This window comes from Leiobunum rupestre, chromosome 3 (genome assembly GCF_980474605.1).
Source record: "Leiobunum rupestre chromosome 3, qqLeiRupe1.1.hap1, whole genome shotgun sequence".
Taxonomy (NCBI): Eukaryota; Metazoa; Arthropoda; class Arachnida; order Opiliones; family Sclerosomatidae; genus Leiobunum; species Leiobunum rupestre.
In genome coordinates, this window is record NC_143386.1 from 38,508,444 (window position 1) to 38,573,614 (window position 65,171).

Here is a 65,171-nt window from a genome sequence, read left to right on the forward strand (position 1 = left end):
AGCATGACACTGAATAGGATTGGGCCAAAACTTGTAAAGGAGCGCGCGATGGTGGACACTCCCGAATTATGCGTCTTTGAGATCCAGAAACACCGCTAGGCAATTCTTATTGGAGCCCAAAGCGCAGTTGGCCTTAGAAGCGAGACGAATCGCATCATTGTCGGTCGCACGACGACCTTTCATCAAGTATGTCGAGATACGTGACTATTGAAAGAAATTCAAAATAGGAATCCTTGAGTGTTTTTAAATTGAGGTGACTCAGTACAAAATTTTCAATATATATTTTCACTCTTTTTTTTATAAATTTTCTTTATTAGATTATCATTGTTATTATTCTAGATTTCGAACTTAAAACTGGTTTTTCTCAAATAGGGGTTTTCAGACTTGCTTCACTCTTGCTCTAAGGTAGCGCTTTTCGGATCCCTGAATGATCCGGAGGGAGCACCTTGTTGAGCTCTAGATACTAGACTAACCGACGAAGTACCAGTTTCTCATAGATTTTTCCAAAGATTTGGGAGAAGAGCAATGTCCCTGTAGGAGGTAGCGTCCGTAGCGGATTTCCCCCGCTTCAAGATTGGTTGTAATATGGCGTGTTTCCACCTAGAAGGCCTTACCCCTTCAGCCCAGAAGTGGTTATAGAGCGCCAAGAGGGCCATGTATATCAGATTTGTAGCCCGGTGTACACAAACAGAGTGCACACCACCGGAGGTCCTCTTCATAATGTCCTGCGCCAGCGTCCACAGCCCGGACAGGTGACAGAACAGCCAAGGCAGCAAGAGAACAATGTCGCACCTTCGACGACCAACCCCTCACTTCGCACACAGCAGTGGGAATAAGAGCGGATGCTATAGCAACTCCAGCCGACCCCCTACCTACGTAGGTAGAGAGCCATACCCTTCAGAAAGAGCCCCTAAAGGGGAACGACGGGCACACAGTGGCCCACGTAACCACACCCGGTGTTGCCCCAAAAGGCCGGGAAACAGGACCACTGCGCCTCATACGGAGACCCGTTACCCCACAGCAGGCTAGCCAGTCCTCCGAGGTGACTAGTTTGCCTGGACCCTCTCCGTTATCCTGAGCCCACTTTCCAGCCCATACCTGACCGAAGTTGGAGGTGGAGATAGGACCATTTGATTAGAGCTTACATCTCCCAGTGCACCACCGCCCTTATGGGTTACAAGAGCCGGACCCCTACTCCCCGGTAAAGCCACCAGTTATTGCACACTTCAACCCCTTAAGGGCCCGCCAAGAGGGCCACGCGATTGGCCGGAGTAGAGTTTTTTATGATCAGATTAGATACATTTCCCACCCCCGGCAAAGTGTTGTGTAGACCGGAGAGCACGCAATAGAGTTCTTCTTCGAAGAAAGGAGCATTGTAACAGGTAGGTGGGCTAGCCAGGAAAGGAGCCAAGATATACTCCTGGTCAGGACGAAGCGCCGGAGGCGGATGCATGTCAAAGCTGGCAGTCAAGCCAGAAACTCCGCGACTTCCTGGGAGGATGATTTATTGAAGCGTCTATTAAGAAGGACCATGTGGTCATGGTCCTCCAGCCCAGCTTGAATGCGGCGGCCCGCGGCGTCTGTTTTAGTTGCGAGCGTTCAAGTCCCCAATAACTATAACTGGAGTGTACACGAATATTCTGATCTAAGTAGGCTTTGGGGGCGTGATCCACCCCAAAGGGTAGATAAGTTTTAAAATGCAAACTAGGGGTGGAAGACGAATCACCTGAACAGTCTTATTAACCAGGACCACCACCCTACCACGGTCCCCGTTTGCCGGAGGAGGGAAAGTTTGACGGTCCAACTAAAATACGTCGTAAAAGCCAAAGTGAAGGTTGATGGTGGCCGAGAGGAATGTTTATTGTAAAGCTATAACGGTGAGATGTAGCTCCCCAAAGAGGTGGAGAATGTCTGGAAGTCTCGCCCAAACAACTTGTATGTTCCACTGGAGAACGTTAAGAAGAACTTGAGTCATCAGGGGGGCGTTTAGAGGACGCCAACGGTAGGAAATTTGACACATTGGGTGCCGAATGAGCCGCCATCAACTTGTGAGTATAGTCCGCCCCAATGGATTTCAACTTTTCCCTTTTGTCGGATTTCCCGTTAAGTTTTTCGCAGAGCTCTACAACACCAGCCACTAATTGGACGATGAGTAGAGAGAGGTCACCAGCGGTGTGATACACCGGGGCAGTGTTGCCACTCTATGATTTACAAAATGCCAAGATCGAGCTCGAAAAAATGCCAAGAAATGTTATCCGATTTCTATGGAAATGCCAAGCGCGAAATGTGAAAGCAGAAACGAAAATTTAGCGTGAAAATTTTATTTTATACAGAAACCGTGTTTTATAAAAAAAAGGAGTAAGCTCAAATTGACTAAAAATCACAAACAAAATATATTTTTATTCGCGACCGAAACGGTTCTAGGTGGCGTTGCGGTGCCAACCTTTTTTTAGCCATTTATCAACCAGTTCGAAAAATGGGTTAATTTTGCAGTCGTTTCCGTTCTGTTGTACCAAGAATGTATTTATTTATACTCGGGGAGAATGAATATGTCGAGATTATTTTTTGCGTTTCTCCAATTCCACCCGTTGGGGCCCCCGGTATGCTCCTCCACTTTAATAAAATCAAAAAATACTGCAATCTCATTGGTTCTTAAAAATTACGTTTTTCGACGCGATTAACGCTGCTGCGAGCACGCAAAAAATAAGACCGCCTCCTTAGCGTGACGGGGTTAGGGCCTCAACGTGTCCGTCGATAGTCTCGACATATTCATTCTCCCTGAGTTTAAATAAATACATTCTTGGTTGTACATTGAAATAATAAAGCGTAAAATCCAAAGGAAAACAATACCTTTTCATAAATGTACGCGTTAGTTTTAAAACTTTATTTGTCAGTAACGTCTGCTAACAGTGGTGAAGGTACCCCCCCCCCCCTCCCGAGAAAGTCTTTTCTGGGTTTTAACCGGCATTTAGCATATTATTTGGTAGAAATTGCGGGGATACTACCTACGTGACTGTCGGCTAATGCGCTACATCTTACTGATTTAGTCAACGTTCGAAAGAGGTCTTAGCCATAGTTTTCTGTGGGATTTGGGGGTGACCGTGAAAAAAATAAAATCTAGAGATTTGAAGTAGCACACCATGGCATCCGCCCCGGGTCAACCTATGCTAGCTACGCCACTGGACAGCGGTCAACGCCACCTTTAAACGTTCCTTATAAAGACATCACGCTGCCTTATTCATATATGACCTTATTTCCAAAACCACGTTACTTTGTACTAACTCCCCTTATTTTTTTTATTTTTTATCAAAATTTAAAAAAAAATAACGTTTTCGCAAAGAAAATCCTAGGGAGGATAAAAGATCCTAGTACCGAAAAAAACTCAAGGTAAAATGCCAAGGTGTTGAAAAAATACCGAGATGCCAAGATCGATCTCAAAATGCCAAGATCTTGGAAGAAATTCCAAGGAGTGGCAACAGTGCACCGGGGCCGCAGCGCCAGTATGGACGCGGTAGGCTCTGCCATTGGGTTGGGAAGCTTCAGAAAATCTTGGTTTTAATTTTTATAACAGATGGCTACAATGCATAGAAAAAAATGTGATACAAACAAGATGTCACGGACATTTAAGTACACACAATCCCACTGATGTATTAACTTAATAAACCCAAGAGGAATGTTATCGGAAAAGAATTATTCGAGTTACCTGGTTTTGGAAATAAGGTGGCGAAACGCGAACACGTTCATTTAAATTAATTTGTATAAAAACCAAGCGTTTCGAGTTACCTGGTTTTGGAAATAAGGTGGCGAAACGCGAACACGTTCATTTAAATTAATTTTTATAAAAACCAAGTTTTTCGAGTTACCTGGTTTTGGAAATAAGGTAGCAAAACGCGAACGAGTTAGATGGCACCTGTATCAATTGGCACGAAATTCAAATATGACAATAGTGCCTACCATAGAAATCTCATAGGTAACTAGAATGCTGCCGTGTAACTGGCAAATGGGCCAAACGCCGTGGCAGACGATATCCAGATCTCAGCCAATCAGAGCTCAAAGAGTGGTTCTGCCAAGAATTTAATGTCACCAGTGAGAATGACGTCATCTATCTCCCGCTATAGTAGCGGATCCAAGGAGGATTATTATCCTCCTTGGCGGAACCACTCTACGGCCTCTCATTGGCTGAAGGTTCAAGGCGAACTGGCGTTTAGCTCGGCCGTAGGCGGCAGCATTCTAGTTACCTATGAGATTTCTATGGTGCCTACGCGGGTGGTGGGGTACATTTAATTGAAAATCGATCAAAAACACTAAAGTGGGAAAATGCCCCACTTCTCGGGCTCCGATCCCAAAAATTACGAAAATCCCGTCGAGGCTATAATAGTGCCTACCGATTGAGATATCAATCGCCTTTGTACCACTAACGTTATGTAGACTTTTAGGCGAAAATATAAAACCGCGAAAATTGGGGTCCCGTAAATTAATCAGGAAACTATACTTAAATTTAATATTTACTGATATAACTGAAGTTGTATATCCGCTGAATCCTAACCTAACCAAAAATATTTTTTTTAACGTTATCGGACTTAATTTTAGATAAAATATCAACCACACAAAGCGAAACCACAAAAAAATAGTAAATTGGGCATTTGCCCAACTTCTCGGGCTCTGATCCCAAAATTACGAAAATCCCGTCGAGGCTATAATAGTGCCTATCGATTGAGATATCCATCGCCTTTGTACCACTAACGTACCGCGAGCAATCGTGTGTACGGCAGCGGCGGCGGCGGCGGCGACGGCTACACAGTAGGTGATCGTAATACACACAAATCCCTAAGGATTGTGTGTAAAAACGAAACCACCAGCTTAATTGTTTCCAATCGCTATCTGAGAGCCCAAGCCAAGCTAGTTTAAATAATGCATGAAAAACATTTAGTTTTTATATTATATAATCCAAATACAATTTAAACTAAATAATATAAATTAATTTCATTTAAACTAAAATATACTTTAACAAGTTGGCAAGCCAAAATATACCTCTCCTCGGAAGAATGGTCCCTAGTGGTATTAATTTCTCGACACGACCCCCAAAGATATCTCCGCAATTCAGAGTTATTTACGAAAAACGTATTCTCGGTTCAAACCCTGCCCGGTATAAAATTTTAATTTTAATTTAAATAATTGAGACGAAACAATCGAGTTTAATTTATTCAGAATATTTTAAATTAAGTAGTTGAGTTAGACTCACTAAAACAATGCACAATTGAATTTTACCCTTTTTACAGTACATGTTTATCAGTTGAATATAATACTAAGCAAATTTTAATGAAAGAAACATCTACAGATGGTATTTGTATTTTTCTCGCTTACGAAATACTTGCCGCATCTTTAACGCTCATTTTATTTCAACACTCGTAGACTTCCAGTTGACGTTGTGACACATACCGCATGAAAAAGACCAATGCCGTCCAATTTCCAATATCATATAATGACTCGCACACCCAGGAAATCATTGACTGCGTTAGAAATCGTAGATATCCAAATATCCACCCCAAATATATTTACAAGAAGCAAAAACCTTACCATCAACAAAGCACAGAGAGCCACTTGACTAACCGCCAGCTCTTAAAGCAATAAACGTTAAATTATCGTCTTTGAATTAACACAACCATATATAGGTCGTTAATAATACCCGTAAATAAATAACAAAAAACTAACAAAGTGGACCACCCACAGGGTCTACCCTTTACCCCTCTTATCTCGACTGACTGCGCTAAAACAAGATTTAACCTTTAAAATTTCATTCGTAAAAAAAACCAGATTAGGCCTTCATAAATTCATTAATAAAAAAAGACTTTATTAAATATTATGCTTACGATGCGCGTCTTAATTTCAGTTAACCTAAGCAGCTATCGGTGGTTCTGTGGTAGAGCGTTCGACTGCCAAGCCGAATGGTCTGGGTTCGAAACCTGGGTGGCACATTTGTTTTAAATCAATAGAGAAACGCTAAATTAGAATTTCTTCGATGCAATAATTTCAATTTCAATTCTATTTCAATTAAACCAAAATTTCGTACTCTATTAAATACGCTTCCGATAAAGCTGTAGGTCTAATTTTTAATAAGGCATAACAAGTGTCGGTGGTTCTGTGGTAGAACGTCCACCTGTCAAGCAGGAGGTCTCGGGTTCAAATCCCGCCCGATGCGATCGCAAATTGATACTAAGACGAATACCGTGTACAACTGGTGGAAACCCTGCCATTGGACGTTGAGAGGTAGCATTACACTCAGCACTCGGTCCGTCCGAAAGTCATTAAGAAGAGGTTGGAGAGGAAACGCCCATATAAACACAACAGACTCAACATGCACAACCATCAGAACACAAACACAACAAATTCAACACTCACAACCTACGCATAAACATTACAAAAACGTAATACACCAAACCGTCACGACGGTGAGCGAAAAAACACCATCCAAACCAAATCGCAAATGAATCCGTTAACGCTCACCGTCACACGGTGGTTTTGCCAACCCTTCGAGAAACTGCAAACGCAGAGATCTCGAGAAACTGCGTACGCAGTGATTACACTTTGCATCGAAAATGCGAACGCGTTCGCAGGCCTGACAGACAGACCCACAGACCCACAGACAGACACGGTGGTTGTATAACCCCTCCTAGGGGACTTTGTCCCCTCGGAGAGGTAACAAGTTGGCAAGCCAAAATATACCTCTCCTCGGTAGAATTGTCCCTAGTGGTATTAATTTCTCGAGATAACCCTTAAAGATATATCTCCGCAATTTAGAGTTATTTGTTAAAAATATTAACCCATTTCTATCCCGCCCGGTATAAAATTTTAATTACAATTAAAATAATTGAGACGAAACGACCAATTTTAATTTATTCAGAATATCATAAGTTAAGTAGTTACAACAGTACGTTAGACGTACTATAACAATGCACAATTGAATTAAACCCTTTTACAGAACAAGTTTATCAGTTAAATATAATACGACGCAAATTTTAATGAAAGAAATATCTACAGAGGCTTTTTGGAATTACTCGCTTACGAAATACTTGCCGCATCTTTAACGCTCATTTTATTTCAACACTCGCCCTTGATGAAGATACCGTAGATATCTGGTAGTGGACGACTCGTTCACTTCCTGTTGACGTTGTGACGCATACCACATGAAAAAGACCAATGCCGTCCAATTTCCAATATCATATAATGACTCGCACACCCAAGAAATCGTAGATATCCAAATATCCACACCAAATGTATTTACAAGAAGCAAAAACCTTACCATCAACAAAGCACAGAGAGCCACTTGACTAACCGCCAGCTTTTAAAGCAATTAACGTTAAATTATCTCCTTTGAATTAACAGAACTATATATAGGTCGTTAAGAAAGTGGACTACCCACAGGGTCTACCCTTTAACCCTCTAATCTCGGCTGACTGCGCTAAAACAAGATTTAACCTTTAAAAAATACCAGATTAGGCCTTCATAAATTCATTAATAAAAAAAGACTTTATTACCTATTATGCTTACGATGCCTGTCTTAATTTCAGTGAATCTAAGCAGCTATCGGTGGTTCTGTGGTAGAGCGCTCGACTGCCAAGCCGAATGGTCTGGGTTCGAAACCTGGGTGGCGCATTTGTTTTTAATCAATAGAGAAACGCTAAATTAGAATTTCTTCGATGCAATAATTTCAATTTCAATTCTATTTCAATTAAACCAAAATTTCGTACTCTATTAAATACGCTTCCGATAAAGCTGAAGGTCTAATTTTCAATAAGGCGTAACAAGTGTCGGTGGTTCTGTGGTAGAACGTCCGCCTGTCAATCAGGAGGTCTCGGGTTCAAATCCCGCCCGATGCGATCGCAAATTGATACTAAGACGAATACCGTGTACAACTGGTGGAAACCCTGCCATTGGACGTTGAGAGGTAGCATTACACTCAGCACTCGGTCCGTCCCAAAGTCATTAAGAAGAAGTTGGAGAGAAAACGCCCATATAAACACAACAGACTCAACATGCACATCCATCAGAACACAACCACAACAAATTCAACACCCACAACCTACGCATAAACATTACAAAAACCGTAATACACCAAACCGTCACGACGGTGAGCGAAAAAACACCATCCAAACCAAACCGCAAATGCATCCGTTAACGCTCACCGTCGCACGGTGGTTTTGCCAACCCTTTGAGAAACTGCGTACGCAGTGATTACACTTTGCACCGAAAATGCGAACGCGTTCGCAGTCCTGACAGACAGACACACCCACAGACCCACCCACAGACCCACCCACAGACCCACAGACAGACACGGTCGTTGTATAACCCCTCCTAGGGGACTTTGTCCCCTCGGAGAGGTAAAAAGGGTGTAAATAATATAAATTAATTCGCCAGTTTCAATAATGTAAAGGTATTTTCAAATACCACAAGTACAATCAACTTCAATAGTTTTGAAACGCGTTTTTATTTTATAACAAAAGGCCAAGATGGTACTTTTGCGCGAGACTAATGGCGTTTTCCATTGGAGTCCTCTGAGCGCTCCAGGAGCGCTTCTAAATATAAAACGTGTTCCATTGGGACAAAAAGGGCAACTCCAAAAAGGAGGCACGTCTTCCATTGGCACTGTTGCTCCCTCGCGGATTGATCCGAGCTGCCCCAACTCGAGGGACGGGGCAACCAAAAAAGAGCAATTTTTATGCAAAGTGACTCCGAGAAAAATTCGTATTCCATTGGGAGGGCTGCAAGTCTAGTCCTCCGAGCACCTAGCGGAGTTCTCCGTGGTAGAGCGATGACGTAGAAGGCAAATCCGGATCACGCTCGGAGCAGTCCCAATGGAAAACGCCATAATTTTAAGAACGCGCTGCCGTATAGACGCTTCAATAAAACATCTTCAAGGAAATTTCCAAGAAGTAATATTTCCGAGAGCGAGGACCTGAAAGTCACTGTTTATATAGTCAACTAGTTATAGTTTCTTCTTCTCCTCGAAGTATCGCGTTTTTTCAAATTAAAACCATCTAACTTAACCCTGGTCTCTTTAACTGGCTCTTAAAATAATTGCAACTTTTCAGTTGTACGGTGTGCAAAAAGTGTTTCCTTTTAACAAGGTAGCTTTTTTTTGACATATTAAGGCTTAGCAAAAACAGGACGTTCTGTTTACAGGTGTAAAGTTTCAATTATTTCAACAAGCACTATATAAACACTAACTTGCAGGTCCTACTTCTTGGCAATTTCTTTGAAGATGTTTTATTTAAGCGCCTGTTTAAAACTGGGTCGGTAGGCGGCGATTCAAATTACGCACGAATACTATAGGGAGCTAACACTCCGTAGCTTTGGCTTTGGCCGCCATGTTGGGTAGAATTTTTTTTTTCAATAGGAAAAAGCATGGGTGACGTCGTGAGACGTAGAACTGTTAGCTCCCTATTGCTTCGAATCGTTGCATATGGGGAAATTAAAGCTGTTCTAACCCCCTGGCCAATCTCGACCCTGACGTAGCAAAAAAAAAATTGTGTTGAATGAAAACAACTTTTTAATCGACCTTATTCCTATTTACGCCTAGTGGCGGAATCAGGGTACTGCAGCGGGGGACAATGGAGATTTTGGTCGCGCCTTATACATTAAGATGGCTCTAATAGTTTATCAAGTAGTCTCTGAGCACTGCTCTGAGCCTTTACTGTTAAAATGGCGGCGTAGTTTCGCTCGACGTTTGTTTAGGAGATTTATTTCGATTCTTTCCGTTACGGATTTTGGTCTTACGATTCAGATAAGTGTTTTATTTCATTATTTTACACTGTGCTCTACTTTGAATAAGGTTTTAAAGCAAAATTTTGTCTCTAACGCTTTTTACGGCGTATTAAACTTTAAGCCTTGCCATATACTGCCTGATATATAGGGTTATAAAAGCCTATTTTTGTCATTAAAATATTTAAGTTTAAGTTATTTTGCTTTTTTGCATAGTCTGAATAGTTATGGCGAAAGGACGAGGAAGTGGTAGAGGCAGGAAAAGAACGATTCCACAAGCTGATTTGGCAGAAGCAGGTCCATCTAAACAGACATGTATAGATCCTGAAACTAGGTTGTACTGCATATGCAAACAGGCAAATGATCCAAATAAACCCTTGGTACAATGTGATATGTGTGAAGAATGGTACCATACAGAATGTATGAAACTTACCCAGGAAGAAGTTGAGATTATGGACCATTTCTTTTGCACCGCTTGTCTAAAAGTTCAACAGGTAAATCCTTCAATTTCAGATCTAGGTTTAGTCCGTTTACAAGGCAGAGTGTTTCCTAAAGAAGGATGGGGAGATAAAGTTATTCTTAAAGATTTGGATGATACTCTGATAGTCAGTTTCATAAAATCAGGACAACAGAGAAAGGAGGGCTACGGTCTCTTCCGTGACAACAAAATTATAGCACTTGAAACCAATCTGAAAGAACCATTTGCCTTCGTAAAAGCCGCTTGTGAACCAGCAATGAAGCAGAAAAACTATCTCCTACATTTATGTTTCAACACTCCAAGCTCCAATTTGAAATGGGCATCATGTTCTTGTCCCTCTGGTGTCGAGGGTCAATGCAAACACATAGCCGCCCTCTTATACGAACTTTTGGATTTATCAAAATTGGACCAAGAAACTGTTTCAAAGCCTTCATGCACTAGTAAACTACAAATGTGGCACGTGAAACATCCAAAAACTGACGAACCACTCTTGCTTAGTGATATATCTTTCGTGAAACATGATCCAGATAAGCCAAAAAAATATTCATTGGGTTCTTTAGTCAAAACAAAAATGCAAAACAACTCTACTCCCGTAACTCAAAACCATATTGAGAAATTGGTTCGGCTGTATAGTCAAGTATGCCAAACTTCCCTCCCAGTGATAGCAACTCTTCAGAGTAATTTTTGTATGCCTGTACAGACTCGCACTCAAGAAAACAACACTGAAATTTACGATCAATTATGGGAGTTTATTTCATCCACACCTCAATATTGTTTGCCTAGTGAACATTTAAACTTATCCGAAGAAGAGAAATATGTGCTCAAATTGATAGATTTATCAACTGAAGAAGCAAAAGTAGTTGAGAAAAAAACCAGGCTTCAAAGCAAGAATCCATTCTGGTTCAAACAGAGGGCTCTAAGACTAACCGCCTCTAATTTTGGATCATTTTGTAAAATGAAGGACCACACAGATCGTGTTGAAGTTTTCAAACGGAAAAGAACATTTTTTACATCTCCATCAGTTCAGCATGGATTAAAATATGAGGAGCAGGCTTTCGCACTGTTTTGCACTAAAATTGGTGTACAAGAACACGCAACGGTAGGTTTGATAGTTAATCCAAGAATTTATTTTTTAGGTGCAAGCCCAGATCGAATTGTTTTGTATCAAAACAAGTTGTATTTAGTGGAAATAAAATGTCCATTCTCAATTTATGACAAAAAACAAAGCATAGTTAAAAAACTAGGTGAAGACAAACAATTTTGTTTGGAAATGGACAAGAGTGAGGGCCAGATAAAGTTGAAAAGGAAACACGACTATTTTTATCAGGTGCAAGGACAAATGATGGTAACAAATATTGATTCCTGTTTTTTTGTTGTTTTCGTACCACCAAATGACTTGGAGTATACTGTTGTAAAAGTTGACCAAAATTTTATAAATACAGAAATGTACCCTAAATTGTGTACAACTTATTATGACTGGCTTTTGCCTCATTTCGCTAAAGACCTATAAAATACAACTTTTATTTTTAATATTGTGCATACCACTGGTAAATTGTGCTAAATAATGGTAAATATTGGTTTATAATAATATGTGAAATGAAGAAAATGATTTGAAAAATGATATTTAAACTTTCATTTCCTTAAAGGGCACGTAAGGGTAACGAGGCTGATGCACACAGTTTTATCTGTGTAAAATAAATTTAAGTAGCAATCATTGAATATATCAATATACTCAATATAAAACAATATTTCACATGAAATTATTATTTACCACTTTTCTCGTTTTTTACCATAATGTTATTTACCATTATTTACCACCTGTTTGGAACCCCATCAAATGGTTTGAAATACCAACCAAATAGTTAAAAATGCCTTATCATATACATGAATGATCAAAAATTCTGTATAAAATACCAAAATGGTTAAATATACCCAAACTGAATGGGCAAAAAAATACCACATCCGATACCAAATAAGAAGTCAAATAGTACATATATTTCTAGATTTAAACTGCTGCTGTTACCAACACATTTTTCAAGTTTTTTTTTCCAGGAAGAATATTATTTCATGATTACAATGCCGTCTTAAGCAGAGTATAATAGGAGCAGTTACATCACTAAAAATTTAATTGCATTTTTATTTATGAAACTGTTGAAGTTCTCTGACAACTCACTAAAAAAACTAACGAGACAGATGTGCTTTACCTCTCGGGTTGTCTTGGAAATTAGCACGAAACAAATTAAAGTTAATATTAAAATTGTACTACTAATTATTATTTAAAAAAAACTGGAAAAATGCACGATGGACGCCATTAAGTATCTATCCTGCATTTAAAATATTTAATCAATACAACTATGTTAAATTTTTACATAATTAAATATTTTCTTTTCCTTCATTTTGTAAGAAATTTAACACATATTTACAATATTTTTTCCCCAAAATTGAATTGATTGATTAATCAAGTAGAGTAACTGAAAATCCTGCTTAAAGGGAGTATTACCCCATAGTGTTCTACATGGTGGGAGTGACTGACCTGGTTAAAACACCAAAGGTTGTACTCCCTGTAAATTACAAAATTTATTTTATTACTATGTTAGTGAAAGGGGCGGAGAACTGCGCATTTCGACCTTAAGTCCATTATGCAACCCCAGTTCTATGACATTAGAAAAAGTCCTATATCCGATACGAAGCTTAAAAACTACTTGCCCGGAATTTTAGAGAAATCATGAGTTTCCAGTTGATGCACCCCGAGATGCTCAAACTGTTGAGCCTCGTAAAGGTTCCAGCTCCAAAGAATGTGAAAGGCCGTTTCCTCCACGGCTAAACAAGCCTTACAGATTGGGTCATCTTTAAAGTTTTAAACGTCTTAACCTGACAGTGACCAGTAAGTAGGCCAGTGACCTACTAGATGTAGAAAGTAAGAGTTACTTTCACTCTTTGGGTAGAAGGGCCTGGGATGAACTCCTTGGTCTACCTTTGACCATCCATCTGAATCCAGAGCTTAAGTTGGTCAACCATATGCTTGGATACCAACCTGTACACCACGGGGGATGGGGTCAACGGGCTCTGAACCCCAGAGCTTGGTCACCACACCTTCCCTGGCCAGGGCATCAGCTTTTTCATTCCCGTAATGTCCTTTATGTCGAGGAGCCCCGTAAAGCTGAACCTTATGGTTCCCAGTACACTTAGGGGTCCAGACAGCTAAGAACTAGTTTAGAAGTAATACTATACTGGTTTAATTAATTAAGAGTGGCCTGGTTAAGTGGTTATCCAAAAAAAAATGGATAACCTTCCCCCAATAATTTTTCTTGAGACAATAGAAGCAGATAGCAGAAATTTCTGTTTGAAAAACACTGGCATGTTCCACAATGCTCTCGAAAAAGCCAAGATTAGTAATTAGGCATAGGTGAACCAGGCAACCTCACCCCTGGAACCGAGGGCGATATGAGACCATTCCGTACGGATAGGGAAGTTAACCCAAAGGGCTTACTAAAATATAGATTAGTAGCCAAGATATCAGAACGTTTCTCAACTGTGACGCGAACAAATGTTTTTGAGGCATAAATAAAACTACATTATGATGTGCGCTAGTGGAAACTAAGCTTTAGAATTGGTACCTGATTGAGCAAATAACAATGGTTCGAGGCTTGGTGTCACTATTTCCCAACCACCCATATTGGTTAAGCCTATAGGCCCCAAAAATAGCGGCTTCCTCTATAAAGAAACGTAGAGGAAGACTATTCAGGATAATTTCTAGAGAAGCTGCTGGGGATTGGGGTATTTCTCATAGCTCTGGTTATGCCAACGCAAGCTAGCCTTTGTAAGACGCGCAGTTCAGTCTGCACAGTCACAAGAGTGACACCCTTGACCACAAGACCACAGCTGCATAAAACAGGATGGGCCTGATGATCATAGTGTATAGCCAGTATACAACTCAGGCACTGAGGCCCAAGGATTTACTGACCGTACTTCTAATGCTTCAAAGTAACATTTTCCCTTCTTGACATTATAGTAAAGATGGGGTTTCCATGTTAATTTACTATCAAGGATAATAGAGTGATATCGGCGTGACGTATGTCGACGTCACCCATGTGTTTTCCTATAGGTAAAAAACTGCCCTCAAAATGGCAGCCATAGTCCAAAGCTACAGAGCGATACTACTCTATACCAAGGTATTTAACCTCAGTCCTCTCCACTAGTTTAGTTCCAAATAGGAAAATACCATTGAACAAAACCTATATCCTTTTACGGGTAAATGGAACCAGAACCATCTCGCTAGGATTGACTGTGTTATGGACCTCCTTGCACCAGCATTCCACTGATGCAAGAGCCCTCCTCATAACATCCATGACTATCATTGCAAATATCCCAGTATCAAGGATTTTAATATAATCGGCGTAACTTTAGTTTGTTTCGTGCTAATTTCCAAGACAACCCGAGAGGTAAAGCACATCTGTCTCGTTAGTTTTTTTTTGTGAGTTGTCAGAGAACTTCAACAGTTACATAAATAAAAATGCAATTAAATTTTTAGTGATGTAACTGCTCCTATTATACTCTGCTTAAGACGGCATTGTGATCATGAAATAATATTCTTCCTGGAAAAAACAACTTGAAAAATGTGTTGGTAACAGCAGCAGTTTAAATCTAGAAATATATGTACTATTTGACTTCTTATTTGGTACCGGATGTGGTATTTTTTTGCCATTCAGTTTGGGTATATTTTACCATTTTGGTATTTTATACCGAATTTTTGATCATTAATGTTGGTATTTTTGACCATTTAGGTATATGATAAGGCATTTTTAACTATTTGGTTGGTATTTCTAACCATTTAATGGGGTTCCAAACAGGTGGTAATTAATGGTACATAACATTATGGTAAAAATGAGAAAAGTGGTAAATAATAATTTCAGGTGATCACAATATAATATTCTTCCTGAAAAAAAAACTTGAAAAATGTATTAATAACAGCAGAAGTTTAAATCTAGAAATAGATGTAATATTTGACACTTGGTATGGTATTTTTTTACAATTAGTTTACTTTCAGTACCTGATGTGGTATTTTTGGACTATTTGGCTTGGGTATTGCTAGCCATTTTGGTATTTGATACAGAATGTTTTGACCATTTTGGTATACGATATGGTATTTTTGATTGTTGGGTTGTAGTAGTTCATTTTTTTACTAATGCTCCAGTGAAGTTTGACAAATGACAGCAAAGGAAAAATATTTGTTCAAGCATAGGTGTCAATGTTATAGGGATGGTGCCTCTTAGAATTTGGAATTCTTTAACTTTTCTTATGGCTCTTTCAATGTGAATACGGACTTTGGCTATTTCTCGGCTGATGGTGACCTCATTCCCAGGAAGCTGGTCTCGTTTCTGAAGAAATGAAGGAATTACAAGCTTCAGTTTTCGGATTTCCAAATCACTTCGAATGTCGAATCCTCGATCTGCCATTATTAAATCACCTTCTTCTAGTTTGTCTAACAGACCACAATGCTTAATTAGTTTTTTATCAGAGGTGCGTCCAGCATATACATTTGAAAAAAAAGTGACATGACCATTTGGTGAAATACCAATGAGAACTTTTGCGGTGTTGCAATGCTTGTAGGAACTGAACGTTTCCCTTTGAGCGTCGGTAGCTGATGGCATTTCCAGAAAGAATTCTGAACAATCGACTATTATTCTCAAGCGAGGAAAGGCTTTCAAAATTTCTACGGGTGTGGTTTTCTCTACGTGTTCTCTTGATGGCCAAATTGGTAAATTGCTCATTCGGTTTGCCAAAAATATTATCCAAGTGTTCAAAATCTTTGAGAGGTAACCTTGAGTGATGTTGTAAAGGTCAGCAAGCATTTCTTCTTGAATGCCTTTACGGAGGCGCACCATTACGATAAAAAATTCTTCCATAGGAGTTAATTTTCTTGGTGGACCACGTTTCACTTTTGGTACTTCATCAACCTCTTCCCGAGTTTCACCCTCCTGGTCAAGGTATGTAAGCGATGCTGCCTCAGGCAACAAAAATTGATAAAAAGCCCAAAATTGTTGGTACGATGGAAATCCTGTATAAAATTTAATTTTCTTATTGCTGCATAGAAATCTATTTAAAGTAAATTTCTCCTTTTGGCGAAGTTCTAATAGCAACAAATTGGTTCTTTGCACTTCCTCTTTAGTAGGGCTTTTTAAACTCTCTAGTGATATGATACTGTAGTCAGATCCAGTACTACTTGCCGCTTGACTACTAAATATCACATTGGGAGTGTTCGTACTTGATTGAGATTCAATATTTGGTTCTTCAACTTGTGGGTAGGGATTTTCTAAGTCCTCTAGAGAAAATGTTTCCTCATCTTCGCTGCTACTGTCGGACTGTAAAATATACCTCTCAGGCACGGCGTTATACACATAAGAATGTTCTTTCGAAGTTTCTCTGGAAGGCTCTGCTGGTACCGAATAAGGGTGCTCTGAATGTTGCTTAGTTTCAATATTTTCAGTAGACCAGGGAAATATTGATGGTGCTGCATCATGTTTAAGAATGGGGTTGTTTTGAACCCTCTTTGATTTCAAACAAGAGTTTTCTTCAAAATGCAACGAACAAACTAGTGTTGACTTCTTTACATCATTTACCTGTAGTTTCGCAGCTTTTGCCCATTTCTTCCTATGATTGTAATCACTAGGAAATTGAAAGAAACTTAATGATTTTAAAGATTGTTTATTTCTAGTGTCACTATGACACCCTGTCACACAGCACACTTTCACCATTTTGCAAAAAAGCAAAATACCTTAAACTTAATTATTTTAATGACAAAAATAGGCTTTTATAATCCTATATATCATGCAGTATATGGCAAGGCTTAAAGTGTAAAACGCCGTAAAAAGCGTTAAAGACAAAATTTTGCTTTAAAAACTTATTCAAAGTAGAGCACAAGTGTAAAATAATGAAATAAAACACTTATCTGAATCGTACGACCAAAATCCGTAACGGAAAGAATCGAAATAAATCTCCTAAACAAACGTCGAGCGAAACTACGCCGCCATTTTAACAGTAAAGGCTCAGAGCAGTGCTCAGAGACTACTTGCTAAACTATTAGAGCCATCTTAATGTATAAGGCGCGACCAAAATCTCCATTGTCCCCCGCTGCAGTACCCTGATTCCGCCACTAGGCGTAAATAGGAATAAGGTCGATTGACGCACTAGTCGCCTTCGACTTTGAGCCGTTGGTATAATTCGTAAACAGCGCTCAGATAAAAGTAGGGGGAGGAAAAACCGAAAAGGGGACTGAGAAGGGAAATTCGGTGGGGATCACTCTGCTGCCGCAGAATAACTGCTGGCCGGGAGATTACAGTACTGCAGCAGTAGAAAGGACTGCTCCAGTTTCTCAATCGCGCTCGTACTAGAGAGGCGCGATTTTTCGCCAAATGGCGATGTTTAGATGAAATCCGGTGGTTTTTGCTTTTGTTTCTTTTAGTTATATCGTCTTTAAAATATCTTTATTTTTTAAATCCAGTTAAATTATTTATTTCTTCCCTCGTATTAAGGAAATTAAATAACCTACGCTTTCCTTTTATCAATATGCCGTCGTTTTTAATTTGTGTCGCTAGGTAAGACATTTTCCATTTTATTTTGACGTTTTCTATTTTTTTTCTCCTTTTGATAACATTTTCGTGGATGAATATTGGATATCGGGGCCCAGAGTTTTATTAGCTGTTAAATAAAATAAATAAATTAGCTGTTAAATAAAAATATTAATTTTAAATTACCACATAGAATTCATAAACATGGATTTTTCGATAGGTAACATTTTTTCACGGAAAATATTTTGTATCTAATGAATTTGGGGTTTCTAGTGTATATATTAAAATATAACAGGGCGAATAGAATAGGATTCTTTAAGATGATTATTTAAAATCTCACTTTTATTACTTTTTATTTTCAAATTTTCGAATAAATTGGTTTTGTTAGCAATTCCAGTAATTTTTACCTGATTTCCAAAATATAGAGGTTAAAACGTAAGTCTAATCTACGATTTTATAAAATGCGGAGGGCTTCTCTATCATCTTCTATCACTCACCGGTTCGTGCCGCTTCCAAATGCGGGGGCTTAGGGGGAGCTAGTACAAACAGAAACCCAGATACCCTATTAGCAGAGTGGTACCAGGGGTACCGTCAGTTTTGCAACTAATATAAAGGGATATACTAAAAGCAAACTATTTTTTTTTAAATAAACACTTAATTTCGTAAAATAATTACTTAATTTTATCAAGAAAACATTAAAAAGCCGACTGTATAGTAATTAATGAAGTAATACTTAATGCTAATGTCAACAGATTTAAACCCACATTTAACCAGAGGTGTTGGGCCCATTATACAGGGGTACAGAGCAGTTATGGGTCAAATTACAGAGGTTTCTTTGAATGAGGTCATGAGGGATTTCTAAAAATATTTTTGACCCTAAACATTGCGGCCCGGGTTAACGGTAATATCGGGCAATAAATTGCGCGGGTTAACGGTAATTTCGGGCAATAAACTGCGCGGGTTAACGGTAATTTCGGGCAATAAACTGCGCGGGTTAACGGTAATTTCGGGCAATAAACTGCGCGGGTTAACGGTAATTTCGGGCAATAAACTGCGCGGGTTAACGGTAATCTCGGGCAATAAACTGCGCGGGTTAACGGTAATTTCGGGCAATAAACTGCGCGGGTTAACGGTAATTTCGGGCAATAAACTGCGCGGGTTAACGGTAATTTCGGGCAATAAACTGCGCGGGTTAACGGTAATTTCGGGCAATAAACTGCGCGGGTTAACGGTAATTTCGGGCAATAAACTGCGCGGGTTAACGGTAATTTCGGGCAATAAACTGCGCGGGTTAACGGTAATTTCGGGCAATAAACTGCGCGGGTTAACGGTAATTTCGGGCAATAAACTGCGCGGGTTAACGGTAATTTCGGGCAATAAACTGCGCGGGTTAACGGTAATTTCGGGCAATAAACTAAGTCGGTTAACGGTAATTTCGGGCATTAAACTAAGCGTGTTGACGGTAATTTTGGGCACGAAATCGCGCGGGCTAACGGTACTTTTGGGCACAAAATCTCGCGGACTAATATAATGGTTATTTTTAAATAGCTAGTGTGAGTTGACGGTAAATCAACCACAAATATGGTTAGGATATTAAAGATATGATATTGTTGGTGTTGTATATATTTTTTTGTGGTTAGGTTGTGAGATTTGGTGCCATCAATTTAAATCACAAAATTATAGAAATAATATAAAATGGAAAGTAATAAATGTACCGATTCAGATGTTTCGTGTACAACAGACTCTGGGTAAGATAGCACAGAACCCTTGAAATTCAGAGCACCGCAATTTTTGCATTGATAATGTCTGCCTCTTAAGAATTTATTTAAATGGTCTGATTAAAAACAAATGCAGGAATTGTTTATACTAGCACTTTTCTGTTGATTTATGTATGCTTTGGGCTCAAGCTTCAGCGGCACCAGATATCAGTTGCTTATTTTTCATATTGCTAATGTGCTAATTAAATATCTGAGTTTTCAGTATGTTAACTGAACATTGCTGTCATGTTCCTAGGTTCAGTAAAGTTATAACATCATGTGGCAAATTACAAATTTCGCCAAGTTCGACACGGTCACTCAGTGTCGTACATGGGGATATGACAAGGTTAAAACCTCGAGTACGAGCTTACATAGAGGAAAAATCTAGAGTCTGTCAACCTGATAATATTCATATTTGTGATGGAAGTGATGCAGAAAATGACTATTTGCTTAATTTAATGCAAAAGCAAGGCATGATTGTACCACTCAAGAAATATGAAAATTGGTAAGAATGCCTTAATTAATCATTAAATCTAACCTTTTAAAGAAACTAAGATAAAAAAAACTGGCTTTTAAGAATTTGAAATATTCTCTATCCAAAAATTGAAGGTTGTCTGTTTAGAAAACACAAAGACCAGCATCAATGAAATTACCTTTTTGGTATGTCAATGAATTTAGAATAGTTACCAAACCAGTTTTATAAAACTGGGGAATACCTTAATTGTGGGGTGTGCTCTTAAAAAATGCCCCAAAGCTAGGGCTGTTCACCTCAATCTATACTTAATTCAATGACAAATCATTATCTTCAAAATACGGAAATGCGTTAGCCTCAGTCAGTCTCATACTCAATTATAATATGACCTTATTATATTGCAGCTGGCTCTCCCGTACTGATCCTGCTGATGTTGCCCGTGTTGAAAGCTTAACATTTATTTCAACTAACAACAAAAGAGACACTATACCTATCCCTAAAGATGGTGTCAAAGGCATGCTTGGCAACTGGATGGAACCAGATGACATGAAAAAAGCACTAAATGACCGTTTCCCCGGTTGCATGCAAGGTCAAAACACCCTTACAAATTTCCCTTAAAATAACCTGGTATCCTTAATTTGACCTAAATTTCAGGTCGTACAATGTACATAATTCCATTTAGCATGGGTCCTATTGGTTCACCCCTATCCAAAATTGGTATCCAGCTCACAGATTCACCCTATGTCGTGGCTAGTATGCGAATTATGACCAGAATGGGCTCAGCAGCCTTGAAAGTCCTTGGGGAGAGTGATTTTGTCAAATGTTTGCATTCCATTGGTCAACCTTTACCCCTAAAATGTAAGCTACTCTCCTAAGACTAATTTTCGTCTCTAACTAATTTGCCAACTTCCTTCGTTAACATAATCATTTTTATCGTTATAATTATAGCTCAACCCGTAAACAACTGGCCCTGTAATCCAGGAAAAACAATCATATCTCATTTGCCTGACAACAACGAGATTTGTTCATTTGGAAGTGGTTACGGTGGAAATTCTCTATTGGGGAAAAAATGTTTTGCTCTTCGTATTGGTTCCATATTGGGCAAGCGGGAGGGTTGGCTCGCTGAACATATGCTGGTAAGACACAGAGGCGTACAATGACGTGCGATATAGACCTCTTTCAAATCATAATGATAAGATATCAGCTTATTCATTGGTTTAGGAGGCATCGTAAAAGGTTTTAACATAATCAGTCTCCTTATGAACACTCAGAGGCCAAACTCTCTTATTATCTCATGGAAATTTTTTGATAACTGATCATTTTTTCATTTGTCTGTATAGAGGATTAACCCATATTTTAAAGACGCAATATTAGATCACTATTAGATAACTTTAATCTGGGAGAAGTACTAGAAACTATGGTCTTACGCATATAACTTAATAGTGCTGTAATTGTAGATTTCTCTCTTAAAGACATTTTAGAGAAAAATAGGCCAAATTGTACCTTAGCCTTGGGTGGGTTGAAAATTAACTTCATTTTCTTTGTAGATTTTAGGCATCACTAATCCCCAGGGAAAAAAGAAATATGTCGCAGCTGCATTTCCTAGTGCTTGTGGCAAAACTAACCTAGCCATGATGACCCCGTCACTACCGGGCTACAAAGTAGAATGTGTGGGTGATGATATTGCTTGGATGAAATTTGATGAGGAAGGTAGACTACGTGCCATAAACCCGGAAAATGGCTTTTTCGGTGTCGCTCCAGGTACAACAAAATTCGGATACCCCATTGTTCGATTGAACTTTTCTCTATAAACTCTCTAAAGTACTGAAATTGGCTTCTTATTTTTAGGTACTTCTATGAAAACTAACCCAAATGCAATGTTGACTATCCAAAAAAACACTATCTTCACCAATGTGGCAGAAACCAGTGATGGTGGCGTGTTTTGGGAAGGTTTAGATGATGACACAATCAAGGATGTCAAAATTAAGTCGTGGCTAGGTGTTGAAAATTGGACGCCAGATTCTGGAAAACCTGCTGCACATCCTAATTCTAGGTACTAAGATGGGAAACTCTTCACTAAAAAGACTAAAAATGTCACGAGATAAGCTGCATCCAATCAGGGATACCATTCCCACCGTGGAAAATTTTTTCCATGGATTAATTAATTCTAATATATTAATTCAGTCATTAAGCTAGATCACATGAGTATCTTTTCCATGTCATCAGATCGGTTCCTCATTGTGGTCCCTAAACTTAGTGCCATACCATAATTTTGCGCAGATATGCTAAATATAACTTAAATCTACATAAAAGGTTTAAGTAAAGAAAAATAGCCTTTTAGTATACCTCTTACGTCACTGCCTCTAACATTTACAAGTCTTGAGAAATTTAATATTTTAGAAGACTTAAGAGAAACATTTTAAATTTCTACTTTTTATTAGTTTTATTTTACAGAGCCATCTATTTAATGTCTTAAATAGGCCTCTCCATGAAATAAAATGTAGTATGGTATAAAAATTATTTTTGAGGTGTAAAAAGCCGAAGTTTATCTTAAGTGTTTGGGCATACTTCACGCTAGGTCAACCAGAATCGTAAACGATCATGTTCTGGTTGAAATTTTTACTTTAAAATTGGTAGTGCCCTCTACCAAGATATTATTCAAAAATTGGTTGTACAAAAATGAGTATTCATTCATAAAATTGCTTAAAATAAGTAATGAGAAAATATTAATATAATGGCTGAACTAATTCTTAATAATTACAGATTTTGCACACCAGCTAATCAATGCCCGATAATGGACCCAGCTTGGGAAGACCCAAAAGGAGTTCCTATCGATGCAATAATTTTTGGTGGTAGACGACCTAAAGGAGTTCCTCTAGTTTATGAAGCTTTAAATTGGAAACACGGAGTTTTTATTGGCTCTTCTATGCGATCAGAAGCAACAGCTGCTGCTGAACATAAAGGTATTACTTTGTTCAATGTTTCCCCTTAATGCAAGATTTAATTTATTATTTATTTCGCAGGAAAAGTAATAATGCACGACCCATTTGCCATGAGACCTTTCTTTGGGTACAATTTTGGTCACTATTTATCGCACTGGTTAAGTTTTGAGAAAAAAGGAAATCTTCAACTTCCACGAATCTTTCACGTCAATTGGTTCCGTAAGGGTGATGATGGTAAATTCCTCTGGCCTGGATTTGGAGAAAACTGCCGCGTTTTGGACTGGATCTGTCGCAGGGTAGATGGAGATGATATAGCTCAAGAAACTGCGATTGGTTACATCCCCAAAGATAATTCATTAATCGTTGATGGTTTAAAAGGTGATGTAAACATGAAAGAACTGTTCAGCTTACCTAAAGAATTCTGGCAACAAGAATGCGAAGAAGTGCACAAGTATTTAACGGAGCAAGTTAATGAGGATATGCCACAAGAGGTTTTGGAGGAACTTTCCAAGCTAAAAGAAAGGGTTAGAACCATGTAGGATCTCATTTGAATTAAACTACGCAGACCCACCGAGAATATTAGGCATTTTTAGACTAGATTTCCAATTACCATTGCCCATATATTCTCAAAAGTGTAATATTTTTTACATCAATGCAGCCACATTTTTATTTTTTTTAAGAGATTGAATTTTTTTGTAGAACATAATTTTAAAATCATAAAATTTTATTATGGTTTAAGTTTTTTTTAGAACAAACTTATGGTGTCGGCCAAAGGCCTTAGACACCAAACACCAAAATAAAAGATAAAAATGGTATAAATAAAGTAGGATATTTTAATTTGTCCTTAATACATGTGTAAAGGCAAAGGTTAATTTCAATTAAATTCCTAGAATCTAAAATTTTTAAGGCCAACAATTTATTTTTTTCAACTAAAGCCCGATTTCAATTTTTTTGAACTGCTCAATTTTATTTTCTACTAAATTTTGATGAAATTTAAAAATACTGAATTTAAAGTGAAAGTAAAAAGGGATTTATTTTTTTAAATACTTAAAAATTATCACTTAAAATAAATGGCACATATTTAATATCCCTTTTTATTATTCTTAAAGAGATTTATAAAAAGGCAAGTGTACTTAATTTCAATTTCCTAAAATCTATTTCACCGTTGTTAAACTAGTCAGATGTTTATTTGTGTATAAAAGGTTAACATGCAAAAGTGAAATTTAAAAATAAAAATTCGAGTTCTAGAAGTTATTGAAAATGAGCTTTTTTCAGGAATAAGAAATGCTTATAAAGCCGAAGGTTTTGTTTTGTATATACAATGCGCGTTATTGGTTATTGACTTGAAAAAAATAAAATCGTCCAGGAATCCTTTTCAAAGCTTATTTTTAACATATAATGCCACTTCCTTGAAAGGTCACATCAAAGCTTCTCCCTTCCCCAAAACACACAATGCATTTTATGAAGCATAAAAAGTAACCTCCCTTTTTGTTATATAAATAAAGCAAATATTCCCAAATTTAGTTTCGCTTCAACCTGTTAAAGACTTTATCGCTCACAATAATGCAGTTCCACCAAAAGTAAATGAACCAAAGTTATCAGACTGCAATACTATTCATGCTGGAGGTGTTTTCCTTATAAAGTTACATTTTGACCTCGAATTTGGAATTTTGCGCGCTCCTAGGCCTAAAAAAACTTTTTGTTTTTATGAAACCATTTTTTATACATAAAAATACGTATACCCACAATTCCCAAGTGCAATTTATCTCGTCTAAAGACTGAAATGGAAATTAGCTTTTATTTAACTCAATTTTATCAATTTTCATAAGGAAAACCCAGCACAATTTCAATAACTTCGGTTCATTTACTTATGGTTCCACTGATGTTGGAATTTAAAATTACTACATATTTTATGAACTATATTTATTATCTCATAATTTATGGAGTGACACATTTTATAAGAATTAAACAACAGAATTATGTAACTTTTGTAAGAAGGTGAACAGTTAACCTACTCAATTTATCAAAAAAAGGACTTTATTTGCTAGATGAAAAAACTACAAAGAATTTGTCAACAGCAACATTTTGCCTCTGCGACCCACTTGTTAAAAATAAACTCAATTAAACCTATCCTTATATATAGAATTAATGATGTATTGTTTTCAGGGCCATATTTTTCTTTAATTCAACCTCAACCACGATTTTTTTCTCATTCATTTTGGCAACATTTAGCACTTACAGCGAAGATGGTTTTTTGGCTTAAGTTTAAAAACATTTTGGATGAAATCCAACAATTTTTACCGAGGGGAAGACTAGACTATCCGTTATTAGAACACCTCACTTTCCTTTCCTACTAACGTTTTTTTAACACACTGGCTAAATATTTCAAGCACTCAAAACTATTTCAAACGTATGGGTTGGGTAGTAAGTAGCGAAATATGTTTAATGCAATCCTTACTCTCAAAGAGTTAAATTCTGATAAATTTAGAGTAAATTATTGTTGCCTAAATGGCTAAATTATCAGAATCCCCATTTTGTTCTCTCCACAAAGGAACATCGGTACTTTTAAACGTATGTCAAATATTGGTTTTTCAAAATGATCTGAATTAACTACAAATGTTTCTATTTTTGGCAGGTTTTTCAAAGAGCTGATGATAATGGTCTTAAAATTATACTATTTAAAAAAAATCTTAAAGATATATTTAAATAAAGGAAATTCTTACAGATAATGGTTTACTATCACGTCAAGAGTTTATTGATTTCTTTTTTGATGGAATATTGACAGAGGATGAACTTATCGATATATTTGATGAAGTTGACCTGCATCATAATGGGTAAATTTAATTTTTTTTTTACTCGACAAGTGCTATTTTTTGGTTTTACTAAATCGTTACAGAAATATCAATTCCTCGGATTTATGCACTTTCTTATGGATGCATCTTGGAATATTTGAACCCGCTTTGGCAGCTGTCGAAGATTTAAGTTTGAGCGTATCCCAAGCATCGAGTTCAGTAGATAAAGTAAATAAGAAATTAGGTAATTGAGAGTGAGTTGAACCTCAAGATCTTACCTTATTTTTAATCAAATTAAAAGTTGTACAAGCGAGATTCGGTGCAAACTCAGTTTGTTACTCGTTATATGGTGAAAGAACTTCAACATCAGTTAACATCCATTCAACAACAACTTCAAGTACTCAGTTCTAAGTTGGAGGAAGATGTCATACCAGTTATAGATAGGTACATAAGCTTATCTATATAATTACCCGCCCTTCACCAAATATGATCAACAAGGGTACCTGTTCCTTAGAAAATCTCCACCGGTTGTCAAATGCAAGAATAGGTTTCCCATTATCCCCCGGGTTAAACCGATTCGTTTGAAGAAGCAAATGGTGACGCAAACTTCCCTTCACATCGAAGGCATGGTTTGTTTTAATGCACTTAAGTTTAAATTAAAGCACTAATAGAATTTACAATTAAAATAGATACTAGTCAAGACTTGGATATTCAAGTACGAAAATTGGAAAAGTTAGTTCGCCAATTAGAAAACCAAGTAAGATTAATTATTTTCATCTTAGGTCCTGATATTATAAGCTTTACTATAATAAGATAAATTTCAGCCCTTATTGAAAAAAACCATGGAAGTTGACATTGAGGAAAATGAAGAAAAATTGGTATATACAATCACTAAATATAGTTTCAATAATGTTTATACAGCCTATATATGTAAAACAGCTTCTACTGGTGCAACAAAGCCTACCAGCTGAAACCAGCGCCATAGAGCAGTTCCGCGAATCTCTAAAAATTTATGGGGAAGAGACTAAAATAATGGAAGGCTGCTTGCAGTTAGTTAAATTTTATTACAAAAACTTTATGGACACAAATTTATAATGTATCTTAAATGATACGCACAATTTAGCGTTTGTATCAAGTGGTACAGTACAGTCACTACTTTCGTAGTTTACGAAGTTTGGGATTCTGAAACTGTTTGGAACAAGTATGGAACCAGTTTTTTTTTTTATTCATTAAGCTATAAATACAATTATTCTGACAATAACTTTTACCCCAAGTCATGTTAGATCTAAAGTTTACAAAAGGTTTCAACATCAAAATGTAGATTGTCTTCGTAAACCCGAATTCGTGAGCGTAATGGAGATACCAGGTAGCGTACAAAAATACACTGATATATTTACAAGTACAAAAATATATTTAATCTTTTTTTTACAAAATCACTTATTATCCAGCCTCATGGTGGCAAAGCGAATCGTAAAAAATTTCACTCTCCAAAGACCAAACTTTCATGACTAATCCATTTTTGATTAGTTACTATATTTAACTTTCTCTTCTTAAATATTTTAGGAAAAAATTTGAGGATTTCTTATATACAACCCAATATTCTATTATCCTTTTAAAAATAGACTTTTACAATTTTATTCTACATGAGTAAAAAAATCCAATAAAACTTTTTAAATCCAACCACTCTTTCAAATTCTTTCACACTGTTATTAACATACAAAATAACTTTTGACAATTTAAACAACCTAATTATTATGGCATTTTAACATAAGCCCATTAAAATAACTCATTAATGATTTCATCAGGGGAAGCTGGTAGAATACGAAATTATAGAACTATAAATGTCAACTTTAAAATGTTTTTACTGATAAATTTGGATAAATCTTCTAAGTTACAGCCACGGCTGTTAAAAACATTTTCCATAGATAAGATAACAGGTATTATTTGCAGAGTACATACCTTATGTTATTAGAAAAAAACAATAAACTGACCATATTAACATCCGAAAAGATATACATTAAAGATAAGACTGCACCACGGGTTGATTAGACTGATAGGTCAGAGGTTGTAGATGGCCGCAGGTGGGAGTAATATTACAGTATGCAGTGCATATTGGACCTTGGACTGACATGCGATGAACATGCCTTACTCTTGACTGTAGTTCAGACAAAGTGTAGGGGTAATCTGGTCCTGGACTGCGTCCAAAGTAGTCTGGTTTTTTGGGATACATGTCATCACCTAAAAGAATAGAAATACAACTAATAAATTGACAGTAAATATATTTCAGCATGGTACAGTTAAATTTCTATTTTTATACTACCACAATGGACTAATTAATTAGTCCATGCTACCACCTACTTACCACCAAAATCAAAATTATTTAAAAAAATCAACAAAATTCAATTTGTTGAACAAATATAATTTTTCCAAAACCATTTCTTTCTATAGTAAATTTGGGAAATTCCCAAATATTTTACTCCTAAAAAAAAATTAGGTTAGGACAAAAGAATCTCGTAAAATGATAATAAATCTAGCTCTCATGTAATTTACATTAAAAAAAGCAAGACACCAATGAGAGCCTTTAAAATATGTCGCGGAATTTGCGCAACTATCTTGAATTTTATATCTAACATTAATTGATTTACCAGGAACTAAGAGAAAATTATTGAAGCAATTAGTTCAAGAGAACGGTTTGTCACATTGATTTTTTATAATTCAAATAAAAAATTGTATTTTTACCTGTTTAAAATTCAGCACATCTATCATGATAAATTGATTATTTATGGAAAGAACGTGCTTTGGCAAGAAAGTTACCTCCCTTCCCACATACTACTACTACTGGGTGCCAGTCAACCATGCAACTGAGAAGTTAAAGGTTGACATCGTTCAACCATTATTAGTTTTTTGGTTGACAAGTTTTTCCTTTAATTTTTAATCATAATTCCAATTAAACGTAGCACAAATTATAGTTACGGTATACAGCAAACCATAATTACCATATAAAAAGCAATAATGAAGGGGAAAGTTACGATTCAAATCTATGCACCCTGTACATTTTAATTTCAATACGCATCTTTGTGAATATTGTTAAAGCATCTGTACAAATTAAAATTAACTATTATAAATATTAATAAAATAAACATTAAATGATTATTTGTTAATTACTGAACAATAGAAAATGTATTTATATACCAGTGCCTTATTAACCCATGACATGGCCCCTAGGCTTTGGCCTAGTCAGCCTTATGGTTAACGAAAGACCCCTTAGATATGGTACATTTTGTAACTTTCACTACCCATTAAAATTCAACACACCTATCAAGATACTATCATTTATGGAAATAACTTACCTTAGTGAGAAAGTTACCCCTCCCCAGATACTACTATTAGGTGCCAGTCAACTGTGCAGCCGCCGAGTACGGGTTGACATAGTTCAATTGATATTAGTTTTTGGGTGACAAAAAATTAATTTAATTTTTGTTGAAAACATTAATCATAGTTAGGCAGTATTGAGAATTTTATAATTCGAATATAAAAACCAAATAAAGGGAAAACGTTAAAATTAAAATATTTAAAACCTGTATATTTTCATTGAAATATGAATGAATTGTAAATTTTGTCAAAACGTCTATACAAATGAAAATGAACTTGATCGTAAAATAAGCATTAAATGTTTATTTGTTAATTACTGAACCATAACCAAGAATAAATTTATTTACACTCACTATGTATAAATAAATTCATTTTCTTTAAAGAAAGACCTCTTTAGATGCAAAATTCAATCAATCATATACCAATTTAGGTAAAAGGTCGTTGTCCTTATCAAATACTCACTAAAAAGTTTTTAATTAAGAAATATTTTAAATACTTTAGGCAAATTCTTGGAATAATTAGTGTTCGAAAAATTTGAATTACGTTAATGTTCTTTGCTTCGTATATGCAATGAAAATATTATTCGTGAAGGAGGAAGTCTATTTGGAATTAGAAGATGTAGCATGTTTCAATTCGCGATATTGATGTGACGGTTCAAAGATAAAAATCAGGACGTACTTTCTCAACAGGCTTAATATAATTTTAAACATCATAGATTATACTAATATACTTGTTAGCTAATTGTATTAAATAACTCATTTTGGTATTTTTATATTTTATATTTCTTTTCAACATTGAACTGAAATCAGCTACAAATATTCTATCCATGTTTAAAATAAATTTCATAAAAAGTTATTTAAATCCACAAAAGTTCAATAATTCAAAACCATTGAACAGTTATTGCCAGTATTTAAAAAAATACTTTTCACATTGGAAAATTTAGAATTAAAATTGTAATTTTTCTTTCCAAAAATATCTTTTTTTGAAATGTTTCTAAATAAATCATTTCTGGATATTATGAAAGTTCACCCAAACAACTTTACGGATGCTTCTTAAGGCTTTTGTACTCTCTCAATCTTAGTTTTATTAATAGCTTGTGTTCAGAGGTACCAGATTTATAGCAGAATTATACGAAATAAAGTTAATTGTTATTCTGTCAATTCGTATGTTTAAAATATATTTAATTTTTTGGGCAATTTCACAAGAAAAAAAAAGAGTGGAAAATATTTGAAAGTTTTCTTTCAAGAGAATTATCAAAAACTGATTACACTAAAATGTCTGTGGGAAAGACAAAATGGAAATATACTTGCAAAAATACCCTGATCTCAAACCAAATATGTACTGGTACTTATATTTTATCAGCAAAGATTATAAATTGTTTTTCTAACAAAACTTTTTAGAAAAAACCCAAACTCTTAAGTCAAGTTTTCATAAATACATAAATTAATATAAAACTATAAATACTATTGAAAATATGATTTTCAGTCTGAGCTTACCAGTAATTTAATATGAAGTATAATTTGTACTATATTGAGAATGGTAAAAAATTACCGGAGCATATTAATTTTAAGAATTAGCTAAAGCATGGTTTTTAAATTATTAGGTAACACAGCTCTTAATTAAGACCTTTTAATTAAAATGTACATTTTTAATTTTCAACTAAAGCTCAACAAACCCTGAAGTTATATTTAAGCACATTAAAGTTACATAAATCTAAGATGGAAATACTTGGTCAATTTTTATAAACGGTATAAAATTTTCGATACAATAAATAGGGGTCAAATTAACTGATAATGATTAAAGCATTTTAAAATGGTTTTAAGCTTTAGCAAATATACTATTTAAAAAATTTATATACAACGATATTTCAGGTGCACAAGGAATTTTATTTAAAAGAAATAAAAATATTTACAACCCAGGGTTGTAAATATTTTTATTTCTTTTAAATAAAATTCCTTGTGCATCTGAAATATCGTTGTATATAAATTTTTTAAATAGATTAAAGCATTGCCAAAATAAAATAGTGGAAACTCTGACCAACCTAACCGGAAACTAGAAGGAAAGTTTTGGTAAAAAAATCTGTCAGAAATTTTATCTTTCCTGTTAAAACAAATCATGCGGATATTAATAGAAGGGTTTTTTTAATTTTTTTGGTAAAATATTATATTTTATGGGCCCCAAAATTACATACTAGTAAATACATTTTGGTTTTTAAATATACGGAATGAGAAGTATTTAATAAATATCTCTTGACAGAAGTATACGAATGGTCAGAGGTGTTAATTTTCATGGTTAAATATTTACCGTGTATTAACTACACCTAATGTAGTATACTGTAAAAATTACCTCTATATATTTATTATACAAACTATATTGCTCCAATGAAACAATTAAAAAAAACACTTTTTGCTTTAGAAAAATTACGTATAAAAGGGGTTATCACGGTCCAAGCTACGAAGTGAAACAACTTTCTTATGATGTATTTCACTATCTTTTTGCTGAAACGTATTTTGAAAAAGTACCAAGAGGCTGGAGTGCATACTTATCTCAAATGATATATATTTGTTAAATGTTAGTGTTTATTTAAATTTATACATAATAGCAAATCGTTATGGTGATTTGACATGGTTCATAACTTCATAAAATTTGATTAATGGTTAGTGGTTACTTAAAAAAGAAAAACCCCTTAACATTAGAAATTATGTAATTCTATCCAGGAAGATGTTTAGTGTGGAAAATACATTAAGTTCAGCGAAAGGAAGCCCTCATTATTGCTTTGTTAGGAAATTCTAAATGAGGCGTTAAACATGGTTTAATTGCACAATATAAGTGTTGGAAGACTCATAAATACCTCAAATTTTTTTGATTAATTAAATATTATTGCAAATTTAAAACTTTTTTGCGGAATAATTATTTTGTTAGGAGATACCAAGTGAAATGCTAAGTCTCCGTTTTTTCACCTATAGATAGTTGTTAGATTTCCTAAAACTAATTTTATTTCATTGGTAAAAATATATAAAAAAAAGAAATTTCTGCAGTCAAGCAAAATTAAGCTACAGCTGAAGTAAATATTTCTTAAATATGAGAAGGGGAAGGAATAAGTATCGCAGGAAGGATATTATTACCCACTATTATTCTTTAATTATTTGCTTATGCTCATAAGAATTTAAAATAAAACTAGTTATATGTATATATATATTATACATAAACGTATATACAAAAGTAGTGTTTGTATAGGGTGTCAGAAAAATCTACAGAGCAGGGTAGTTAAATTAAGGTAAAATCACAAGTGAACCTTAATAACTAAGGTTATAGAAGGTTAATAAAAATAAAAATTTAGGGATAAAGGATTTGTTAAGTAATTAAATTGCCAGTTATATACGTTTAACATGTTATTTGTAATGAATTATATTTTGTACTTCACCGTGGTACAGAATTCATGTACAAAATAATAAGAGTATTTTTCATATTGTTAAGAATCAAGTATTGCGAATTTACTTTCTCATCCAGATAATGAATGTTTTCGATTACACTTAGTCACACACACCAAATTTACGTCTGATATTTCAATTTGCATTGAAATCTAACTCTTATAATAGAAAAAGAAACTACCCATTTTTAAAAACGTAAAAATTGACTGACCAGGCAAAAGAGAGAGGGCTCCATCTTGTGCTGTAGCAATTACAGGTAGCCACTGTTCGCAACCCATTGTACCTCTTTTAATCGCAAATGTCTGAAGTTGTGAATAGGAAATGAGGTGGTGTAGTCTGGACAATTCATAAACTTGAGGCGGTGCCAAGAAGACTGAGTTTGTTAAGTGTTCTTCCAGCATTGCTTGTGGAGTACACCACTGCAAAAAAAATTCAATAACTTAAAAGTTAAGATCTATTCACTTTAGATAACAAAGTCTGCGAATAAAGTACCTTTAAAGTAATAACTTCACTCTGATCCAGAACAACTTCGGGTTGTTTTTCCAGACAGCAAAGGTAAAACATAGTATCATAACGTCTGTGTCCAACGCTGGTGGGCGTTAGCCAGTCCCACCATTCGTAGAGTGACCAGAGGTTGGGACAGGTTTTGGTTTCAAGGCACAAATCGATAAAATTGAGCGGGTCTTCGTGTATTCTATCCCTCCAAGCAACCAAATCAATGTTGCTGTTTTCACCCTTCATGCTAAACAACAAATCGTTACTGATTTTATTTCCCTCCTTAGGTGGCTTAGTGAGTAACAAAATTCCAGTCTCTTCAAAGGTTTCGCGAATAGCGGCAATCCTTAAAGCGATATCAGGTGGCAAAAAGTTTGTTCCTTTACGATCGGCTCCAGCTAGAGTTGATGGATTTGTAATCATAGTTGGTCTTGGGCCAGTAACTGATGTACAAAACGTTTCCAAGTTGTCTCTGTTAACTCCAAGCTTATCGAACACTTCGTACCAGCGTGGTGAAAAATCAGCCAACTCTACTAAGCCACCAGGAAAGACGTATGCATTTGCCATGAACGAGCTCAAACTACTGCGTTTCACCATTAACAATCTGTAATCACATCGGGCTACGCTGCTTTTCTTAACTGTAATGGCCATAGCTTTACCCAGATTGTTGCCAACCATCTCGTGAAGAGACGTCTTCGCTACTATTATCAAACTAGAAGCTTCTTTCCAAGGTGGGGCAGGCATGTCTGAAATGGTAAATAAATGATTAGAACACAATAATTAGCATTAAACCATAATAAAAAAGAATCATTATACCTTGATTCGTACGCGTAAATTTATCTAGAGCCATGCCAAGGCTTCTAAAACCCTTTTTCAAACCAAATTTCTCAGAATTACTAGACATAGCTGCCTCAGATTTACTCAAGAACTTTAGAGAGCCAAATATTAATTCACTTGAGCTCTGAAACCTATCTAAGGCTCTGCTTAGAAAGCAGCAGATAATCATTAGGCCCTTGGTTTTTTTAAACTAGTTTCACCATAAAAATGGAACAAAGTTTATAAACTGATAAGGCGAAGGGTTAATTTCGAAACTTCTGATTACGCTTAGTAAAAGAGGGAAACACTAGTTGTAGTGTCATTATATGCCCCCCCTCCCTAGCGAAGGACCTGTCGCATAGACAAGGCCAACTGCCCAACTCGAATAAAAACTGTTAATGACTAACTAGAGGAAGTTTTTTAATACACAAACTATAATGAACTTAGGCGACATAACTGTTCTTACAATAACGAAATTATATGATTTTATCAATATACCATAGGCGTAAGTAGATGGTATGCATAATAAATATATCATTAAACAAGAATGTCATTGGTATAAAACGCCATCTAGACGTACAAATTACACGGGAAAAAGTCGCAAAAACTTATTCAAAAAAATTTAATTTGAGGCCTATTTTTTAAATTACATACCTTTGTCTTTCTGCCTACGCGGCCGTGCCATTTCGTCCCTCATGATTATATTTTTGTAATTATATTAAAACTCAACTTTTTAAACAAAAAATTCTAGAGAATTAGCGAAGTTTTTTAAACATCGTTTTCGCGACGAGTAAAATTGGCGCGAAAACCAGGAAATATCCAAGCGGCAAAACGCGTTTTCGGAAGCGGCGGGAAAATAGACGCAAAATTCGAACGGAAATATTTCCCTCCGCTCAAAAGAACAACCGAAACAGGATATGGAAACTCCACGTATGAACCAAATTTCGGTAAAACGTTTTTTTGCACTATTCGGGAAAGTCTAAAGAGAATGAGGTTAGCTCATACCCCCGCTTCGAGCGAAAAAGCTAGCCAAGGGAATCGTGAAGAATGCGAGCAAGCCAGTTATGACGCGCGCACAAATTCATACCTACCAATAGCGTCTTACCAAACTTTTTTCATTATTACGTAAAAACACAGTGTACAGGTAGAAATTTAACTTAGCGTGCTCCCTTGAAAATTTGACCAATTGAATTTCGTGGTTTTTAACAGCTAAAGGTTGCTTATTGTGACGGGAAGGGAAATTTTGTATAATTTGAGGAAATTGAGGGAGATTTGGGTGGCATGAAAAATTATCTACCAGGACTGCGTTATGAAACCTATTGGACATTTTTATATTACTGTAAAACTGGTTCAATTTAACGCTATTTTCAATTCGATTGACAGAAAGAAAATATTAAGGCGAATAATTTTAATTTAAAGGCTTCAATAAAAGAAAATTTGGGAATGTTATAATATTCAGAAGGAAGTCTTTATTTTAAAGTGAAAGTGAAACACGGAAATACGAGATTTTAAGATTATGAAATATATTCTTCTAAAATTTGAAACATTTCATTATTCCGATTTTTTTTAAAATAAGGAAGTATTAACGAAATATAGTAGGGCAAATCTTAAAGAGTCGACCTAAAAAAAACGTTACGTAGTTAACTAGTCCAAGGTATTTGCCAACTGGTTCGTGTTACGTTGTACCCAATCTCGAAGACTGGCAATCGTCATTCATAAAGGAAAACACGTATTATTAATAAATTCTTCTTTACGATTAAAATGGCAGTCATCATAAAACGGAATCGTTTCAATAACTAAATTGTGTAGTCTCATGGCGTCTTTAGGTTGGCTTCGTTTAGCCAGATGTCAATAGTATATTTAGAGGTCGGGGATGGTTAACTTTTATTCAATAGATAAAGCTCTCAAAATTATTCGTAAAACATTTTGATCAAGTAATTTATATTTCTGTATTATCCGATTAATTTTTTGATAAATTTGTAAAATTAATCGGAAAAACGACGTTTTAATCATTTTCCAAAATATTAACCGGTAAATTTCTTTGTTTACATTTTTTTCCCGAAAAAAATCAATTTAAACATGGATAATGATTAACCGTCCCCGACCTCTAAGTATATTAATTTCAAAATCCTAGATAATTAAGAACCCAAGACCAAAGTGGTTTGGCTAGGTTTCGACAGATGGCCGAGGGGCTGATCACTCCGCCTAATCGGTGTACAGTGCCGTACCTTTGACTGTACTAATGGGATTACGCGTAATCTTTGAAGTCCCTGCCTTTGGCAGTGCTAATCTAAGCGTAATCCGGTGTACAGACTTTCGAAGAGTGGTTATTCCCTCGCAGATGGCGCCACGACATTAATGTTAAAATCAGTATGAATGCCAAAACAAATCATATCTTCAACTAAATAGTGGTTCGGCTAAATTTAGAGAGATGGCGGTAATAAATATTACCAGTTTGTGATTGTCAACCTTTCTATGGCCGTAGGTGGGAGGGGCTAATGACCGAAGAAGAAAATATCCCATTAAAAAGAATTAGTTGAAACGGAACGCTATAGGCCTACGGCATAGGAAATGCCTAAAAGAATACATAGATAAAAATCCCAACGTATTTTTCCTTTAAAATTAGCATCTCATATTAATTCTGTACAAAGTAATGAAACTTGACGGCGAAAGCCACTCCAATCGACGTACTATAATCTCTAGTCGGGAAATTAGCGTTTTATCCTTATATATTTCCTCTTACTTCCTAAAAACCCAAAATTTTCGACTTTCGGGTTTCTACAGAGAAAGTTGCCATAGGTACGGGTACTGAGGAAATATTCAATAAATAAAAGGTTAAATTTGAATTTAAAACGGGTTTGAGGTTCTCGAATATCTCGTATTTTGTGTAATTAACAAAATCCACGTATATAAAACAACCAAAAAACAACAGAGCTGTTTGAAATTTAACCCACTTGAGTACTATCATAAGTAACATAACAATAAATATGATACTTCTTATTGTTTTAATGAAAATTTCCTAACTGAGCCTTTTTTCGACACGAACATTCTCTCCAGGCTCCGACTTGGACTCGAGCCGTTGAGTAGCTTGTTATCGTCCTTGGTAGTATTCAAGGTTCGTAAATCGTGCATGCTTTAAGTGGGTAGTATTATATTTTGTGGTATGCATATTATTTAGACACTAGGGGGCTCTGTGCTGAAAACTAAACCTAGATTGCGCAATGGCTCCAAATCAGATGGGTGATAATAAAATAATAAGTATGTCAATTAGGAAAAATTATGTTACTTATGGTACTATCTAGAATGTAATTATTTTTACCATGAATGCGTTCATTTCAACCATGACTAACGAACTGCATTAGGTAGTTTGGCCGCTTCAGTCGCTAGGATGGGAGGGGCTTAGTTATTAAGACGTCGGTCAAGTTCCACCGCTTAAAAATTGTATTGAAGGGCAACGTTTTAAAACTTGACTAGCTTTCACTGCCAAGGCTTAGTGATAAATTTAGTTTCTTAAATTTGAATACACATCTTTTTGATTTAACGAAAATAGGTAAGAATATTCATAATAAATTCCTTTACTTATGATTATCAAGTAATTTTGGTTAGAGTACAATTATTTTTCTAAGAATCACGAGTCATTTTCATCGCCGGTTAAATCGCGCAATCCCGGAAACATTTTGTGGATCGAGTCACCGACAAACGCCTGTCTCCTGATTGGCTCAAGTGATTACGTAAAACACAGAAAGGCACCGCCCATCTTAGCCCCAGATGGTGGAAAGGGTTACAGGGTTGCCACATTATTCTCAGATTTAAATTCCCTGACTATTCCCAGTTTTCCCAAAATTAGACAGTTTTTAACTTTTACATTTATTACAAGTTAATAAATTTAATCAACTTATATTTCAGTACAAAGGTTATTTCAACGTTAAAAAACCTTTCAAGGATCTAAATAATAATAACAGAATTAGCCATAGATCTAGAGTAAAATTACCTAAAAAACTGAAATCCCTAACTTTTTACATATTCTTAAAATTCCCTGACCTTTTCCCGGCGTTTTAGGCCGATTTTTTAAAATCCCTGATTTGCCTGACGTGTGGCAACCCTGGATAATTATAGAGCAAAACGTTCATGGTTGAAATGAAAACATTCATATTTAGATCCCCCGAGCCACGGCACTACAGCGGGAGGAAACGTCACCGACGAAGACGTAAGCTTTAGAGATCCAATGAGATGCCAGACTGATTTGTTTAGGGGGAAGGAACTAGCCTTACTCTTCGAGCCTTAGTCGTAGTTATCCCCCCCCCCTGTATAAAATAAATAAATACATTCTTGATACTACTAAATATGATAATTTGAAAAAGGATTTTAAGTTTATTCAAGTATTTAAGTGTACTTGAGAAGAATAGAAGTGTTGTTTACTCAAATCAAAATGATTACCGTAGATAAAGGAAAAATTATACGCTTCATTTAGTGCGTAAAAACAAGCCCCTAAATTTTGTGGTTGAACAAGCACAGATAAGTATGCCTGCTAGAACCAATAAATGTAGTGATATTGTCGCGTTGCAATTTAAAGTACTTATAAAACTCTCTAATGTCTATCATTCCGTTAAGCTTCTTCGTTTATAAATCAAAACCATTTTTCGTTTAGGGTACGTTTGGAGTAGTTTTCTTGCGCGTTTATTAAGAATATAAATAAATTAATAAATTTTGAGAGGGGCTCCTCCTATAAATAATATATTTTGCAGAGGGGATCCTCTTATAATTAATATATTTTGGAGAGGGGATCCTCTTATAATTAATATATTTTGGAGAGGGGATCCTCTTATAATTAATATATTTTGGAGAGGGGATCCTCTTATAATTAATATATTTTGGAGAGGGGATCCTCTTATAATTAATATATTTTGCAGAGGGGATCCTCTTAAAATTAATATATTTTGCAGAGGGGATCCTCTTATAATTAATATATTTTGCAGAGGGGATCCTCTTATAATTAATATATTTTGCAGAGGGGATCCTCTTATAATTAATATATTTTGGAGAGGGGATCCTCTTAAAATTAATATATTTTGGAGAGGGGATCCTCTTATAATTAATATATTTTGGAGAGGGGATCCTCTTATAATTAATATATTTATGAGAGGGGATCCTCTTATAATTAATATATTTATGAGAGGGGATCCTCTTAAAATTAATATATTTTGCAGAGGGGTCCTCTTATAATTAATACATTTTGGAGAGGGCATGGATCCACTTAAAATTAGTAAATTTCAAAAACATTGTAAATCTCAGGGAACTACGCTACATCTCTGTATGGTTGGTCGACTCTAAAACCTTGCAAGAATATTAAGAAAATTCGCTAGCCGATAACCATCTTGATAAAACGGAAACAAACTTTTAACCCCAATGATCCGAAACGAATTTTGGGGTTGCGAAACTCTTACTTAACATTAATATACACAAAAACACCGTTGGAGAAGAAAACAAGTATAAGAAACATCCGAATTTGGCCATAAATTATTTACGGTATAAAATGCCGTAAAAAAATATATTTCGCATGAACCCAGGTATTTCCGAAATAAAAGGGCCAAAAACGCAAGAACTCATTCGACCGAAACTGGCGAGAGTTTAACAAAAAGAGGTAGCTAAGGCCACGGATGCTCTTGTAAAAAGTAACGTCACCTAAATTCTCACACCTCTTAATCGTTTACGAGACGTCTACCTTGAACGAAATTTATTTAAAAAAAAATTACCTATCCAATTCAAAAAAAATTAAGATTTGCAAGACCTAAAGTCCAGTTTGTAAAAGAGGTCAATGTATTTTGCCCCGGGAAATTTACGTGTCGGTATCTCGTAACTCATTAAAAAAAACGCACACAAAATGATCTTCCGCCATCTAAGAATCGATTTTGAAATGAAAGACAATATTAATGGTTTAACAATGTATAAAAATATAATGAATTAATTAAGGTAGAAGAAAAGTTTAAAAAATTTACCCAAAAAATTGTAAACGAATAATTATTTATTTTAAATACTGCCTCAGTATCGCCCTCTATGGCTTCAAACTGCAACTATTCACGCAAGTTTAAGCGCGAATATACGAAATTTCAATTCGTAAAAAGTTATTTATTTAAACACAACGTGAAATATTCCAACTAACCCGTTATTGGGATGGCGTACAAACAGTGGTGTAGCCAAGGGATATAGTGCACGCTTCCCCCGAAATGTAAAGTTGTATGAACAATTTGTTTTATAATTTTTCTTTAACCAATTACGCCATTGTGTACAAATCAAATGTTATCCGGTTATGAAAAAATTGTAAGAAACCACCGCAGGATTGCCAGGTTTTTCATTGAAATTCCCTGAGTTTTACCATTTCTAGAGATTTTCCCCGCCTTGTTTTATGCCAAAATTTAGAAAATGATACCATCCCCCTTCGAAATGATTCAACAATTCCAAATCACTTGGCATAATTAACAATTTAATAAAAAAAATTTACAGATATGGTATTATTATTACGTAAAAAGAAAACTAAAAGTTAAGGAAACTTCGATTAAAACATGCTTAAAACATATTAATTACATAATTGCCTATTGGTAATGATCATATATACTGCATTATCTATTTGTTTCTCTTAAATCCTTTTATTTATCACAGTGCCTAATGTCATTCAAAGTGTGCTTTTTATGATAGAAGCAAAAAAAACAACGAGGATTTTTTTTTATAAATTAAACATTCTCTTATCTTAATAACATACCGGACAAGCTAGGAAAAAATTAAATATATTTATATAAAAAATGGGAGTGAAATCACTTTGAATTAGTGGAAACGGCAGCACCCGGGTATATAACTTCTCCAGCAAAAGACAAAACGCCTTCGATAGTCAATTTGCAGAAGAAACAGTCTCTCTGGTGCAACAAATGCAACGAAATACACGAACGGCAGGATTGGTGTCCGCAAGGTTGAAAAGTGGCGGACTTGGGGTTCGCGTAACAAATGGTACATAAAGTTTCTTCGTCGACGATGCTATTTGATTCTTCTTGTTGAGCTAATTTATATCGTGCGTGTAACATGCTGGTAACTCCGCGGAACTGTTCCAGTTCTTGCAGGCTCACTTCGGAGTAATTCTTGAGGCTGAAGTAGGATTTACTAGAAGCCGGTGTTCCCTCCGATGGACCATCCTGTTCCATCTCTTCTGGCAGTAGAAAGTCGAGAGATGCTGGTTGGAAACTGGGTTCAGCCAATAGGGCCTTAATGGCTCTTTCTTGACTGGCGGATTGTCCGTTATCCACCAAGGACAACAGAATACCGGCCACGGCGACCAAAATAGGGAAATGGTTAACGGTTTCCAAACCAGGGATGTCCATACTGACGACTAGCTCGAAACAGCCGAATCGAGAGGTGACTCGGTTAAGTACTTGGCATAGGAGCTGGCACAGGCGGGTTAGAAGTATTTCCGCCGACGGCCTGGCCCAGTTGGTCAATAATTCGGGATCTAAGTGGACCACCATCTCCAGAACCCTAAGAAGGGCCAACGCCAGGTCGAAACAAGTGGCGCAAATCTTCAACTGTCTCGAATCTATGAAAACTCTCTCGGGACGGTTTGTGGCATTCTGGATTTCCTGCAACATCCCAATAAACTCCGAAAAGGCCCAGTTTAGTTGATTGAGAATACTGCTGAGAAAGACTGAGGCGGAATCTGGGTGTTCTCGGAGCCAATCCGTAACTTGCTTCTGAAAGAGGGGAGAAGGGCATGGCCTGTGATGGTTGTTGGAGATATCCTCGTTTTTCTGCCGGGCCTTGACCCCCAAGCGTTTGACTAGATGCGGCGGTATAGTGTATCGGAAGGCGAACCCGCAACCCTTCCACAGCCTCACCAGTATCCAATTTGATTGGGCCCACGCTCTGTTCTCGTAGGGTTGCAAGAGCGCCTTGACCATAGTCAACTGCGTGAACAACGGCATGTTCTCCAAAGCCTTGAGCGTGTTTGGATGGCAGACGAACGCGGCAAAAGCTTGGACTAGACTATCTTTTAAGTCCGCGTTGACGATCCGAGCGTTGGCGAAATTGTGAGCCAGGAAAGATCCGAATTGAACCAGCGTTTCTTCCCAGCCTGGCAATTCTTCAACCGGAAGTGATATTGTAAAAAAGGATCGCAGAGCGTTGCACGCTTTGATGCAGGCTTCCACGTAGAAGTCCGGTACGAAGGCGAAGAAAGGTCCCGACTGCGAAGCTTGATCGAGCGTTCTGAGTACAATGTGAAGCAGCCAGTAGACGTCGTCCCGGGTTTCTTTGCAATAAATTACCGCGCATACCCAGGCAAAGTGTCGGCTCTGTTCGTTAAGTTTCTTCGTAAATACTTCCCTCGCCTGCAACAGCGACGGCATAATTTCGGTTTCACAACTGCTCAAGCGAGAGTCCACGTCCTGCAAGGCAATGACGTACTCTTGCATGGACTCTCTAACCATGCACATCTTCTCCAGCTGTCTGTGAGCCGATATGACGTACAGGCGGATAACGCCGTCCAACAGCTCGATTAATACTTCGTAGTCATCCTTGTCGCGTCTGGCGGAGTGAGATTCCGCTTTCTGGAAATGATACGTTTCTAATTTTTCCGTCATCCTGGTCTCCGATCTCTCGGAGGTGTCCATCGCTTCCGGTTGGCGACTTTTGATGGCCGCCTTTAGCTCTTCCTGATATAGTTTCTGGAGGTGAGACAAGAGACCTCCGACTCGATGAATGTCGGAATAATTTATGGACCCGTTGTAAAAAACTTCAGTGGGTACAAAAAGGTTTTCCTTGCTAATGAAAGAGTTGCAGTGGTGCATACCCTTGAGGCAATCGAGGTGTTGCCTCAATAGCTTCACCAAGTGGTGAAAGAAAGCTAAAGCGACCGATAACGGGCACAAATGCACCATCGGTATACGACTGCCCCCGGAATTTTCTTTTAAAAAATCTGAGAACTTCTGTAAGAAAATTGATCGACAGCTCTGTTCCCCCTTGAAAGATGTCCGGAAGAGTTGTTGAAGTATTTGAAACTGAATGGCTTGAAGATGAGATATTCTACGACCCAAGTTTTCGTAGGACATTTTGTAAGCTTCTTTACGTTGTAGTTCATCCTCGCATATAGTTTCCTTTCCAGTTTCGTACCAAATTGTTGGAATTATTTCCTCTAACACGCAGTTATCAAGGGGTTTAACTTCTAAAAACACTGGAAATTTCGTTTTATCAAAGAGTACATTTTGCAGCAAGTAGAGGCACGTGTTTTCGTGCTGAAGAACGCCTAGGGTAAGCAATAAATAACAGTTTTGGTAGTAAAAAGTAACTGTAGATTGTGAAAATCTGTAACCAATCAGTAACGACACGACCAAATGTTCTAAGCATTCCCCAATTTCATTGGTGTCCATCAATGTCCACATGATATCCAACAAGGCTTGTATCTTTGGGTTGCGTTTAATCCATTCCATTTGAGGAAGCTCCTTGAACGCATTCGGTTCGATATTGCATAGTTTGAACAGAAAAGGCAGGAAACAGGCTTCCGTAATGTACGGAGACGCAAGCAAGGGCCCCAAATGCTGCATTAGCGGCGTAACCAACAACAGCATACTAGACTTTTTTCCCCTTTCGGGTAAATGCATCCAGCCGTGATGTTCCAATATCATCTGTTTATTCATAACATCCGTATCTTGATCGTAAAAAGGCAAAAATCTCTCCAGCCAAATCAGCAATTTGTCCGCCTTTAATTTTTCAGTCCAGGGTAGATCTTCCAACGGAGAGTAACCAGGAACGGGATAACGAAATGGCAGTGCTCCGAAATTGGCTACTAGATTTTCATTCAGTACCAAACTAACAGCCGGGAAATAGGCCAATCCTGGACCAGTCCTTATTTTATCAAAGGCCTCTCCCAACCATTTTCCATTGCGGTAAAAACTACATTTTCCATTATCTAAATCTATGGTGCAACCAATGATATCTCCGGTTAGCCACGGTTCTCCATACTTTGACGTTACCATATTCCACTTCTGAACTCTGTTACCATCGTAGCTATAAGAATCGGGAGTATCTCCGATACCCTTCTCTTGAGAAAATTTACAGTTAACAGTAGCCCATCCAACTTGCATAACTCCTTTTGATCCCAACATTAATTCATACTGCCATTTCCCTTCTAAAATACAACAATTAGCGCGAATAGAGCTAAAATTACTTTGACTAGAGACGCCTAACCGGTCTTTATCTATAACCAAGCTGCCAACATTACTGGAAACATCAAACATGACATGTTTTGGGCCTAAACGCCCTTTAAAACGTGGGGGTGGAGGACATCGTGCTATGGCAGTTTCTAATTGAAAGTTAATATAGTCATCAAGATTGTCCAAGGTTAAATCAGCATTTATAGGCCGTAAACTAGGAGTCCCGTCACTCAAAGTCGAATCAGAGTATACGTATGATAATACCCTTCGACTCCAGTCTTGAGCATCATCTTCGAGATAGTTCTTCCAAGGATATTCGCCAATTGAATAATCCATACTTAATTAAAACACTGAGTTTCTTTCAATGATATTTCCCTCTTAAGCAGGCTGCTATTTTTACAACAGTTTCATTTCGAAAATACTCGATTTAAATAGAACAAGCATTTTTTCCACTTCCTTGATATTCTTTGTCCTCCAAGAAGAAATTATAAGCCTGGGTAGACTTTTCACAAGGCCTTTTGAAACGGGTTTTCCTGAAAGAAACACGACCTTTCAAAATCGTTTTCGCATTGCTATTTACGGCCCGAATGTTTAAAACTGCGACCAAAAATAAAGAAACCAATTCATACCTGAAATTTAATGCGACGTAGAATCGACGATTTTATCCAAATTTATTAGTTAAAGACGTTTCAATTAGCTCAATACTTTTAACGCTGCAGTACTAGCCTCCCTTCGCAACAGCTTGGCAGAATTCGCAGGAAACGTGAAAGGAAACGCACCTACGCGAAAACGAAAGAGTGGAAAACTGGATTCGTATCGCGCATATTTATCGATAGATGGCGCGAGGCAACGCCGTTACGCGAAAACGAAAATAGATGGCGACGCTGTTTCCATTTAGAGAGTATTTCTCGCAGTTTTTTTTTTTCATTTTTTAAAGGCAAAGGCCTACTTTACGACCCTCATTTTTCAAGAATTTTTAAACGGGTTCTTCAAGAGTGTCTTCCACAGACCACTCGTAACCTGGAATATACAATGGAAGAACACCTGGGATTTCGAAATCAGAGGCCTAGGTCGATACCTGCTAAAAAAGCACTTTCACTATTTTGACAGGAACCCAAACAATAGTTTAAGCTCCCCCTTCGCTGTGAGAAATAGACCGCATCGTTAGGTTAGAATGTCAAGTGTTTATAATCAAATTTGGAACGCAGCGTCGTCCATATATATGTATATATAAATATAAAATAGTAAATCATTTGCAATGAAACGATATATTAAATATGGGTTAGAACCTATTGTGGTTAAGCCTTTGTACCTTTGTGGTTGAATGGAATGCGCATTGCGCAGGGGTGTGAACCGGGAAAAACGTTTCATTGAAATTACAATACAAATTTGTTTTATTTTTTTTTAACTTTCACGCCTGTTAGAGGCTAAAACCAAAATTTGGCCGATAATTAATATTTTAAACCCTCATCAAAATAAACATAAGGGAATTCCTAACAGCAAATAGCGTTAGTTTGTTCCATGCAGCAAAGAAGGGGCGAAATTAAATTTCCAAATTACCGACAAGGTTATTTTCTTAAAAATACTGACAGCAGGGGCTAGTTTTATCAGTCTGGTGACGGTTGAAACCTTGAACAAAGGGTAATATAATATTTATATTTGTCACGTAAATTTTGTTTAAAAAAAAAACCTTGAACAGAATTGTAAGCTACAACAAGATAAACTAAACTTTATACATTGTACTGCATCCAACCATATCAACGTGCAGCGCGTTATTACAACCAAAATATGGTCATATTCCTAATTTCGTATTCTATGTATCTTCAAATGTTAATCAGTTACTCTAGCAGTCCCTTAAAGTGGATTTTTTTTATACACTTCAATAACATTTTCTTTTTGTACGAAAACTGATTTAAAGTACGATTATTATGTAAATGTTTAGAGACAATGGTTTTGAAAGCAGTGGTGGGCTTTTGAAAATAAAATCTCAGCTCACAAGTCTCTAATGTTAAGAGTGGTTCAGAAAATGCGTTTCTCTCATAGGCACTCACGTCGTCAGTTCGAACGCTTAATATCGAATTGAGCGGCTCATCGAACATAGAAAACTATTTACTGTTCTTTACAACAGCAATGAAAACTTAAACTAATTCTCTCATATTATATATTTAATCAACAAAATAGATTCTAGAACTACTAAATTTAAATAAAATTCTAAGTAATCAACTAATAAAGAACAAAGTTTTTGGGGTAATTAACATTCGCTCGTTTCAGTTTGGGGCGCATCGGGCGCATTCAAGAGTAAGAACGACCGCACCGCACCGCTCGTCTCTCGCTCAGTTAGGGCACGGCCAACTTTGATCACGCGCTGTTCGCGCTAGAGATGCGCGAGACATCAAAGTTGGCCGTGGTTAGGGTGATCGTATCAGTGCTGCCAGATCTTGAAAATCAAATTATCGTACAATGGGCAAAAATTATCGATTGCAGATAAAAAATATCGTACGCCTAAAAATTTGCGGTAAATCTGAATTTTGAGGGAATATTGATATTAAATTTGGTCTCAGACATGTTTACGAGAAAACTAATTTTTTAATAAAGCTTAAATAAAGTTTAGCCTTTTGGAAAAATCTTGACTAAAACCTAAAACTCATTAAAAAGTTGCAGTTTTAATCGGTTTTCTGTGAAATTAAAATATTATCGTACGTGGAGGCCAGGGTTGGCTGATTAAAATCAATTTGATTTAAATTATGATTAAAATCAATATTTAAATCAACTGATTTTTGTATGATTTAAATCATACAATTTATTTTAATGTAGGAATAAAAAATAACAAAAATAGTTTCTTAAAAAATTAAAATAACTGGAAAAGAGCAATTGTATAAAAAATAAAAAAATTCGATTTAACTCAAAGAAATCGATTGATTTGATTTTTATCGAAAATAGCGTTGAAATTATCGTATGGCCCAAAAATGAACTGGGAATTATCGACGTGTACGATAATCATCGTACGTCTGACAACGGTGGATCATCATATCTAAGGTATCGTCACCTTTAAAACGAAGGAAAATTATTTGAAAGTTATCGCTCATTTGAACTTCAAATGCTCAGACCCGCTCTAAAATGAGTGGAGAGCAACTATCATCGTTTAAAAGTAGATACGTAGGAATGTTGGAGTAAATCGGGTAAATTTTTAAGATATGGAAACCCCCGGACAAATTCAGAGAATTTTCGTACAAAACAACTTAAAATTTTGCGAACACCTTCAAGGTTACAGCCGTTTAAACAAAATAATAAACTTAAATTTCCTTGCGAAAATTAAGAGTGAGGAAAAATATTTTCACTGGAAATTTGTGTGTTTTTTTGAAATTAAGTTAATAAAAATAATTTATGTAATTGAAGAATTCATTTCTACAAATAATTTTTATTACGACTGTTTTCACTGTTTAAAGTTGTAAGCTCTAAATATTACGTAGGAAAATATCAGTAGATTTATAGAAAATAATATTAGTTTGTGTTGAAATTGTATAGGAAAGAATAATAAAATTACAGTCAATTCATTGAAAATTATAGATGTTGTTAAAATAAAGGAAACAGAATATCAGAATTTCAAATTATAAGACAAATATTTAGGTGGCTAAAACATACTTTTGGAAGGAACTTTGGTTTAATAAGAAATAATATATTAACCCAATTTTATCGAAAACATCAGAGATATCACGGATTTGCAACTAGATTCATATTTTTATTAGATAACAGTTAGTTTTTAAACCCGATTGAGTAAAAAAAAACAGGAAGTTATTGTCGACAGTTAAAAATTTATGAAAATTATGATTACATTCAAAGCTATTTCACGTTTAAACCAAAATATCGATAAATTTAGAAATTTTAAATCCATTTGATTTCAAAATCTTAAGATATTCCAATCTAGACAAAATGAAATATTAAATAATAATTAAACTTAATAAATATCAATTTGTTATCATACATGTATATCCGATAGAAGTAAGAGTAAGACTGGAAAATAACCATCAATGGTTTCAATATCAATAAAATGAAAAATATTTTTGTTAAATTACCAGCCCGGTTGGACAGTCTACCCGTTAACCCTATACGTTACATGGAGGTGTTTATCACCGATTCTGTTGAAAATCGGGGGAGTCGGGGGTTAAGTAAACCTTCGTGTACCTTGAGAGCTCCTAAAGCAGGTTTACAGGTTTATTGGTTGCCGTAGTTACACACCCTTTTATAACATGGCGGCTCCGACACAGGGCCGGAGCTCAGCATACAGTTTTAGCGATTTAAAGTTATGAAAAGTTACGAAAATTGTGACAAGATTTAGACTATTAAGTCCTCATACAATAAACACTCTACAAACGCAAAACAATAAAAAATAAAAAAACGCACAAAAATATTAAGTCCCCAAAATAGAAGTCGTATTAAAAGTCTTATTAGGCGGCTCAACTTCTTTTCCTTTACACATCTCAGCCACCCTTACTTCAAGTAGACCAATGTCCTTTATAACTAGCATCCTCTGACAAAAATCAAGAAACGTAAAAAGGGTCAGTGCAACTTATCGCGGCGCCATTGTAAAATTTAAACTAGAAATGTAAAAGACATTTTTGGTTGCCATGGCAAAACGAATGGCCATTGAAACTTTTCCCTTTAGGAGCTTTCATGAAGGTCTACGTAACCCCCGAATTTGAACAAAATCGGTGATAAACACCTCGGGATGTCTCCTTGTTAGTCTATTACACCAAAAAAAAATCATTTAAAACAGTAACTTACAAAGAAAATTTGGGTTCAAACAAAAAAAAAATAAACTCGTCAGGTTAGCGGTTAACCCATACTCAAAAGAGGACACAGCTCGTCACCGATTTTCCCCCAAATTAGAAATATTCCTTCCCAATATGGAGACGACAAAAAGGCGAATGCGTCGCCTCGTTCTTTCGAATAAATTGAAAGATAAAAGCGGAATTTTCGCATCCAGGATATTCGGCGAGTCGAGAATCTGTACGTGTTCGGTCATTTGCATCGTTAAATAGTCCTTCGACAACATAAATTTGCCATTGAAAAGCGCCAAATATGTCAATATAAATATGGATAAATATTAACGGGGGGCCATGATGATTCTTACCAGAAGTATATAAGATGACACTAATGAGATAAGTATTCCTCTACCTATCTTGGTAATGTTTTTCCAGGGATGACTGATGTTGACTAATTTAAATTAATTGATTTTTTTGAAAAAATCATTGATTTAAATTAAGGGGCTGTTCACAAATTACGTAACGCAGAAAAACCACTTTTTGGACTCCCCCCCCTCCCCCTCGTAACAAAGAGTAACAAATGGAAAGACCCCTCTTCTTAAATTACGTAACAAATATCGAACCCCCCCCCCTTAAATAATTATAGTACGTAACAACTAATATGCTGGTAATAAAGTACAATAAGATCAGGTACTAAATTTTGTTGTTTGTAATTTACATTTGAAATTACAACTGTATTTTTACGCAACACTTTATACCCATGGGTATGAAATTCTTTTAAACGTGAGTAAACCAATGAAAATGCTTATGTTTTTAATAATTGCGACTGTTTCTGAAAGTGATGAAAATTTTATTCTACGATATTAAAGATAAGATGTGTTACGTAACATTTTAGTGAACCCTCCCCCCCCCCACGTAACAATTCGTAACGCTTGCCAAAACCCCCCTCCCCCCTACCACGTTACGTAATTTGTGAACAGCCCCTAATTTGTTTATTTTTGAAAAAATCATTGATTTAAATTAATTGATTTTTTGAAAAATCATTGATTTAAATTAATTGATTTTTTGAAAAATCATTGATTTAAATTAATTGATTTTTTGAAAAATCATTGATTTAAATTAATTGATTTTTTGAAAAATCATTGATTTAAATTAATTGATTTTTTGAAAAATCATTGATTTAAATTAATTGATTTTTTGAAAAATCATTGATTTAAATTAATTGATTTATTTTTGAAAAAATCATTGATTTAAATTAATTGATTTTTTGAAAAATCATTGATTTAAATTAATTGATTTTTTGAAAAATCATTGATTTAAATTAATTGATTTTTGAAAAAATCATTGATTTGAATTAATTGATTTTTTGAAAAATCATTGATTTAAATTAATTGATTTATTTTTGAAAAAATCATTGATTTAAATTAATTGATTTATTTTTGAAAAAATCATTGATTTAAATTAATTGATTTTTTTGAAAAATCATTGATTTAAATTAATTTATTTATTTTTTGAAAAAATCATTGATTTAAATCATACAATGTATTTTAATGTAGGAATAAAAAATTACAAAAATTGTTTCTTAAAAAATTAAAATACATAAAAAATCTGAGCAAACTAAAATATTAAATAGTAAATAAACTCAATTAAGATTTAATTTAATTCAAGATTAGCTAACCCAAAAGTAAAATATCCGTTAATTATTCGGGAAAAGAGCCATTAATTGTAATAAAAAGATCCGATTTAAAAAAAAACTCGATTAATTTGGAGCCATAAATTGTATAAAATTAAAAAAAATCCGATTTAAATAAAAAAACTCGATTGATTTGATTTTTATTAAAAAAATCAAAAGTGTCAACCCTGTGTTATTTGCTTGAAACTTGTAACTACGCGGGCTCTAATTAATTTTTCTAAAAAGTTTGCGTAGCGAAGACTGTCATATATGGATTTTCTAATACTATTTCATCTTTAAAACAAAAAATATAAAGTAATATAGTAAGTACAGTGGCCCACTCAAATCTTAATTTTTTTAATAGGAAAAATAGGTTTTCTAAAAATATAGGAATTTAAGTAGGACTAATTTTTTTTTCAAAATTATAGGATTTTATAGAACTATATATGCCATTTCTTTTACTAAATTTATGCATTTAAAAACAAAATCTATATTTAGTGAAATAAATCTTTGATTTTCACTTAAAAAATAAAAACTATTTAACCATTTTATGACAAAAATATACTAGTAGCTAACCATGTTAACACTAACAAAAGTATACTAGACTAGAATGACTGTAGTGCAGGAATTTATCTTATAGCTAAATCTAGCAATTTAACTGACGAGGAGACGACCCGAGGTGGTTCTCACTGATTTGGTTCAAAGTTGGGGGATTGTTAGACCTAGATGTAACATGAAACCCGTTAAAGGGAAAAGCTGCGCTGGGCTTCCGTTTTGCCAGGACAACCAAAAATGTTTTTGACAACATAAAATAAGAAAAAGTCTATGTAAAATTACATGCGAAAATGACAAATTTTAATTCGGCAGTTATCCCATCATAAGTTATATTTATATCCACCATTTTTCAAAATGGCGTCGGATTATTATTGGAAAATCCATAGGTCTAATTAACTCGGGCAGATAATGAAACGTAGAAAATTTCTGATTAATCGACGAATATTTACGGAACTTATCGCACGATGAGTTTTATTGATATCCGCCATTTTCCAAAATGGTGTCGGATTTCTATAAAAATCTATTGTACGAATTCATTCGGGCAGATAATGTAACGTAAAAAATCTTAGGTTAATCGGATACAAATTACCTAACTTATTGCACCATGATTTATATTTGTATCCGCCATTTTATAAAATGGCGTCGTTTTTCTATCGAAATCTAAAAATCTGTTTACATCGTTCAGATATTGTAATGTAGAAATTTTAAGATTTATCGGCGAAAATATATGGCAGTTATCACGGCATAAGTTTTACAAATATTTTGTATTATACCTAAAATTTCGACGTATTTATTCAAATTCGCTCGAGTTCACCCAAAATGGTTTGTATTCCCCCCTATTTGTCCAAAGTAATCCAAAAATGATAAATGAACTATTTTTTTAATTTTTTTTAATTTATTGAAGTTTTGCACAGGTCTAACAATCCCCCAACTTTGAACCAAATCGGTGAGAACCACCTCGGGTCGTCTCCTTGTGAGTGGCTGGATTTGAAATGGGCAAAATATCAAAATTATAGGATTTTATAGAACTTTTTAGGTATTTTTCTAAAATTATAGGATTTTATGTTGGTAAAATTATCGTCAGGTTGAGGTTAATAGTAATAGTGAGTGTAGGGAGCTGTTGGCTCGCGTGGCATGAAGGGCTTGCCACCACCCTCCTACGCATTGTAACCCGGCCACCTGACTTAGGCCTAAGGTGGTGTCTTGGGTTTTTTATTATTGATTGGAAATAAGCTAGCGGAAATAAGTACCTTCAGAAACGAATTGACAGTTCTAAATCAATTTTATTTTACGATTTAACAACTTAATATATTTTTATTATATTATAATTTTTGATTTTTGGAAGTAGTTGAATACAGCTTTTGTTCTTCCATAAAATAAGCTGTCTGCTGAGATTTTTCGGGCATCGCAACCTGACAGTTCTATATTTTAGTTAACCAGTCACCAAAACCTTTACCTTACTAACTTTTTTTAATAAAATTTTATATTTTTATTCATTCTCTTGACGACACCTTGAAGGATGGCTTACTTTATATTAGTCTAGATCATACGAGTTACACTATTTTTGAGTTTATAATTTATATAACTAATTATTCTATTTACAATGAAATTTAACTTTAAAGCTATGGATTTTTTTTAGATATAAACTTTCGAATTTGGAAACTGTAACTTTCCCCCCAATCGTTTACTAAATGCAACTTTCCCCCCAATCGTTTACTAAATGCAACTTTCCCCCAATCGTTTACTAAATGCAACTTCCCCCCCAATCGTTTACTAAATGCAACTTCCCCCCCAATCGTTTACTAAATGCAACTTTCCCCCCAATCGTTTACTAAATGCAACTTTCCCCCCAATCGTTTACTAAATGCAACTTTCCCCCCAATCGTTTACTAAATGCAACTTTCCCCCCAATCGTTTACTAAATGCAACTTTCCCCCCAATCGTTTACTAAATGCAACTTTCCCCCCAATCGTTTACTAAATGCAACTTTCCCCCCAATCGTTTACTAAATGCAACTTTCCCCCCAATCGTTTACTAAATGCAACTTTCCCCCCAATCGTTTACTAAATGCAACTTTCCCCCCAATCGTTTACTAAATGCAACTTTCCCCCCAATAGTTTACTAAATGCAACTTTCCCCCCAATCGTTTACTAAATGCAACTTTCCCCCCAATCGTTTACTAAATGCAACTTTCCCCCCAATCGTTTACTAAATGCAACTTTCCCCCCAATCGTTTACTAAATGCAACTTTCCCCCCAATCGTTTACTAAATGCAACTTTCCCCCCAATCGTTTACTAAATGCTACCTAGGAGCAACAAACACAAGGAGAACGCAGCTAGCCTTTAAACACGATAACGAAGAGTTGTGTACGTATTTCATTCAATGAAAAACGTACACAAGAAAATCGACGATTTTTGACGGGTTGCGTTCTGATTGTGTGGGGTGTTGTGTTTGTTGCTCCTAGATGATACTTTTCCCCAATTGTTTACTAAATTAAGAAACGTTATTTTTAAATCTTTTAAGAAACGTTTTTTTTTTTCAATTGTTTATGAAATTTTATTTTTTTTAAATCTTTTATGATATGTTATTTTTTAAATCTTTTATATATTATTTTTTTCAATCTTTTAAGAAACGTTTTTTTTTCAATTTTTTATGAAATTTTTTTTTAAAATCTTTTATGATATGTTATTTTTTAAATCTTTTAAGAAACGTTATTCTTTTAAATATTTTATGAAATGTTATTTTTTAAATCTTTTAAGAAGGTACATGTATAATATCAGTGCAGGAAGGTTAATACTTACTTATAGGCAATATCTTATATACTTTTGGTAATACGTATAGTTTAAAAGCTGGTTCTACGTCGTTGAACAATTGAGAAACTTGAAGCCCATTATTTGAGATTCGCGTCCATCTAAAACTACAATTTCTTTTGCTAAAAATGAAAGATCTAATTTAATTTTTTTGCAACTAATGATGTAGACCCGAATTGACTTTTAATGTAGTCAGAAACTGCAGTTAGGTAGCGCGTTTCGATATAGTTATTAAACTTCGCTTAAGAGCTAGTACAGTTTCAGTCAATTTATGCTGAAAAACACTAGAAATCGATGTTTAACACACTTGGTTAATTTCGAACTAAATCGCGTTCAAACAAATACAATGTTTGTTTGTCGAAAAAGTCAATTTTTTTTAGCTAGGCCTATAATTTACTGCATCCATTACGTTATAAGCTGGTATCTGAGAAACTTTTTCCAAAAATTATTTGGTTGAAATTTTCCCAAAAGAGCTATTACATGTTTCCGAGGGGGTAACCACTTAAGAAATATTGTGTACAAATAGCGAGAAATCCTAATTATTTCCGGAAATCTAGAAATCCACAAGAAATGTAGGAAATATTAGAAATCTACGAGAAATCCAAAGAAATAGCGGAAATATTTGAGAAATAGCGGAAATATAAAAATTATCGGAAATATTCAAATTATCGGAAATATTTGAAAAATAGCGGAAATATTAAAATTATCGAAAATATTTGAGAAATAGCGGAAATATTAAAATTATCGGAAATATTTGAGAAATAGCGGAAATATTAAAATTATCGGAAATATTAAAATTATCGGAAATATTAAAATTATCGGAAATATCGGAAATATTTGAGAAATATCGGAAATATTTGAGAAATATCGGAAATATTTGAGAAATATCGGAAATATTAAAATTATCGGAAATATTTGAGAAATATCGGAAATATTAAAATTATCGGAAATATTAAAATTATCGGAAATATTAAAATTATCGGAAATATTAAAATTATCGGAAATATTAAAATTATCGGAAATATTAAAATTATCGGAAATATTAAAATTATCGGAAATATTTGAGAAATATCGGAAATATTAAAATTATCGGAAATATTTGAGAAATACTGGAAATATTTGAGAAATGCTGGAAATATTAAAATTATCGGAAATATTAAAATTATCGGAAATATTTGAGAAATACTGGAAATATTAAAATTATCGGAAATATCGGAAATATTTGAGAAATATCGGAAATATTTGAGAAATATCGGAAATATTTGAGAAATATCGGAAATATTTGAGAAATATCGGAAATATTTGAGAAATATCGGAAATATTTGAGAAATATCGGAAATATTTGAGAAATATCGGAAATATTTGAGAAATACTGGAAATATTTGGAAATCAGAAATCGGGTGTACAATTGTTTCCCAAGTGGCTACCCCCTCGCATGTTTTATTACATCATTTATCATATAATACCTTAACATTGCACGAAAAAAACATCCAGGGGCGTTGGAACGTTTTTGAGTTTTGGGGGGTACATTGCGACTTTTGCGAGCGAACCGAACTAGGCGCTCCACAATATATGATATTATAAAAGTGGAAATATTTGTCAATTTTACCCCAATTTGACCAAAAATTGAAAGTTGAATTTGCCCTTACTTTGTTATTAAAAGTTTTAAACGACAAATTTATCTTTTTCGTAATGGTTGTAAAAACCAATTCCCAATATTTCAGGTAGGGACAAACGCAGGTGTGAAAACCCTTTTAACCAGTGGGGAGAGAACTTGCAAACTCTACGCAGAAGGAGTGGTTCCGAGTTTTCACCCAGTGGCCACAAGCTGGGATCGCACCCGGCTCCTCTTGCTGCGAGGCGAAAGTGCTAACCACTCCACCACCCCTAGCTCATTTTTAAATTTATATTTCACGTTTATCAGACGTTAATATATTTCCTTAGCTTTTAGTAAAAATGTGATTTGGTTAAATTTCAACCAAAAAATATTGCCAAGTTTACAAACCTTAGTTTTTTTTAAATAACCTTCATAAAATCTTCAAGATAAATTTAAATTTCTAGGCCTAATTTTAAAACTCCTTGGTTTTCCCCTGACACGGGGCAAACCCGAACTATGCAGGTTCCAATGTTTGCAATATCCCACGCAAAAATGAGCGAACATTCACTGAATCACGTTTGAAAATTTGTATCGTGTTCTACTCCGCCTACCAAAGGGGAAATTACACCGTGTATGGATAATTTACTTATTTTTACTCCGATATGTTTGGTCAATGTATGCGAGTTTTATTTGGTCTTTAACCTTAGACGAATAATCTACTGGACTTGGTTCTTTAAAAAACACAGCCGCATCCGATATTGGAAAGATTTTAACTCAAATATTAAACACGTGGGTAATATAATAATCCAACGACGTTAGGCCTAATATCTTTACCCCATTGAACGTGCTACGCAGTGGCGGCGCTAGGGGGTAGGCCAGGTAGGTCACTGCCTACCTTAAAATTTTGAGGGGCCCCAAAATCACCCTATAAGTTGCCCCAAATTGATCTAGAAAGGGTCTCAAAATTGTGCCAAGAGATAAAATTATTTATAAATAACAATGAAACAAATGTCGATAATGTATTTAGAAATTTTTTAGGTATCTCCTAGTAAATAAAACCAGTTCTGTTATATTTGGACTCGTTTTACTGTTGTTAGAACTTTTTTGTTCGTCATGTACATCACTACTTTATTTTATTGAAGCATTTCGTTGAGAAAAGGGGGGTCCCGGGCCCATTTATTTGGTTTGCCTACCCTCGCGAAAATTCCTGGTGCCGCCACTGGTGCTACGTATTTGAGTGGAATTATTTAGCGTTTCTCTCGGTAGGGGTGGTTAAAAATGGAGTTCTTACTTACGATTCGGGTGCGGTAGTTTATTCGTCCAAGGTTTAACATTACCAAAAATGGTAGGGAGGCCATCGTGGTCAAAATAGATCAGTGGTCACATGATTTGGTTATTTTCTGTCTAGGAGCAACAAACACAAGGAGAACGCAGCTAGCCTTTAAACACGCTAACACGGCGTTGTGTACAAATTTCATTGGACGAGCGTCACGAGCCTTTACGCTGAATGTTTTACGGAAAGGGGGAAGACAATTTCCAAATTTTCCCCTTCCGACGGCAGCAGGCGCTAAAGTGTCTAACCAATGAAAATTGTACACGAGAAAATGCACGACTTTTAACGGGTTGCGTTCTATTATGTGGGGTGTCGTGTTTGTTGCTCCTAGCGCTCCTAGGTTAAAGTATTTGAGCGCGCGCTTTTTTTATCATTTTCAACGCGCGTGCAAAATCTCGCGAGCTACAATCAACTAATACTAATATATCCAGAGCGCGCGACCCAAAAATTAACTCTTTTGAAACATGTATTTGTCAATCGTCTTTTTTTTTATTATAATATTTTATAGGACTATATAAGCTATTTCATTTACTAACTTTATGCATTTTAAAAAATCTATATTTAGTGAAATAAATCTTTGATTTTCACCTAAAAAAAGGAACTATTTAACCATTTTATCACTAAAATATACTAGTAGCTAACCATGTTAACACTAACAAAAGTATAGACTAGAATGACTTTGTATAGGAATTTATCCTATAGCTAAATCTAGCAATTTAACCGAGTGGCTGGATTTGAAATGGGCAAAATATCAAAATTATAGGATTTTATAGAACTTTTTGGGGATTTTGCAAAAAAATATAGGATGTTATAGGACATTTTTGAAAATATAGGATTTTATACAAGTTTTAGGACCCCTGGGGGCCCTGCCATTTCAACGAAGTCTTTCTCAACGTATGAAATATTTTTTGTGAGTAACTTAATTTAGGACACAATCATTGTACTTTTGCCAACAGTATGACACCAACACAAAAATAGGATACTTGCATTAATAAGGAACAAGATGTACGGACATTTAAGTAGACACTATCACCACGGTCCATTAACTATATTTTAAATATTCAATTTAAATTTGAACAAATTTTCAATCATCTTGTACATCTATTTAATAAGAGGAATTTTATCGAAAATGAATTTTTCAAGTTACATGGTTTTGGAAATAAGGTAGCCATGTTTTTTGGAGTTAGATGGCGCCTGTATCAATTGGTACGAACTTCAAATATCACAATAGCGCGTACGCGGGTCGATTGGGTCCCGCGAATTGGCCAGAAATCTCACTTAAAATTAAATTTCTTAACGAAACTGAAAATGTAGTTCAGAAATGATCAGTACTAACTAAAAATATAATTTTTAACCTAGTCGGTCTTAATTAAAGGAAGTATGCAGATTTAAAGCTGAAAATCGCGAAAAACCACTAGCATGGACAAATGATTAACTTCTTCGGTTAAGATTTAAAAAAATAATAATATTGGGATACCGAGGCCGGTAAATGTAACGTCTCTACTTCTTCCATGGTCGAACTATAGATATCGTGGAAATTTATAACCCAAACTGGGAAAGAGTTAGGTACGACACGGTGGCATCGGCTACATTGTTCGTGAAACCAATACACACAAATCCCAAGCATGTATTTATTTGCACCAGTACCGGATTTACTGAAGGTAACCAGGCACTAACAAGGGGAGTACCCGAGGTGTTTATTGCAGATTTTGTTCAAAGTCGGCCGTAATGTAGACCTATATGAGTTATCAAATTTGCCAAAATGAGACGTTGCAATAACCATTCGATTTGCCATGGCAACCGTAAATGTTTTTGACCACTGATTATAATGATTATAATTTTCTCGAAGCATAAACAAATATATTTGGTCATACCCGAGTATTTTGTACATACCAGGGCTCCCACAAAAATCTTTAAAAAAAGCCCAGGGAAAATAGGTACTTTTGCAATAATAGAGTCCACATTTTTCAAAACTGGAACCAACTGAGTTATTTTTTTTTAACTAAATTCCAAAACGGACTTGGTATTTATATATTTTTTTAATTGTGCAATCTAACAGGGAGGCAGGCTCTATCGTACAATTTAATAACGTAAATTTTATCGTTAATCCTCAGATTAAACTACTTTGTAAACAGTCCTTGAGCAAATGTAAAAAAATATTTTAATAGTTTAAAGGCTGGTTTACACTAAGGCAAAACCGCCGTGACGGCGGGCGCTAACTTTTGAAATCCTCGTTAGGCCTAATAGAAAATTTTTGCGTTCACGCCCGCCGTCACGACGATTTTGCGCTAGTGAAAACCAACATTAACTGAATTTCATGAAAATACTAACGAGGAGACGACCCGAGGTGGTTCTCACCGATTTTGTTCAAACTTGGGGTATAGTTAGACCTATATGTAAGATGAAGACAGCTACAGGGAAAAGTTACGCTGGGCTTCCGTTTTGCCATGGCAACCAAAAATGTTTTTGACAACTTTAAACGGAAAAAATCCAATGGAAAATAACATAGGAAAATGACAAATTCTAAAATTTAAAAAAATTTAAATATATATTTTTTTCCTCGAACCGCCGACGCCGCCGCCGAAAAATTTTGATCCCGCCGCCGAATTTATTTAGAGATTTTCTACGTAACTTTATTAATTTGTCCTTCAAAATCATTATGAAACTTTTGATTCCAATTTTCAAGAGGGGGGGGGGGATAAACTTTCGTCCCTTCGCGCCGCCGCCGAAAAAATTCAACGCCGCCGAGGAATTTTGAAACATCGCCGCCGACCCAAATTAAATCAGCGCTATGCTCTAGAGGATATTTCGCGACAAAATTAACGAAATCGAAGGTAGGTGCAACTTCTTTGTAAACTACGAGTCAGGTCGAATACCGGACCAAAAGGCGGATTCAATGGCCATAACCATGAGTCAACATTTCGGCTGCAATCTAGGATTCTAGGGCCAGATAAAAAAGGCACCAGGAAAATTTGGAGATGGATTTCAAGAAATCAGATACTCGTTAAACCACCTCATTAGCAATTAGAAATTTAACTTGATCGAACTCTATTTCACGCTCCGAAAATCAATGAAAATAAATAACAGATCTTATTTCCATTTTCCGATTTCAAAATAACGTTTGTGGCCCAAAACAATTGTTGGTTTTACCAATAGTTGGGTTATAATCGAAAATAAAACCTATATTTAGAGATCCGACCAAAATTAGAATTTCCGGTACAAGGGCGCTTGAAATATTTGCCTAGTTCGTTACGGTTGGATGTTTTGGCGACGAACGGTTTTATTTTTTGGTTTAAATCGTTTTATTTTTTGGTTTAAATCATTTTATTTTTTGGTTAAAATCATTTTATTTTTTGGTTAAAATCTTTTTATTTTTTGGTTAAAATCTTTTTATTTTTTGGTTAAAATCTTTTTATTTTTTGGTTAAAATCGTTTTATTTTTTGGTTAAAATCGTTTTATTTTTTGGTTAAAATCGTTTTATTTTTTGGTTAAAATCTTTTTATTTTTTGGTTAATATCGTTTTATTTTTTGGTTAATATCGTTTTATTTTTAGGTTAATATCGTTTTATTTTTTGGTTAAAATCTTTTTATTTTTTTGTTAAAATCGTTTTATTTTTTGGTTAAAATCGTTTTATTTTTTGGTTAAAATCTTTTTATTTTTTGGTTAATATCTTTTTATTTTTTGGTTAAAATCGTTTTATTTTTTGGTTAAAATCGTTTTATTTTTTGGTTAAAATCTTTATATTTTTTGGTTAAAATCTTTTTATTTTTTGGTTAATATCTTTTTATTTTTTGGTTAATATCTTTTTATTTTTTGGTTAAAATCGTTTTATTTTTGGTTAAAATCTTTTTATTTTTTGCTTAAAATCTTTTTATTTTTTGCTTAAAATCTTTTCTATTTTTGGGTTAAAATCTTTTCTATTTTTTGGTTAAAATCTTTTCTATTTTTTGGTTAATATCTTTATTTTTTGGTTAATATCTTTTTATTTTTTGGTTAATATCTTTCTATTTTTTGGTTAAAATCTTTTTATTTTTTGATTAAAATCTTTTTATTTTTTGATTAAAATCGTTTTATTTTTGGTTAAAATCTTTTTATTTTTTGGTTAAAATAGTTTTATTTTTTGGTTAAAATAGTTTTATTTTTTGGTTAAAATCGTTTTATTTTTTGGTTAAAATCGTTTTATTTTTTGGTTAAAATCTTTTTATTTTTTGGTTAATATCGTTTTATTTTTTGGTTAATATCGTTTTATTTTTTGGTTAAAATCTTTTTATTTTTTTGTTAAAATCGTTTTATTTTTTGGTTAAAATCGTTTTATTTTTTGGTTAAAATCTTTTTATTTTTTGGTTAATATCTTTTTATTTTTTGGTTAAAATCGTTTTATTTTTTGGTTAAAATCGTTTTATTTTTTGGTTAAAATCTTTTTATTTTTTGGTTAAAATCTTTTTATTTTTTGGTTAATATCTTTTTATTTTTTGGTTAATATCTTTTTATTTTTTGGTTAAAATCTTTTTATTTTTTGGTTAAAATCTTTATATTTTTTGGTTAAAATCTTTTTATTTTTTGGTTAATATCTTTTTATTTTTTGGTTAATATCTTTTTATTTTTTGGTTAAAATCGTTTTATTTTTGGTTAAAATCTTTTTATTTTTTGCTTAAAATCTTTTTATTTTTTGCTTAAAATCTTTTCTATTTTTGGGTTAAAATCTTTTCTATTTTTTGGTTAAAATCTTTTCTATTTTTTGGTTAATATCTTTATTTTTTGGTTAATATCTTTTTATTTTTTGGTTAATATCTTTCTATTTTTTGGTTAAAATCTTTTTATTTTTTGATTAAAATCTTTTTATTTTTTGATTAAAATCGTTTTATTTTTGGTTAAAATCTTTTTATTTTTTGGTTAAAATAGTTTTATTTTTTGGTTAAAATAGTTTTATTTTTTGGTTAAAATCTTTTTATTTTTTGCTTAAAATCTTTTCTATTTTTTGGTTAAAATCTTTTCTATTTTTTGGTTAAAATCTTTTCTATTTTTTGGTTAAAATCTTTTTATTTTTTGGTTAATATCTTTTTATTTTTTGGTTAATATCTTTTTATTTTTTGGTTAAAATCTTTTTATTTTTTGATTAAAATCGTTTTATTTTTGGTTAAAATCTTTTTATTTTTTGGTTAAAATAGTTTTATTTTTTGGTTAAAATCGTTTTATTTTTTGGTTAAAATAGTTTTATTTTTTGGTTAAAATAGTTGTATTTTTTGGTTAAAATAGTTGTATTTTTTGGTTAAAATAGTTGTATTTTTTGGTTAAAATAGTTTTATTTTTTGGTTAAAATCGTTTTATTTTTTCGTTAAAATCGTTTTATTTTTTCGTTAAAATCGTTTTATTTTTTCGTTAAAATCATTTAATTGTTTGGTTAAAATTAGGGTTGTTAATTTTCCGGAAAAATAAAATGCGGAAAAATTTCCAGAAAATTTTCCGCAAATCGGAAAAATAAAAAATTTAAACATAAATTACTTTTCAAGGGTTTTTTATGTTTTAAACTTTTTATCGATTTAAAATGACTAATATCAGTAAACATACTACAAAACATGAATAGTGTTACATTTCAACCAGTTTAAACTAGTCTATAGGTTTACTTTTACTTTTAGATTAGAAAAAATGAGGTGAAAATGCCGCTTTATTTAAATTTGCAAACAATATATTAGACAAATCATGGAATGAAAACGTTTTTAATATATTTCGGAAAAATACGGAAAATTTTCCGGAAGGCCTCGGTAATTTTCCGGAAAATTTTCCGACTTACAACACTAGTTAAAATAGTTTTATTTTTATTTAAATTCGACATTGGATACGGATTCTTATATTTTGATGTCTTCGAGGATTCCAAGCATACGAAACCAAAGAAGCACAAATTTAAAGTCATATTTTAAATTATCATGTCTTTATAGTTTGCTCGTCTTTCGTTACGAAACTTGTAGTGATTTTTTAACAGTTCAAGAATTTTAAATTATAGTAATTTTAAGTTCAAGAGTTTTGAATTATAGTAATTTTAAGTTCAAGAGTTTTGAATTATAGTAATTTTAAGTTCAAGAATTTTGAATTATAGTAATTTTAAGTTGAAGAATTTTGAATTATAGTAATTTTCATCTCAGTTTAATAATTAAGAATTATAATAAATTTTTATCAGTTTAAGAAGTTAAGAATTAAAGTAAATTTTTATCAGTTTAAGAAGTTAAGAATTAAAGTAAATTTTTATCAGTAAAATTTTATCAGTTTAAGAAGTTAAGAATTAAAGTAAATTTTTATCAGTAAAATTTTATCAGTTTAAGAAGTTAAGAATTAAAGTAAATTTTTATCAGTAAAATTTTATCAGTTTAAGAAGTTAAGAATTAAAGTAAATTTTTATCAGTTTAAGAAGTTAAGAATTAAAGTAAATTTTTATCAGTTTAAGAAGTTAAGAATTAAAGTAAATTTTTATCAGTTTAAGAACTAAAGTAAATTTTTATCAGTTTAAATTGATTACAGTAAATTTTTATCAGTTTAAGAATTAAAGTAAATTTTTATCAGTTTCAATTAATTACTGTAATTTTTTTATCAATTTAACAAGCAGTTAGAATTATAGTAGAATTAGCAGAACCCAACCAGCGCTAGCACCCATTTCAAGCTAAAATACTTCGCTAAGAATATTGGTTTCCCAGAATCGCGTAGACAATGGGGCCCGCCTTTAACCTACTTTTTATTTCTTTTGGGAGACCCACAGAATCTTATACGGCTTCTTCAATTGGTATGTCTTAATCAAAATCAAATTAGTCAATTTGATATTTAAACAATTTTTTTAATTTATTGTTTTTTGCTTCTACGTAATCTAAAATTAAATCATAATTAAATTTACTAATTAGAATTTTAGTTTGCTCGGATTAGCTGTGTATTGGAATTCTCAAAGGAAATATTCCTACCAATTTTTATTTTTATTGAATTTATCGATTTTGAAACATTCAAAGGCTTTAATCGATTGATACTTTGCTTACATTTTTTAATATTTCATATCCTAATTAAATTTAGAATTTTAGTTTGCTTGGATTAGCTGTGTATTGGAATTTTTAAAGGAAATATTTTTCTCAATTTTAATTGAATTTATTGATTTTTAAACATTTAATGACTTTAATTGATTTAAACTTGACTTACACGATCGAAAATTAAATAAACTAATTTCATTTAATTACTATTTTTAATTTTACTTTGCTCAGATTGAAATGTATTGTAATTTTCGAGCGGGAATTATTAAAGGAAATAATTTAGCCAAATTGTTATTGAAATTATCGATTTTTTAACATTAATGACTTTAAAGGGAATATAACATCAGGTATTTGGTGTGGAGCACGAACGTTTGCAGCTCTGGCCACTCTCGCCTTTGACTTTATAAATGTTATCGCCACTATACAGGGAAATTTGAAAATTGAAGGTGTCTTTCATAAAGATTGTTTTGCAGGTTATATTCATTGGGGCGTTCTTTACAAATATCTAATAATTTTATCTTTTTTAAATCTGAAATTAAAAAAAAATTCGGCTGCTACAATAATTTTATATTGTTTCCCTAAACGTTTATCATTTGGCTGTTGTCTAAATTAAATGTCTATATTCTAGTTATATATATATATATTCTGTCGGTTGTTTTATTTTTATTTTTGTAACCCTTTATGTTATACTTGATTTCTGTTTGTCGCGGAGGGGCACAAGTCGCTTACTGACTTAGCCCTTTACTACCTTGTAAACATTTAATTTAAAAAACTAATAAATAATTGAATTGAAATTGAATCGAATTGATTGATATTTCTATATAATCGAAAATTAAATAATTAAATTTAACTACTATTTAGAAATTTAGTGAGCTAAGATTGGCTGTGTAGTGAAATATATTTTTATTTTGTTGCTCCAAAATGATTTAATCAATATATTTTTTAAAAACTCTGCAAAACTTCTACCAAAACATATCCGGGTTTATAATCTAGACGCCATCATAGCTTTGACATGACTAAATAAATTAGATAGTAGAATTTAACTAGCGGCTTTGGACTTTCCCTTTGATAGCAGAAGTTACAGCATAATTGTATTAGGTTAATTATTCTTTAATATTAATAATAATAGTATAGAATACGATTGAACAATTAAATCGAAACCCACAAGCTATTTGACATTTGTCACCTAATAACAAAATAAAAACAATGGTAAGAAGAAATATTCACCTTCCCCCCTAAGGCGCGTTCACAAAAAAAAAACCCGATTAAATTGAAATTTGACATTTTTTATTCACAATTTATGTCACCCAAAAAAAAGGTCTACAATTAGGTCAATAGTTGATTTTAAAAATATAAAGTGCT

At 34.4% G+C, this 65,171-nt stretch overlaps 5 protein-coding genes across 7 annotated transcripts; 2 read left to right on the plus strand and 3 right to left on the minus strand.

The window, feature by feature from the left end:
• Positions 1–15,079: 15,079 nt before the first annotated feature.
• On the minus strand, positions 15,080–17,221 carry LOC149951713 (uncharacterized). Its single transcript, XM_090168149.1, has 2 exons — positions 16,858–17,221; positions 15,080–16,785 (listed from the first exon to the last, which is right to left on the minus strand). Exons 1-2 carry the CDS (start codon positions 16,990–16,992, stop codon positions 15,409–15,411), a joined length of 1,512 nt encoding a protein of 503 aa, XP_090024275.1. The 5' UTR covers positions 16,993–17,221; the 3' UTR covers positions 15,080–15,408.
• Positions 17,222–17,510: 289 nt separating this feature from the next.
• Positions 17,511–24,350, plus strand: LOC149951714 (phosphoenolpyruvate carboxykinase, cytosolic [GTP]-like). The gene is made up of 9 exons (XM_090168150.1): positions 17,511–17,832; positions 19,819–20,067; positions 20,439–20,623; positions 20,689–20,892; positions 20,983–21,170; positions 21,582–21,795; positions 21,883–22,087; positions 22,798–22,997; positions 23,058–24,350. The coding sequence occupies exons 1-9, from the start codon at positions 17,804–17,806 to the stop codon at positions 23,513–23,515; spliced, it is 1,932 nt and encodes a 643-aa protein (XP_090024276.1). The 5' UTR covers positions 17,511–17,803; the 3' UTR covers positions 23,516–24,350.
• A 989-nt stretch (positions 24,351–25,339) lies between these two features.
• LOC149951715 (N-terminal EF-hand calcium-binding protein 1-like) lies at positions 25,340–27,304 on the plus strand. 2 transcript variants are annotated; one of them, XM_090168153.1, is made up of 12 exons: positions 25,340–25,547; positions 25,612–25,636; positions 25,702–25,810; positions 25,873–25,996; positions 26,070–26,212; positions 26,283–26,392; positions 26,458–26,525; positions 26,593–26,646; positions 26,708–26,817; positions 26,892–26,969; positions 27,043–27,134; positions 27,217–27,304. In XM_090168153.1, exons 1-12 carry the CDS (start codon positions 25,485–25,487, stop codon positions 27,240–27,242), a joined length of 1,002 nt encoding a protein of 333 aa, XP_090024279.1. In that variant the 5' UTR covers positions 25,340–25,484; the 3' UTR covers positions 27,243–27,304. The 2 variants fall into 2 exon arrangements, with proteins under 2 accessions (XP_090024279.1, XP_090024278.1); XM_090168152.1 differs by having other exon boundaries at positions 27,043–27,280.
• Positions 26,813–34,157, minus strand: LOC149951716 (acyl-coenzyme A diphosphatase NUDT19-like). Its single transcript, XM_090168151.1, has 5 exons — positions 33,883–34,157; positions 33,064–33,812; positions 32,783–32,990; positions 27,760–28,006; positions 26,813–27,671 (listed from the first exon to the last, which is right to left on the minus strand). The coding sequence occupies exons 1-4, from the start codon at positions 34,070–34,072 to the stop codon at positions 27,786–27,788; spliced, it is 1,368 nt and encodes a 455-aa protein (XP_090024277.1). The 5' UTR covers positions 34,073–34,157; the 3' UTR covers positions 26,813–27,671; positions 27,760–27,785.
• A 6,196-nt stretch (positions 34,158–40,353) lies between these two features.
• On the minus strand, positions 40,354–44,846 carry LOC149951717 (E3 ubiquitin-protein ligase RNF123-like). Of its 2 annotated transcripts, none has more exons than XM_090168154.1 (2): positions 44,702–44,846; positions 40,354–44,605 (listed from the first exon to the last, which is right to left on the minus strand). In XM_090168154.1, the coding sequence occupies exon 2, from the start codon at positions 44,406–44,408 to the stop codon at positions 40,692–40,694; it is 3,717 nt and encodes a 1,238-aa protein (XP_090024280.1). In that variant the 5' UTR covers positions 44,409–44,605; positions 44,702–44,846; the 3' UTR covers positions 40,354–40,691. The 2 variants fall into 2 exon arrangements, with proteins under 2 accessions (XP_090024280.1, XP_090024281.1); XM_090168155.1 differs by having other exon boundaries at positions 40,354–44,621.
• Positions 44,847–65,171: the final 20,325 nt, after the last annotated feature.

Bases quoted from the DNA above. Each gene is read 5' to 3' on its own strand.
- LOC149951717 (XM_090168154.1), bottom strand. From the start codon at position 44,408: ATGGATTATTCAATTGGCGAATATCCTTGGAAGAACTATCTCGAAGAT.
- LOC149951713 (XM_090168149.1), bottom strand. From the start codon at position 16,992: ATGGTGAAAGTGTGCTGTGTGACAGGGTGTCATAGTGACACTAGAAAT. The intron at 16,786-16,857 runs GTAAATGATGTA...TTGAAATCAAAG, and splicing joins CAAAAGCTGCGAAACTACAG to AGGGTTCAAAACAACCCCAT.
- LOC149951715 (XM_090168152.1), top strand. From the start codon at position 25,485: ATGGCTAAATTATCAGAATCCCCATTTTGTTCTCTCCACAAAGGAACA. The intron at 25,548-25,611 runs GTATGTCAAATA...TATTTTTGGCAG, and splicing joins GAACATCGGTACTTTTAAAC to GTTTTTCAAAGAGCTGATGA. The intron at 26,818-26,891 runs GTTAGTTAAATT...CGCACAATTTAG, and splicing joins ATAATGGAAGGCTGCTTGCA to CGTTTGTATCAAGTGGTACA.
- LOC149951714 (XM_090168150.1), top strand. From the start codon at position 17,804: ATGCCGTCGTTTTTAATTTGTGTCGCTAG. The intron at 20,068-20,438 runs GTAAGAATGCCT...ATTATATTGCAG, and splicing joins CTCAAGAAATATGAAAATTG to CTGGCTCTCCCGTACTGATC. The intron at 21,796-21,882 runs GTACAACAAAAT...TCTTATTTTTAG, and splicing joins CTTTTTCGGTGTCGCTCCAG to GTACTTCTATGAAAACTAAC.
- LOC149951716 (XM_090168151.1), bottom strand. From the start codon at position 34,072: ATGATTATCTGCTGCTTTCTAAGCAGAGCCTTAGATAGGTTTCAGAGC. The intron at 33,813-33,882 runs GTATAATGATTC...TTACCATTTCAG, and splicing joins ATTTACGCGTACGAATCAAG to ACATGCCTGCCCCACCTTGG. The intron at 32,991-33,063 runs GTACTTTATTCG...TTTTTTTTGCAG, and splicing joins GTGAAGTTATTACTTTAAAG to TGGTGTACTCCACAAGCAAT.